Source organism: Anopheles funestus, unplaced genomic scaffold, assembly GCF_943734845.2.
Source record: "Anopheles funestus unplaced genomic scaffold, idAnoFuneDA-416_04 scaffold_19_ctg1, whole genome shotgun sequence".
NCBI classification, from domain to species: Eukaryota; Metazoa; Arthropoda; class Insecta; order Diptera; family Culicidae; genus Anopheles; species Anopheles funestus.
In genome coordinates, this window is record NW_026045356.1 from 185,442 (window position 1) to 257,530 (window position 72,089).

The 72,089-nt window shown below is 46.3% G+C and overlaps 1 long non-coding RNA gene across 1 annotated transcript; it reads right to left on the reverse strand.

Annotated features, from left to right (window-relative positions):
• Positions 1-6,754: 6,754 nt before the first annotated feature.
• Positions 6,755-42,359, reverse strand: LOC125774535 (uncharacterized). Its single transcript, XR_007421019.1, has 3 exons — positions 41,949-42,359; positions 21,635-21,718; positions 6,755-7,219 (listed from the first exon to the last, which is right to left on the reverse strand). It is a non-coding gene; the product is annotated as an uncharacterized LOC125774535 (long non-coding RNA).
• Positions 42,360-72,089: the final 29,730 nt, after the last annotated feature.

Here is a 72,089-nt window from a genome sequence, read left to right on the forward strand (position 1 = left end):
AGCCAAGACACCTTAGCCAAGACACCTTAGCCAAGACACCTTAGCCAAGACACCTTAGCCAAGACACATTAGCCAAGACACCTTAGCCAAGACACCTTAGCCAAGACACATTAGCCAAGACACCTTAGCCAAGGTATCTTAGCCAAGACACATAAGCCAAGACACCTTAGCCAAGACACATTAGCCAAGACACATTAGCCAAGACACATTAGCCAAGACACATTAGCCAAGACACCTTAGCCAAGACACATTAGCGAAGACACCTTAGCCAAGACACATTAGCCAAGACACCTTAGCCAAGACACATTAGCCAAGACACATTAGCCAAGACACCTTAGCCAAGACACATTAGCCAAGACACATTAGCCGAGACACATTAGCCAAGACACCTTAGCCAAGACACCTTAGCCAAGACACATTAGCCAAGACACCTTAGCCAAGACACATTAGCCAAGACACATTAGCCAGGACACATTAGCCAAGACACCTTAGCCAAGACACATTAGCCAAGACACCTTAGCCAAGACACATTAGCCAAGACACATTAGCCGAGACACCTTAGCCAAGACACCTTAGCCAAGACACATTAGCCAAGACACCTTAGCAAAGACACCTTAGCCAAGACACCTTAGCCAAGACACCTTAGCCAAGACACATTAGCCAAGACACCTTAGCCAAGACACCTTAGCCAAGACACCTTAGCCAAGACACCTTAGCCAAGACACCTTAGCCAAGACACCTTAGCCAAGACACTTTAGCCAAGACACATTAGCCAAGACACATTAGCCAAGACACCTTAGCCAAGACACCTTAGCCAAGACACCTTAGCCAAGACACATTAGCCAAGACACATTAGCCGAGACACATTAGCCAAGACACCTTACCCAAGACACCTTAGCCAAGACACCTTAGCCAAGACACCTTAGCCAAGACACCTTAGCCAAGACACATTATCCAAAACACGTTAGCCAAAACACCTTAGCCAAGACACATTAGCCAAGACACATTAGCCAAGACACCTTAGCCAAGACACATTAGCCAAGACACATTAGCCAAGACACCTTAGCCAAGACACATTAGCCAAGACACATTAGCCGAGACACATTAGCCAAGACACATTAGCCAAGACACCTTAGCCAAGACACATTAGCCAAGACACATTAGCCAAGACACCTTAGCCAAGACACATTAGCCAAGACACCTTAGCCAAGACACATTAGCCAAGACACATTAGCCGAGACACCTTAGCCAAGACACCTTAGCCAAGACACCTTAGCCAAGACACCTAAGCCAAGACACATTAGCCGAGACACATTAGCCAAGACACCTTAGCCAAGACACCTTAGCCAAGACACATTAGCCAAGACACCTTAGCCAAGACACATTAGCCAAGCAGATTAGCCAAGACACCTTAGCCAAGACACCTTAGCCAAGACACCTTAGCCAAGACACCTTAGCCAAGACACATTAGTCGAGACACATTAGCCAAGACACCTTAGCCAAGACACCTTAGCCAAGACACCTTAGCCAAGACACCTTAGCCAAGACACTTTAGCCAAGACACCTTAGCCAAGACACCTTAGCCAAGACACCTTAGCCAAGACACATTAGCCAAGACACCTTAGCCAAGACACATTAGCCAAGACACATTAGCCAAGACACATTAGCCAAGACACATTAGCCAAGACACCTTAGCCAAGACACCTTAGCCAAGACACCTTAGCCAAGACACCTTAGCCAAGACACATTAGCCAAGACACCTTAGCCAAGACACCTTAGCCAAGACACATTAGCCAAGACACCTTAGCCAAGATATCTTAGCCAAGACACATAAGCCGAGACACCTTAGCCAAGACACATTAGCCAAGACACATTAGCCAAGACACCTTAGCCAAGACACATTAGCCAAGACACATTAGCCAAGACACCTTAGCCAAGACACATTAGCCAAGACACATTAGCCAAGACACCTTAGCCAAGACACATTAGCCAAGACACATTAGCCGAGACACATTAGCCAAGACACCTTAGCCAAGACACATTAGCCAAGACACATTAGCCGAGACACCTTAGCCAAGACACCTTAGCCAAGACACCTTAGCCAAGACACATTAGCCAAGACACATTAGCCAAGACACATTAGCCATGACACCTTAGCCAAGACACCTTAGCCAACACACCTTAGCCAAGACACCTTAGCCAAGACACCTTAGCCAAGACACATTAGCCAAGACACATTAGCCAAGACACCTTAGCCAAGACACCTTAGCCAAGACACATTAGCCAAGACACCTTAGCCAAGACACCTTAGCCAAGACACCTTAGCCAAGACACCTTAGCCAAGACACATTAGCCAAGACACATTAGCCAAGACACCTTAGCCAAGACACATTAGCAAAGACACCTTAGCCAAGACACATTAGCCAAGACACATTAGCCAAGACACCTTAGCCAAGACACATTAGCCAAGACACCTTAGCCAAGACACATTAGCCAAGACACATAAGCCGAGACACATTAGCCAAGACACCTTAGCCAAGACACCTTAGCCAAGACACATTAGCCAAGACACATTAGCCAAGACACATTAGCCAAGACACATTAGCCAAGACACATTAGCCAAGACACATTAGCCAAGACACATTAGCCAAGACACCTTAGCCAAGACACCTTAGCCAAGACACATTAGCCAAGACACCTTAGCCAAGACACCTTAGCCAAGACACATTAGCCAAGACACCTTTGCCAAGACACATTAGCCAAGACACCTTAGCCGAGACACCTTAGCCAAGACACATTAGCGAAGACACATTAGCCAAGACACCTTAGCCAAGACACATTAGCCAAGACACCTTAGCCAAGACACCTTAGCCAAGACACATTAGCCAAGACACCTTAGCCAAGACACATTAGCCAAGACACCTTAGCCGAGACACCTTAGCCAAGACACATTAGCCAAGACACATTAGCCAAGACACCTTAGCCAAGACACATTAGCCAAGACACCTTAGCCAAGACACATAAGCCAAGACACCTTAGCCAAGACACATTAGAAAAGACACCTTAGCCAAGACACCTTAGCCAAGACACATTAGCCAAGACACATTAGCCGAGACACCTTAGCCAAGACACCTTAGCCAAGACACATTAGCCAAGACACCTTAGCCAAGACACCTTAGCCAAGACACCTTAGCCAAGACACATAAGCCAAGACACATTAGCCAAGACACCTTAGCCAAGACACATTAGCCAAGACACCTTAGCCAAGACACATTAGCCAAGACACCTTAGCCGAGACACCTTAGCCAAGACACATTAGCCAAGACACATTAGCCAAGACACATTAGTCAAGACACATTAGCCAAGACACATTAGCCAAGACACATTAGCCAAGACACCTTAGCCAAGACACCTTAGCCAAGACACCTTAGCCAAGACACCTTAGCCAATACACCTTAGCCAAGACACCTTAGCCAAGACACATTAGCCAAGACACCTTAGCCAAGACACATTAGCCAAGACACCTTAGCCAAGACACATTAGCCAAGACACCTTAGCCAAGACACCTTAGCCAAGACACATTAGCCAAGACACATTAGCCAAGACACCTTAGCCAAGACACATTAGCCAAGACACCTTAGCCAAGACACATTAGCCAAGACACCTTAGCCAAGACACCTTAGCCAAGACACATTAGCCAAGACACCTTAGCCAAGACACCTTAGCCAACACACCTTAGCCAAGACACCTTAGCCAAGACACCTTAGCCAAGACACATTAGCCAAGACACATTAGCCAAGACACCTTAGCCAAGACACCTTAGCCAAGACACATTAGCCAAGACACCTTAGCCAAGACACCTTAGCCAAGACACATTAGCCAAGACACCTTAGCCAAGACACCTTAGCCAAGACACCTTAGCCAAGACACATTAGCCAAGACACCTTAGCCAAGACACATTAGCCAAGACACATTAGCCAAGACACCTTAGCCAAGACACATTAGCCAAGACACATTAGCCAAGACACCTTAGCCAAGACACATTAGCCAAGACACATTAGCCGAGACACCTTAGCCAAGACACCTTAGCCAAGACACATTAGCCAAGACACCTTAGCCAAGACACCTTAGCCAAGACACCTTAGCCAAGACACCTTAGCCAAAACACATTAGCCAAGACACATTAGCCAAGACACCTTAGCCAAGACACCTTAGCCAAGACAAATTAGCCAAGACTCCTTAGCCAAGACACATTAGCCAAGACACCTTAGCCAAGACACCTTAGCCAAGACACCTTATCCAAGACACATTAGCCAAGACACCTTAGCCAAGACACATTAGCCAAGACACCTTAGCCAAGACACCTTAGCCAAGACACCTTAGCCAAGACACTTTAGCCAAGACACATTAGCCAAGACACATTAGCCAAGACACATTAGCCAAGACACATTAGCCAAGACACCTTAGCCAAGACACATTAGCCAAGACACATTAGCCGAGACACCTTAGCCAAGACACATTAGCCAAGACACCTTAGCCAAGACACCTTAGCCAAGACACCTTAGCCAAGACACCTCAGCCAAGACACTTTAGCCAAAACACATTAGCCAAGACACCTTAGCCAAGACACATTAGCCAAGACACATTAGCCAAGACACCTTAGCCAAGACACATTAGCCAAGACACATTAGCCAAGACACCTTAGCCAAGACACCTTAGCCAAGACACATTAGCCAAGACACCTTAGCCAAGACACATTAGCCAAGACACATTAGCCAAGACCCCTTAGCCGAGACACATTAGCCAAGACACCTTAGCCAAGACACCTTAGCCAAGACACATTAGCCAAGACACATTAGCCGAGACACCTTAGCCAAGACACCTTAGCCAAGACACCTTAGCCAAGACACCTTAGCCAAGACACATTAGCCAAGACACATTAGCCAAGACACCTTAACCAAGACACCTTAGCCAAGACACCTTAGCCGAGACACCTTAGCCAAGACACATTAGCCAAGACACCTTAGCCAAGACACCTTAGCCAAGACACATTAGCCAAGACACCTTAGCCAAGACACATTAGCCAAGACACCTTAGCCGAGACACCTTAGCCAAGACACATTAGCCAAGACACATTAGCCAAGACACCTTAGCCAAGACACATTAGCGAAGACACCTTAGCCAAGACACCTTAGCCAAGACACCTTAGCCAAGACACCTTAGCCAAGACACCTTAGCCAATACACCTTAGCCAATACACCTTATCCAAGACACATTAGCCAAGACACATTAGCCAAGACACCTTAGCCAAGACACCTTAGCCAAGACACCTTAGCCAAGACACCTGAGCCAAGACACCTTAGCCAAGACACCTTAGCCAAGACACCTTAGCCAATACACCTTATCCAAGACACCTTAGCCAAGACACCTTAGCCAAGACACCTTAGCCAAGACACCTTAGCCAAGACACCTTAGCCAAGACACATTAGCCAAGACACATTAGCCGAGACACCTTAGCCAAGACACCTTAGCCAAGACACATTAGCCAAGACACCTTAGCCAAGACACCTTAGCCAAGACACCTTAGCCAAGACACATTAGCCAAGACACCTTAGCCAAGACACCTTAGCCAAGACACCTTAGCCAAGACTCCTTAGCCAACACACCTTAGCCAAGACACCTTAGCCAAGACACCTTAGCCAAGACACCTTAGCCAAGACACATTAGCCAAGACACCTTAGCCAAGACACATTAGCCAAGACACCTTAGCCAAGACACCTTAGCCAAGACACCTTAGCCAAGACACTTTAGCCAAGACACATTAGCCAAGACACATTAGCCAAGACACATTAGCCAAGACACCTTAGCCAAGACACATTAGCCAAGACACATTAGCCGAGACACCTTAGCCAAGACACATTAGCCAAGACACCTTAGCCAAGACACCTTAGCCAAGACACCTTAGCCAAGACACCTTAGCCAAGACACCTTAGCCAAGACACCTCAGCCAAGACACTTTAGCCAAAACACATTAGCCAAGACACCTTAGCCAAGACACATTAGCCAAGACACATTAGCCAAGACACCTTAGCCAAGACACATTAGCCAAGACACATTAGCCAAGACACCTTAGCCAAGACACCTTAGCCAAGACACATTAGCCAAGACACCTTAGCCAAGACACATTAGCCAAGACACATTAGCCAAGACACCTTAGCCAAGACACATTAGCCAAGACACCTTAGCCAAGACACATTAGCCAAGACACATTAGCCGAGACACCTTAGCCAAGACACCTTAGCCAAGACACCTTAGCCAAGACACCTAAGCCAAGACACATTAGCCGAGACACATTAGCCAAGACACCTTAGCCAAGACACCTTAGCCAAGACACATTAGCCAAGACACCTTAGCCAAGACACATTAGCCAAGCAGATTAGCCAAGACACATTAGCCAAGACACCTTAGCCAAGACACCTTAGCCAAGACACCTTAGCCAAGACACATTAGCCAAGACACCTTAGCCAAGACACCTTAGCCAAGACACATTAGCCAAGACACCTTAGCCAAGACACATTAGCCAAGACACCTTAGCCGAGACACCTTAGCCAAGACACATTAGCCAAGACACATTAGCCAAGACACCTTAGCCAAGACACATTAGCCAAGACACCTTAGCCAAGACACCTTAGCCAAGACACCTTAGCCAAGACACCTTAGCCAATACACCTTAGCCAATACACCTTATCCAAGACACATTAGCCAAGACACCTTAGCCAAGACACATTAGCCAAGACACCTTAGCCAAGACACATTAGCGAAGACACCTTAGCCAAGACACCTTAGCCAAGACACATTAGCCAAGACACCTTAGCCAAGACACCTTAGCCAAGACACATTAGCCAAGACACATTAGCCAAGACACATTAGCCATGACACCTTAGCCAAGACACCTTAGCCAAGACACATTAGCCAAGACACATTAGCCAAGACACATTAGCCAAGACACCTGAGCCAAGACACATTAGCCAAGACACCTTAGCCAAGACACATTAGCCAAGACACATTAGCCAAGACACCTTAGCCAAGACACCTTAGCCAAGACACCTTAGCCAGGACACCTTAGCCAAGACACATTAGCCAAGACACATTAGCCAAGACACATTAGCCAAGACACCTTAGCCAAAACACATTAGCCAAGACACATTAGCCAAGACACCTTAGCCAAGACACATCAGCCAAGACACATTAGCCAAGACACATTAGCCAAGACACCTTAGCCAAGACACATTAGCCAAGACACATTAGCCAAGACACCTTAGCCAAGACACCTTAGCCAAGACACATTAGCCAAGACACATTAGCCAAGACACCTTAGCCAAGACACCTTAGCCAAGACACATTAGCCAAGACACATTAGCCAAGACACATTAGCCAAGACACCTTAGCCAAGACACCTTAGCCAAGACACATTAGCCAAGACACATTAGCCGAGACACATTAGCCAAGACACATTAGCCAAGACACATTAGCCAAGACACCTTAGCCAAGACACATTAGCCAAGACACATTAGCCAAGACACCTTAGCCAAGACACCTTAGCCAAGACACATTAGCCAAGACACCTTAGCCAAGACACCTTAGCCAAGACACATTAGCCAAGACACCTTAGCCAAGACACATTAGCCAAGACACCTTAGCCAAGACACATTAGCGAAGACACCTTAGCCAAGACACATTAGCCAAGACACATTAGCCAAGACACATTAGCCAAGACACCTTAGCCAAGACACCTTAGCCAAGACACCTTAGCCAAGACACATTAGCCAAGACACCTTAGCCAAGACACCTTAGCCAAGACACCTTAGCCAAGACACATTAGCCAAGACACATTAGCCAAGACACCTTAGCCAAGACACATTAGCCAAGACAAATTAGCCAAGACACATTAGCCAAGACACATTAGCCAAGACACATTAGCCAAGACACCTTAGCCAAGACACCTTAGCCAAGACACATTAGCCAAGACACCTTAGCCAAGACACCTTAGCCAAGACACCTTAGCCAAGACACCTTAGCCAAGATACGTTAGCCAAGACACTTTAGCCAAGACACCTTAGCCAAGACACATTAGCCAAGACACCTTAGCCAAGACACATTAGCCAAGACACATTAGCCAAGACACCTTAGCCAAGACACCTTAGCCAAGACACATTAGCCAAGACACCTTAGCCAAGACACCTTAGCCAAGACACATTAGCCAAGACACATTAGCCAAGACACCTTAGCCAAGACACATTAGCCAAGACAAATTAGCCAAGACACATTAGCCAAGACACATTAGCCGAGACACATTAGCCAAGACACATTAGCCAAGACACATTAGCCAAGACACCTTAGCCAAGACACATTAGCCAAGACACATTAGCCAAGACACCTTAGCCAAGACACCTTAGCCAAGACACATTAGCCAAGACACCTTAGCCAAGACACCTTAGCCAAGACACATTAGCCAAGACACCTTAGCCAAGACACATTAGCCAAGACACCTTAGCCAAGACACCTTAGCCAAGACACATTAGCCAAGACACCTTAGCCAAGACACATTAGCCAAGACACATTAGCCAAGACACCTTAGCCAAGACACATTAGCCAAGACAAATTAGCCAAGACACATTAGCCAAGACACCTTAGCCAAGACACATTAGCCAAGACACCTTAGCCAAGACACCTTAGCCAAGACACATTAGCCAAGACACCTTAGCCAAGACACATTAGCCAAGACAAATTAGCCAAGACACATTAGCCAAGACACCTTAGCCAAGACACATTAGCCAAGACACATTAGTCAAGACACATTAGCCAAGACACCTTAGCCAAGACACATTAGCCAAGACAAATTAGCAAAGACACATTAGCCAAGACACCTTAGCCAAGACACATTAGCCAAGACACCTTAGCCAAGACAAATTAGCCAAGACACATTAGCCAAGACACATTAGCCAAGACACCTTAGCCAAGACACCTTAGCCAAGACACCTTAGCCAAGACACATTAGCCAAGACACATTAGCCAAGACACCTTAGCCAAGACACATTAGCCAAGACACATTAGCCAAGACACCTTAGCCAAGACACCTTAGCCAAGACACATTAGCCAAGACACCTTAGCCAAGACACCTTAGCCAAGACACATTAGCCAAGACACCTTAGCCAAGACACATTAGCCAAGACACCTTAGCCAAGACACCTTAGCCAAGACACCTTAGCCAAGACACATTAACCAAGACACATTAGCCAAGACACCTTAGCCAAGACACATTAGCCAAGACACCTTAGCCAAGATACCTTAGCCAAGACACATTAGCCAAGACACATTAGCCAAGACACCTTAGCCAAGACACCTTAGCCAAGACACCTTAGCCAAGACACATTAGCCAAGACACCTTAGCCAAGACACCTTAGCCAAGACACATTAGCCAAGACACCTTAGCCAAGACACATTAGCCAAGACAAATTAGCCAAGACACATTAGCCAAGACACCTTAGCCAAGACACATTAGCCAAGACACATTAGCCAAGACACATTAGCCAAGACACATTAGCCAAGACACATTAGCCAAGACAAATTAGCAAAGACACATTAGCCAAGACACCTTAGCCAAGACACATTAGCCAAGACACCTTAGCCAAGACACCTTAGCCAAGACACATTAGCCAAGACACATTAGCCAAGACACCTTAGCCAAGACACCTTAGCCATGACACCTTAGCCAAGACACATTAGCCAAGACACATTAGCCAAGACACCTTAGCCAAGACACATTAGCCAAGACAAATTAGCCAAGACACATTAGCCAAGACACCTTAGCCAAGACACATTAGCCAAGACACCTTAGCCAAGACACCTTAGCCAAGACACATTAGCCAAGACACCTTAGCCAAGACACCTTAGCCAAGACACCTTAGCCAAGACACCTTAGCCAAGACACGTTAGCCAAGACACTTTAGCCAAGACACCTTAGCCAAGACACATTAGCCAAGACACCTTAGCCAAGTTACATTAGCCAAGACACATTAGCCAAGACACATTAGCCGAGACACATTAGCCAAGACACATTAGCCAAGACACATTAGCCAAGACACCTTAGCCAAGACACATTAGCCAAGACACATTAGCCAAGACACCTTAGCCAAGACACCTTAGCCAAGACACCTTAGCCAAGACACATTAGCCAAGACACATTAGCCAAGACACCTTAGCCAAGACACCTTAGCCAAGACACCTTAGCCAAGACACCTTAGCCAAGACACCTTAGCCAAGACACATTAGCCAAGACACCTTAGCCAAGACACATTAGCCAAGACACATTAGCCAAGACACCTTAGCCAAAACACATTAGCCAAGACAAATTAGCCAAGACACATTAGCCAAGACACCTTAGCCAAGACACATTAGCCAAGACACCTTAGCCAAGACACCTTAGCCAAGACACATTAGCCAAGACACCTTAGCCAAGACACATTAGCCAAGACACCTTAGCCAAGACACATTAGCCAAGACACATTAGCCAAGACACCTTAGCCAAGACACATTAGCCAAGACACATTAGCCAAGACACCTTAGCCAAGACACCTTAGCCAAGACACATTAGCCAAGACACATTAGCCAAGACACCTTAGCCAAGACACCTTAGCCAAGACACATTAGCCAAGACACCTTAGCCAAGACACATTAGCCAAGACACATTAGCCAAGACACCTTAGCCAAAACACATTAGCCAAGACAAATTAGCCAAGACACATTAGCCAAGACACCTTAGCCAAGACACATTAGCCAAGACACCTTAGCCAAGACACCTTAGCCAAGACACATTAGCCAAGACACCTTAGCCAAGACACATTAGCCAAGACACCTTAGCCAAGACACATTAGCCAAGACACATTAGCCAAGACACCTTAGCCAAGACACTTTAGCCAAGACACATTAGCCAAGACACCTTAGCCAAGACACATTAGCCAAGACACATTAGCCAAGACACCTTAGCCAAGTTACATTAGCCAAGACACATTAGCCAAGACACCTTAGCCAAGACACATTAGCCAAGACACATTAGCCAAGACACCTTAGCCAAGTTACATTAGCCAAGACACCTTAGCCAAGACACGTTAGCCAAGACACTTTAGCCAAGACACCTTAGCCAAGACACATTAGCCAAGACACCTTAGCCAAGTTACATTAGCCAAGACACATTAGCCGAGACACATTAGCCGAGACACATTAGCCAAGACACCTTAGCCAAGACACCTTAGCCAAGACACATTAGCCAAGACACCTTAGCCAAGACACATTAGCCAAGACACATTAGCCAAGACACCTTAGCCAAGACACCTTAGCCAAGACACATTAGCCAAGACACCTTAGCCAAGACACATTAGCCAAGACACCTTAGCCAAGACACATTAGCCAAGACACATTAGCCAAGACACCTTAGCCAAGTTACATTAGCCAAGACACATTAGCCAAGACACATTAGCCGAGACACATTAGCCAAGACACATTAGCCAAGACACATTAGCCAAGACACATTAGCCAAGACACATTAGCCGAGACACATTAGCCAAGACACATTAGCCAAGACACCTTAGCCAAGACACATTAGCCAAGACAAATTAGCCAAGACACATTAGCCAAGACACCTTAGCCAAGACACATTAGCCAAGACACCTTAGCCAAGACACCTTAGCCAAGACACATTAGCCAAGACACATTAGCCAAGACACCTTAGCCAAGACACCTTAGCCAAGACACCTTAGCCAAGACACATTAGCCAAGACACCTTAGCCAAGACACCTTAGCCAAGACACATTAGCCAAGACACCTTAGCCAAGACACATTAGCCAACACACCTTAGCCAAGACACCTTGGCCAAGACACATTAGCCAAGACACCTTAGCCAAGACACATTAGCCAAGACACATTAGCCAAGACACCTTAGCCAAGACACCTTAGCCAAGACACCTTAGCCAAGACACATTAGCCAAGACACCTTAGCCAAGACACATTAGCCAAGACACATTAGCCAAGACACCTTAGCCAAAACACATTAGCCAAGACAAATTAGCAAAGACACATAAGCCAAGACACCTTAGCCAAGACACATTAGCCAAGACACCTTAGCCAAGACACATTAGCCAAGCCACCTTAGCCAAGACACCTTAGCCAAGACACCTTAGCCAAGACACCTTAGCCAAGACACCTTAGCCAAGACACCTTAGCCAAGACACATTAGCCAAGACACCTTAGCCAAGACACATTAGCCAAGACACATTAGCCAAGACACCTTAGCCAAGACACATTAGCCAAGACAAATTAGCCAAGACACATTAGCCAAGACACCTTAGCCAAGACACATTAGCCAAGACACCTTAGCCAAGACACCTTAGCCAAGACACATTAGCCAAGACACATTAGCCAAGACACCTTAGCCAAGACACCTTAGCCAAGACACCTTAGCCAAGACACATTAGCCAAGACACCTTAGCCAAGACACCTTAGCCAAGACACATTAGCCAAGACACCTTAGCCAAGACACATTAGCCGAGACACATTAGCCAAGACACATTAGCCAAGACACCTTAGCCAAGACACCTTAGCCAAGACACATTAGCCAAGACACCTTAGCCAAGACACCTTAGCCAAGACACATTAGCCAAGACACCTTAGCCAAGACACATTAGCCAAGACAAATTAGCCAAGACACATTAGCCAAGACACCTTAGCCAAGACACATTAGCCAAGACACATTAGCCAAGACACATTAGCCAAGACACATTAGCCAAGACACATTAGCCAAGACAAATTAGCAAAGACACATTAGCCAAGACACCTTAGCCAAGACACATTAGCCAAGACACCTTAGCCAAGACACCTTAGCCAAGACACATTAGCCAAGACACATTAGCCAAGACACCTTAGCCAAGACACCTTAGCCATGACACCTTAGCCAAGACACATTAGCCAAGACACATTAGCCAAGACACCTTAGCCAAGACACATTAGCCAAGACAAATTAGCCAAGACACATTAGCCAAGACACCTTAGCCAAGACACATTAGCCAAGACACCTTAGCCAAGACACCTTAGCCAAGACACATTAGCCAAGACACCTTAGCCAAGACACCTTAGCCAAGACACCTTAGCCAAGACACCTTAGCCAAGACACGTTAGCCAAGACACTTTAGCCAAGACACCTTAGCCAAGACACATTAGCCAAGACACCTTAGCCAAGTTACATTAGCCAAGACACATTAGCCAAGACACATTAGCCGAGACACATTAGCCAAGACACATTAGCCAAGACACATTAGCCAAGACACCTTAGCCAAGACACATTAGCCAAGACACATTAGCCAAGACACCTTAGCCAAGACACCTTAGCCAAGACACCTTAGCCAAGACACATTAGCCAAGACACATTAGCCAAGACACCTTAGCCAAGACACCTTAGCCAAGACACCTTAGCCAAGACACCTTAGCCAAGACACCTTAGCCAAGACACATTAGCCAAGACACCTTAGCCAAGACACATTAGCCAAGACACATTAGCCAAGACACCTTAGCCAAAACACATTAGCCAAGACAAATTAGCCAAGACACATTAGCCAAGACACCTTAGCCAAGACACATTAGCCAAGACACCTTAGCCAAGACACCTTAGCCAAGACACATTAGCCAAGACACCTTAGCCAAGACACATTAGCCAAGACACCTTAGCCAAGACACATTAGCCAAGACACATTAGCCAAGACACCTTAGCCAAGACACATTAGCCAAGACACATTAGCCAAGACACCTTAGCCAAGACACCTTAGCCAAGACACATTAGCCAAGACACATTAGCCAAGACACCTTAGCCAAGACACCTTAGCCAAGACACATTAGCCAAGACACTTTAGCCAAGACACATTAGCCAAGACACCTTAGCCAAGACACATTAGCCAAGACACATTAGCCAAGACACCTTAGCCAAGTTACATTAGCCAAGACACATTAGCCAAGACACCTTAGCCAAGACACATTAGCCAAGACACATTAGCCAAGACACCTTAGCCAAGTTACATTAGCCAAGACACCTTAGCCAAGACACGTTAGCCAAGACACTTTAGCCAAGACACCTTAGCCAAGACACATTAGCCAAGACACCTTAGCCAAGTTACATTAGCCAAGACACATTAGCCGAGACACATTAGCCGAGACACATTAGCCAAGACACCTTAGCCAAGACACCTTAGCCAAGACACATTAGCCAAGACACCTTAGCCAAGACACATTAGCCAAGACACATTAGCCAAGACACCTTAGCCAAGACACCTTAGCCAAGACACATTAGCCAAGACACCTTAGCCAAGACACATTAGCCAAGACACCTTAGCCAAGACACATTAGCCAAGACACATTAGCCAAGACACCTTAGCCAAGTTACATTAGCCAAGACACATTAGCCAAGACACATTAGCCGAGACACATTAGCCAAGACACATTAGCCAAGACACATTAGCCAAGACACATTAGCCAAGACACATTAGCCGAGACACATTAGCCAAGACACATTAGCCAAGACACCTTAGCCAAGACACATTAGCCAAGACAAATTAGCCAAGACACATTAGCCAAGACACCTTAGCCAAGACACATTAGCCAAGACACCTTAGCCAAGACACCTTAGCCAAGACACATTAGCCAAGACACATTAGCCAAGACACCTTAGCCAAGACACCTTAGCCAAGACACCTTAGCCAAGACACATTAGCCAAGACACCTTAGCCAAGACACCTTAGCCAAGACACATTAGCCAAGACACCTTAGCCAAGACACATTAGCCAACACACCTTAGCCAAGACACCTTGGCCAAGACACATTAGCCAAGACACCTTAGCCAAGACACATTAGCCAAGACACATTAGCCAAGACACCTTAGCCAAGACACCTTAGCCAAGACACCTTAGCCAAGACACATTAGCCAAGACACCTTAGCCAAGACACATTAGCCAAGACACATTAGCCAAGACACCTTAGCCAAAACACATTAGCCAAGACAAATTAGCAAAGACACATAAGCCAAGACACCTTAGCCAAGACACATTAGCCAAGACACCTTAGCCAAGACACATTAGCCAAGCCACCTTAGCCAAGACACCTTAGCCAAGACACCTTAGCCAAGACACCTTAGCCAAGACACCTTAGCCAAGACACCTTAGCCAAGACACATTAGCCAAGACACCTTAGCCAAGACACATTAGCCAAGACACATTAGCCAAGACACCTTAGCCAAGACACATTAGCCAAGACAAATTAGCCAAGACACATTAGCCAAGACACCTTAGCCAAGACACATTAGCCAAGACACCTTAGCCAAGACACCTTAGCCAAGACACATTAGCCAAGACACATTAGCCAAGACACCTTAGCCAAGACACCTTAGCCAAGACACCTTAGCCAAGACACATTAGCCAAGACACCTTAGCCAAGACACCTTAGCCAAGACACATTAGCCAAGACACCTTAGCCAAGACACATTAGAAAACACACCTTAGCCAAGACACCTTGGCCAAGACACATTAGCCAAGACACCTTAGCCAAGACACATTAGCCAAGACACATTAGCCAAGACACCTTAGCCAAGACACATTAGCCAAGACAAATTAGCCAAGACACATTAGCCAAGACACCTTAGCCAAGACACATTAGCCAAGACACCTTAGCCAAGACACCTTAGCCAAGACACATTAGCCAAGACACATTAGCCAAGACACCTTAGCCAAGACACCTTAGCCAAGACACCTTAGCCAAGACACATTAGCCAAGACACATTAGCCAAGACACCTTAGCCAAGACACATTAGCCAAGACAAATTAGCCAAGACACATTAGCCAAGACACATTAGCCAAGACACATTAGCCAAGACACCTTAGCCAAGACACCTTAGCCAAGACACATTAGCCAAGACACCTTAGCCAAGACACCTTAGCCAAGACACCTTAGCCAAGACACCTTAGCCAAGACACGTTAGCCAAGACACTTTAGCCAAGACACCTTAGCCAAGACACATTAGCCAAGACACCTTAGCCAAGACACATTAGCCAAGACACATTAGCCAAGACACCTTAGCCAAGACACCTTAGCCAAGACACCTTAGCCAAGACACCTTAGCCAAGACACATTAGCCAAGACACCTTAGCCAAGACACCTTAGCCAAGACACATTAGCCAAGACACATTAGCCAAGACACATTAGCCAAGACACATTAGCCAAGACAAATTAGCCAAGACACATTAGCCAAGACACATTAGCCGAGACACATTAGCCAAGACACATTAGCCAAGACACATTAGCCAAGACACCTTAGCCAAGACACATTAGCCAAGACACATTAGCCAAGACACCTTAGCCAAGACACCTTAGCCAAGACACATTAGCCAAGACACCTTAGCCAAGACACCTTAGCCAAGACACATTAGCCAAGACACCTTAGCCAAGACACATTAGCCAAGACACCTTAGCCAAGACACCTTAGCCAAGACACATTAGCCAAGACACCTTAGCCAAGACACATTAGCCAAGACACATTAGCCAAGACACCTTAGCCAAGACACATTAGCCAAGACAAATTAGCCAAGACACATTAGCCAAGACACCTTAGCCAAGACACATTAGCCAAGACACCTTAGCCAAGACACCTTAGCCAAGACACATTAGCCAAGACACCTTAGCCAAGACACATTAGCCAAGACAAACTAGCCAAGACACATTAGCCAAGACACCTTAGCCAAGACACATTAGCCAAGACACATTAGCCAAGACACATTAGCCAAGACACCTTAGCCAAGACACATTAGCCAAGACAAATTAGCAAAGACACATTAGCCAAGACACCTTAGCCAAGACACATTAGCCAAGACACCTTAGCCAAGACACCTTAGCCAAGACACATTAGCCAAGACACATTAGCCAAGACACCTTAGCCAAGACACCTTAGCCAAGACACCTTAGCCAAGACACATTAGTCAAGACACATTAGCCAAGACACATTAGCCAAGACACATTAGCCAAGACAAATTAGCCAAGACACATTAGCCAAGACACCTTAGCCAAGACACATTAGCCAAGACACCTTAGCCAAGACACCTTAGCCAAGACACATTAGCCAAGACACCTTAGCCAAGACACCTTAGCCAAGACACCTTAGCCAAGACACCTTAGCCAAGACACGTTAGCCAAGACACTTTAGCCAAGACACCTTAGCCAAGACACATTAGCCAAGACACCTTAGCCAAGTTACATTAGCCAAGACACATTAGCCAAGACACCTTAGCCAAGTTACATTAGCCAAGACACATTAGCCAAGACACATTAGCCGAGACACATTAGCCAAGACACATTAGCCAAGACACATTAGCCAAGACACCTTAGCCAAGACACATTAGCCAAGACACATTAGCCAAGACACCTTAGCCAAGACACCTTAGCCAAGACACCTTAGCCAAGACACATTAGCCAAGACACATTAGCCAAGACACCTTAGCCAAGACACATTAGCCAAGACACCTTAGCCAAGACACCTTAGCCAAGACACCTTAGCCAAGACACATTAGCCAAGACACCTTAGCCAAGACACATTAGCCAAGACACATTAGCCAAGACACCTTAGCCAAAACACATTAGCCAAGACAAATTAGCCAAGACACATTAGCCAAGACACCTTAGCCAAGACACATTAGCCAAGACACCTTAGCCAAGACACCTTAGCCAAGACACATTAGCCAAGACACCTTAGCCAAGACACATTAGCCAAGACACCTTAGCCAAGACACATTAGCCAAGACACCTTAGCCAAGACACCTTAGCCAAGACACATTAGCCAAGACACCTTAGCCAAGACACCTTAGCCAAGACACATTAGCCAAGACACCTTAGCCAAGACACATTAGCCAAGACTCATTAGCCAAGACACCTTAGCCAAGACACATTAGCCAAGACAAATTAGCCAAGACACATTAGCCAAGACACCTTAGCCAAGACACATTAGCCAAGACACCTTAGCCAAGACACCTTAGCCAAGACACATTAGCCAAGACACATTAGCCAAGACACCTTAGCCAAGACACCTTAGCCAAGACACCTTAGCCAAGACACATTAGCCAAGACACATTAGCCAAGACACCTTAGCCAAGACACATTAGCCAAGACAAATTAGCCAAGACACATTAGCCAAGACACCTTAGCCAAGTCACATTAGCCAAGACACCTTAGCCAAGACACCTTAGCCAAGACACATTAGCCAAGACACCTTAGCCAAGACACCTTAGCCAAGACACATTAGCCAAGACACCTTAGCCAAGACACGTTAGCCAAGACACTTTAGCCAAGACACCTTAGCCAAGACACATTAGCCAAGACACCTTAGCCAAGTTACATCAGCCAAGACACATTAGCCAAGACACATTAGCCGAGACACATTAGCCAAGACACATTAGCCAAGACACATTAGCCAAGACACCTTAGCCAAGACACATTAGCCAAGACACCTTAGCCAAAACACATTAGCCAAGACAAATTAGCCAAGACACATTAGCCAAGACACCTTAGCCAAGACACATTAGCCAAGACACCTTAGCCAAGACACCTTAGCCAAGACACCTTAGCCAAGACACCTTAGCCAAGACACGTTAGCCAAGACACTTTAGCCAAGACACCTTAGCCAAGACACATTAGCCAAGACACCTTAGCCAAGACACATTAGCCAAGACACGTTAGCCAAGACACCTTAGCCAAGACACCTTAGCCAAGACACATTAGCCAAGACACATTAGCCAAGACACATTAGCCAAGACACATTAGCCAAGACAAATTAGCCAAGACACATTAGCCAAGACACATTAGCCGAGACACATTAGCCAAGACACATTAGCCAAGACACATTAGCCAAGACACCTTAGCCAAGACACATTAGCCAAGACACATTAGCCAAGACACCTTAGCCAAGACACCTTAGCCAAGACACCTTAGCCAAGACACCTTAGCCAAGACACCTTAGCCAAGACACATTAGCCAAGACACCTTAGCCAAGACACATTAGCCAAGACACCTTAGCCAAGACACCTTAGCCAAGACACATTAGCCAAGACACCTTAGCCAAGACACATTAGCCAAGACACATTAGCCAAGACACATTAGCCAAGACAAATTAGCCAAGACACATTAGCCAAGACACCTTAGCCAAGACACATTAGCCAAGACACCTTAGCCAAGACACCTTAGCCAAGACACATTAGCCAAGACACCTTAGCCAAGACACATTAGCCAAGACAAATTAGCCAAGACACATTAGCCAAGACACCTTAGCCAAGACACATTAGCCAAGACACATTAGCCAAGACACCTTAGCCAAGACACCTTAGCCAAGACACCTTAGCCAAGACACATTAGCCAAGACACATTAGCCAAGACACCTTAGCCAAGACACATTAGCCAAGACAAATTAGCCAAGACACATTAGCCAAGACACCTTAGCCAAGACACATTAGCCAAGACACCTTAGCCAAGACACCTTAGCCAAGACACATTAGCCAAGACACCTTAGCCAAGACACCTTAGCCAAGACACCTTAGCCAAGACACCTTAGCCAAGACACGTTAGCCAAGACACTTTAGCCAAGACACCTTAGCCAAGACACATAAGCCAAGACACCTTAGCCAAGTTACATTAGCCAAGACACATTAGCCAAGACACATTAGCCGAGACACATTAGCCAAGACACATTAGCCAAGACACATTAGCCAAGACACCTTAGCCAAGACACCTTAGCCAAGACACATTAGCCAAGACACCTTAGCCAAGACACCTTAGCCAAGACACCTTAGCCAAGACACATTAGCCAAGACACATTAGCCAAGACACCTTAGCCGAGACACCTTAGCCAAGACACCTTAGCCAAGACACCTTAGCCAAGACACATTAGCCAAGACACCTTAGCCAAGACACATTAGCCAAGACACATTAGCCAAGACACCTTAGCCAAAACACATTAGCCAAGACAAATTAGCCAAGACACATTAGCCAAGACACCTTAGCCAAGACACATTAGCCAAGACACCTTAGCCAAGACACCTTAGCCAAGACACATTAGCCAAGACACCTTAGCCAAGACACATTAGACACATTAGCCAAGACACCTTAGCCAAGACACATTAGTCAAGACACATTAGCCAAGACACCTTAGCCAAGACACCTTAGCCAAGACACATTAGCCAAGACACATTAGCCAAGACACCTTAGCCAAGACACCTTAGCCAAGACACATTAGCCAAGACACATTAGCCAAGACACATTAGCCAAGACACCTTAGCCAAGACACATTAGCCAAGACACATTAGCCAAGACACCTTAGCCAAGTTACATTAGCCAAGACACATTAGCCAAGACACATTAGCCGAGACACATTAGCCAAGACACATTAGCCAAGACACATTAGCCAAGACACATTAGCCAAGACACATTAGCCGAGACACATTAGCCAAGACACCTTAGCCAAGACACCTTAGCCAAGACACATTAGCCAAGACACCTTAGCCAAGACACCTTAGCCAAGACACATTAGCCAAGACACCTTAGCCAAGACACATTAGCCAAGACACCTTAGCCAAGACACCTTAGCCAAGACACATTAGCCAAGACACCTTAGCCAAGACACATTAGCCAAGACACATTAGCCAAGACACCTTAGCCAAGACACATTAGCCAAGACAAATTAGCCAAGACACATTAGCCAAGACACATTAGCCAAGACACATTAGCCAAGACACATTAGCCAAGACACCTTAGCCAAGACACATTAGCCAAGACAAATTAGCAAAGACACATTAGCCAAGACACCTTAGCCAAGACACATTAGCCAAGACACCTTAGCCAAGACACCTTAGCCAAGACACATTAGCCAAGACACATTAGCCAAGACACCTTAGCCAAGACACCTTAGCCAAGACACCTTAGCCAAGACACATTAGCCAAGACACATTAGCCAAGACACCTTAGCCAAGACACATTAGCCAAGACAAATTAGCCAAGACACATTAGCCAAGACACCTTAGCCAAGACACATTAGCCAAGACACCTTAGCCAAGACACCTTAGCCAAGACACATTAGCCAAGACACATTAGCCAAGACACCTTAGCCAAGACACCTTAGCCAAGACACCTTAGCCAAGACACGTTAGCCAAGACACTTTAGCCAAGACACCTTAGCCAAGACACATTAGCCAAGACACCTTAGCCAAGTTACATTAGCCAAGACACATTAGCCAAGACACATTAGCCGAGACACATTAGCCAAGACACATTAGCCAAGACACATTAGCCAAGACACCTTAGCCAAGACACATTAGCCAAGACACATTAGCCAAGACACATTAGCCAAGACACCTTAGCCAAGACACCTTAGCCAAGACACATTAGCCAAGACACATTAGCCAAGACACCTTAGCCAAGACACCTTAGCCAAGACACCTTAGCCAAGACACCTTAGCCAAGACACCTTAGCCAAGACACATTAGCCAAGACACCTTAGCCAAGACACATTAGCCAAGACACATTAGCCAAGACACCTTAGCCAAAACACATTAGCCAAGACACATTAGCCAAGACACATTAGCCAAGACACCTTAGCCAAGACACATTAGCCAAGACACCTTAGCCAAGACACATTAGCCAAGACACATTAGCCAAGACACCTTAGCCAAGACACATTAGCCAAGACACCTTAGCCAAGACACATTAGCCAAGACACATTAGCCAAGACACCTTAGCCAAGACACATTAGCCAAGACACATTAGCCAAGACACCTTAGCCAAGACACATTAGCCAAGACACATTAGCCAAGACACATTAGCCAAGACACCTTAGCCAAGACACCTTAGCCAAGACACATTAGCCAAGACACATTAGCCAAGACACCTTAGCCAAGACACCTTAGCCAAGACACATTAGCCAAGACACCTTAGCCAAGTTACATTAGCCAAGACACATTAGCCAAGACACCTTAGCCAAGACACATTAGCCAAGACACATTAGCCAAGACACCTTAGCCAAGTTACATTAGCCAAGACACCTTAGCCAAGACACGTTAGCCAAGACATTTTAGCCAAGACACCTTAGCTAAGACACATTAGCCAAGACACCTTAGCCAAGTTACATTAGCCAAGACACATTAGCCAAGACACATTAGCCGAGACACATTAGCCAAGACACCTTAGCCAAGACACCTTAGCCAAGACACATTAGCCAAGACACCTTAGCCAAGACACATTAGCCAAGACACATTAGCCAAGACACCTTAGCCAAGACACATTAGCCAAGACACATTAGCCAAGACACATTAGCCAAGACACCTTAGCCAAGACACATTAGCCAAGACACATTAGCCAAGACACCTTAGCCAAGTTACATTAGCCAAGACACATTAGCCAAGACACATTAGCCGAGACACATTAGCCAAGACACATTAGCCAAGACACATTAGCCAAGACACATTAGCCAAGACACATTAGCCGAGACACATTAGCCAAGACACATTAGCCAAGACACCTTAGCCAAGACACATTAGCCAAGACAAATTAGCCAAGACACATTAGCCAAGACACCTTAGCCAAGACACATTAGCCAAGACACCTTAGCCAAGACACCTTAGCCAAGACACATTAGCCAAGACACATTAGCCAAGACACCTTAGCCAAGACACCTTAGCCAAGACACCTTAGCCAAGACACATTAGCCAAGACACCTTAGCCAAGACACCTTAGCCAAGACACATTAGCCAAGACACCATAGCAGAGACACATTAGCCAACACACCTTAGCCAAGACACCTTGGCCAAGACACATTAGCCAAGACACCTTAGCCAAGACACATTAGCCAAGACACATTAGCCAAGACACCTTAGCCAAGACACCTTAGCCAAGACACCTTAGCCAAGACACATTAGCCAAGACACCTTACCCAAGACACATTAGCCAAGACACATTAGCCAAGACACCTTAGCCAAAACACATTAGCCAAGACAAATTAGCAAAGACACATTAGCCGAGACACCTTAGCCAAGACACATTAGCCAAGACACCTTAGCCAAGACACATTAGCCAAGACACCTTAGCCAAGACACCTTAGCCAAGACACCTTAGCCAAGACACCTTAGCCAAGACACATTAGCCAAGACACCTTAGCCAAGACACCTTAGCCAAGACACATTAGCCAAGACACCTTAGCCAAGACACATTAGCCAAGACACATTAGCCAAGACACCTTAGCCAAGACACATTAGCCAAGACAAATTAGCCAAGACACATTAGCCAAGACACATTAGCCAACACACCTTAGCCAAGACACCTTGGCCAAGACACATTAGCCAAGACACCTTAGCCAAGACACATTAGCCAAGACACATTAGCCAAGACACCTTAGCCAAGACACATTAGCCAAGACAAATTAGCCAAGACACATTAGCCAAGACACCTTAGCCAAGACACATTAGCCAAGACACCTTAGCCAAGACACCTTAGCCAAGACACATTAGCCAAGACACATTAGCCAAGACACCTTAGCCAAGACACATTAGCCAAGACACATTAGCCAAGACACCTTAGCCAAGACACCTTAGCCAAGACACCTTAGCCAAGACACATTAGCCAAGACAAATTAGCCAAGACACATTAGCCAAGACACCTTAGCCAAGACACATTAGCCAAGACACCTTAGCCAAGACACCTTAGCCAAGACACATTAGCCAAGACACATTAGCCAAGACACCTTAGCCAAGACACCTTAGCCAAGACACCTTAGCCAAGACACATTAGCCAAGACACCTTAGCCAAGACACCTTAGCCAAGACACATTAGCCAAGACACATTAGCCAAGACACATTAGCCAAGACACATTAGCCAAGACACATTAGCCAAGACACATTAGCCAAGACACCTTAGCCAAGACACATTAGCCAAGACAAATTAGCCAAGACACCTTAGCCAAGACACCTTAGCCAAGACACATTAGCCAAGACACATTAGCCAAGACACCTTAGCCAAGACACCTTAGCCAAGACACCTTAGCCAAGACACATTAGCCAAGACACCTTAGCCAAGACACCTTAGCCAAGACACATTAGCCAAGACACCTTAGCCAAGACACATTAGCCAACACACCTTAGCCAAGACACCTTGGCCAAGACACATTAGCCAAGACACCTTAGCCAAGACACATTAGCCAAGACACATTAGCCAAGACACCTTAGCCAAGACACATTAGCCAAGACAAATTAGCCAAGACACATTAGCCAAGACACCTTAGCCAAGACACATTAGCCAAGACACCTTAGCCAAGACACCTTAGCCAAGACACATTAGCCAAGACACATTAGCCAAGACACCTTAGCCAAGACACCTTAGCCAAGACACCTTAGCCAAGACACATTAGCCAAGACACATTAGCCAAGACACATTAGCCAAGACAAATTAGCCAAGACACATTAGCCAAGACACATTAGCCAAGACACATTAGCCAAGACACCTTAGCCAAGACACCTTAGCCAAGACACATTAGCCAAGACACCTTAGCCAAGACACCTTAGCCAAGACACCTTAGCCAAGACACCTTAGCCAAGACACGTTAGCCAAGACACTTTAGCCAAGACACCTTAGCCAAGACACATTAGCCAAGACACCTTAGCCAAGACACATTAGCCAAGACACATTAGCCAAGACACCTTAGCCAAGACACCTTAGCCAAGACACATTAGCCAAGACACCTTAGCCAAGACACATTAGCCAAGACACCTTAGCCAAGACACCTTAGCCAAGACACATTAGCCAAGACACATTAGCCAAGACACATTAGCCGAGACACATTAGCCAAGACACATTAGCCAAGACACATTAGCCAAGACACATTAGCCGAGACATATTAGCCAAGACACATTAGCCAAGACACATTAGCCAAGACACCTTAGCCAAGACACATTAGCCAAGACACATTAGCCAAGACACCTTAGCCAAGACACCTTAGCCAAGACACATTAGCCAAGACACCTTAGCCAAGACACCTTAGCCAAGACACCTTAGCCAAGACACATCAGCCAAGACACCTTAGCCAAGACACCTTAGCCAAGACACCTTAGCTAAGACACATTAGCCAAGACACCTTAGCCAAGACACATTAGCCAAGACACATTAGCCAAGACACCTTAGCCAAGACACATTAGCCAAGACACATTAGCCAAGACACCTTAGCCAAGACACATTAGCCAAGACACCTTAGCCAAGACACCTTAGCCAAGACACCTTAGCCAAGACACTTTAGCCAAGACACATTAGCCAAGACACATTAGCCAAGACACATTAGCCGAGACACCTTAGCCAAGACACCTTAGCCAAGACACCTTAGCCAAGACACATTAGCCAAGACACATTAGCCAAGACACATTAGCCATGACACCTTAGCCAAGACACCTTAGCCAAGACACATTAGCCAAGACACATTAGCCAAGACACCTTAGCCAAGACACCTGAGCAGAGACACATTAGCCAAGACACCTAAGCCAAGACACATTAGCCAAGACACATTAGCCAAGACACCTTAGCCAAGACACCTTAGCCAAGACACCTTAGCCAAGACACCTTAGCCAAGACACATTAGCCAAGACACATTAGCCAAGACATATAAGCCAAGACACCTTAGCCAAGACACATTAGCCAAGACACATAAGCGAAGACACCTTAGCCAAGACACATTAGCCAACACACATAAGCCAAGACACCTTAGCCAAGACACCTTAGCCAAGACACCTTAGCCAAGACACCTTAGCCAAGACACATTAGCCAAGACACATTAGCCAAGACACATTAGCCGAGACACCTTAGCCAAGACACATTAGCCAAGACACCTTAGCCAAGACACCTTAGCCAAGACACATTAGCCAAGACACATTAGCCAAGACACCTTAGCCAGGACACGTTAGCCAAGACACATTAGCCAAGACACCTTAGCCAAGACACCTTAGCCAAGACACCTTAGCCAAGACACATTAGCCAAGACACATTAGCCAAAACACATTAGCCAAGACACATTAGCCATGACACCTTAGCCAAGACACATTAGCCAAGACACATTAGCCAAGACACATTAGCCAAGACACCTTAGCCAAGACACCTTAGCCAAGACACCATAGCCAAGACACTTTAGCCAAGACACATTAGCCAAGACACATTAGCCAAGACACCTTAGCCAAGACACCTTAGCCAAGACACCTTAGCCAAGACACATTAGCCAAGACACCTTAGCCAAGACACCTTAGCCAAGACACATTAGCCAAGACACATTAGCCGAGACACATTAGCCAAGACACCTTAGCCAAGACACCTTAGCCAAGACACATTAGCCAAGACACATTAGCCAAGACACATTAGCCAAGACACCTTAGCCAAGACACCTTAGCCAAGACACCTTAGCCAAGACACATTAGCCAAGACACATTAGCCAAGACACCTTAGCCAAGACACGTTAGCCAAGACACCTTAGCCAAGACACATTAGCCAAGACACATTAGCCAAGACACATTAGCCGAGACACCTTAGCCAAGACACCTTAGCTAAGACACATTAGCCAAGACACCTTAGCCAAGACACATTAGCCAAGACACATTAGCCGAGACACCTTAGCCAAGACACCTTAGCTAAGACACATTAGCCAAGACACCTTAGCCAAGACACATTAGCCAAGACACCTTAGCCAAGACACCTTAGCTAAGACACATTAGCCAAGACACCTTAGCCAAGACACATTAGCCAAGACACATTAGCCAAGACACCTTAGCCAAGACACATTAGCCAAGACACATTAGCCAAGACACCTTAGCCAAGACACATTAGCCAAGACTCCTTAGCCAAGACACCTTAGCCAAGACACCTTAGCCAAGACACTTTAGCCAAGACACATTAGCCAAGACACATTAGCCAAGACACCTTAGCCAAGACACATTAGCCAAGACACATTAGCCGAGACACCTTAGCCAAGACACATTAGCCAAGACACCTTAGCCAAGACACATTAGCCAAGACACATTAGCCAACACACCTTAGCCAAGACACCTTAGCCTAGACACCTTAGCCAAGACACCTTAGCCAAGACACCTTAGCCAAGACACCTTAGCCAAGACACTTTAGCCAAGACACCTTAGCCAAGACACCTTAGCCAAGACACATTAGACAAGACACCTTAGCCAAGACACATTAGCCAAGACACATTAGCCAAGACACCTTAGCCAAGACACCTTAGCCAAGACACCTTAGCCAAGACACATTAGCCAACACACCTTAGCCAAGACACCTTAGCCTAGACACCTTAGCCAAGACACCTTAGCCAAGACACCTTAGCCAAGACACCTTAGCCAAGACACTTTAGCCAAGACACCTTAGCCAAGACACCTTAGCCAAGACACATTAGACAAGACACCTTAGCCAAGACACATTAGCCAAGACACATTAGCCAAGACACCTTAGCCAAGACACCTTAGCCAAGGCACCTTAGCCAAGACACATTAGCCAAGACACCTTAGCCAAGACACCTTAGCCTAGACACCTTAGCCAAGACACCTTAGCCAAGACACCTTAGCCAAGACACCTTAGCCAAGACACTTTAGCCAAGACACCTTAGCCAAGACACCTTAGCCAAGACACATTAGACAAGACACCTTAGCCAAGACACATTAGCCAAGACACATTAGCCAAGACACCTTAGCCAAGACACCTTAGCCAAGGCACCTTAGCCAAGACACATTAGCCAAGACACATTAGCCAAGACACATTAGCCAAGACACCTTAGCCGAGACACCTTAGCCAAGACACCTTAGCCAAGGCACCTTAGCCAAGACACATTAGCCAAGACACCTTAGCCAAGACACATTAGCCAAGACACATTAGCCAAGACACCTTAGCCAAGACACATTAGCCAAGACACCTTAGCCAAGACACCTTAGCCAAGACACTTTAGCCAAGACACATTAGCCAAGACACATTAGCCAAGACACCTTAGCCAAGACACATTAGCCAAGACACCTTAGCCAAGACACCTTAGCCAAGACACATTAGCCAAGACACCTTAGCCAAGACACATTAGCCAAGACACATTAGCCAAGACACATTAGCCAAGACACCTTAGCCAAGACACATTAGCCAAGACACCTTAGCCAAGACACATTAGCCAAGACACATTAGCCAAGACACATTAGCCGAGACACCTTAGCCAAGACACCTTAGCCAAGACACCTTAGCCAAGACACCTTAGCCAAGACACATTAGCCGAGACACATTAGCCAAGACACCTTAGCCAAGACACCTTAGCCAAGACACCTTAGCCAAGACACATTAGCCAAGACACATTAGCCAAGACACCTTAGCCAAGACACAGTAGCCAAGACACATTAGCCAAGACACCTTTGCCAAGACACAATAGCCAAGACACTTTAGCCAAGACACATTAGCCAAGACACATTTGCCAAGACACCTTAGCCAAGATACCTTAGCCAAGACACCTTAGCCAAGACACCTTAGCCAAGACACATTAGCCAAGACACCTTAGCCAAGACACCTTAGCCAAGACACATTAGCCAAGACACATTAGCCGAGACACCTTAGCCAAGACACCTTAGCCAAGACACCTTAGCCAAGACACATTAGCCAAGACACATTAGTCGAGACACATTAGCCAAGACACATTAGCCGAGACACCTTAGCCAAGACACATTAGCCAAGACACCTTAGCCAAGACACATTAGCCAAGACACATTAGCCAAGACACATTAGCCAACACACCTTAGCCAAGACACCTTAGCCTAGACACCTTAGCCAAGACACCTTAGCCAAGACACCTTAGCCAAGACACCTTAGCCAAGATACTTTAGCCAAGACACCTTAGCCAAGACACCTTAGCCAAGACACATTAGACAAGACACCTTAGCCAAGACACATTAGCCAAGACACATTAGCCAAGACACCTTAGCCAAGACACCTTAGCCAAGGCACCTTAGCCAAGACACATTAGCCAACACACCTTAGCCAAGACACCTTAGCCTAGACACCTTAGCCAAGACACCTTAGCCAAGACACCTTAGCCAAGACACCTTAGCCAAGACACTTTAGCCAAGACACCTTAGCCAAGACACCTTAGCCAAGACACATTAGACAAGACACCTTAGCCAAGACACATTAGCCAAGACACATTAGCCAAGACACCTTAGCCAAGACACCTTAGCCAAGGCACCTTAGCCAAGACACATTAGCCAACACACCTTAGCCAAGACACCTTAGCCTAGACACCTTAGCCAAGACACCTTAGCCAAGACACCTTAGCCAAGACACCTTAGCCAAGACACTTTAGCCAAGACACCTTAGCCAAGACACCTTAGCCAAGACACATTAGACAAGACACCTTAGCCAAGACACATTAGCCAAGACACATTAGCCAAGACACCTTAGCCAAGACACCTTAGCCAAGACACCTTAGCCAAGACACATTAGCCAAGACACATTAGCCAAGACACATTAGCCAAGACACCTTAGCCGAGACACCTTAGCCAAGACACCTTAGCCAAGGCACCTTAGCCAAGACACATTAGCCAAGACACCTTAGCCAAGACACATTAGCCAAGACACATTAGCCAAGACACCTTAGCCAAGACACATTAGCCAAGACACCTTAGCCAAGACACCTTAGCCAAGACACTTTAGCCAAGACACATTAGCCAAGACACATTAGCCAAGACACCTTAGCCAAGACACATTAGCCAAGACACATTAGCCAAGACACCTTAGCCAAGACACATTAGCCAAGACACCTTAGCCAAGACACATTAGCCAAGACACATTAGCCAAGACACATTAGCCAAGACACCTTAGCCAAGACACATTAGCCAAGACACCTTAGCCAAGACACATTAGCCAAGACACATTAGCCAAGACACATTAGCCGAGACACCTTAGCCAAGACACCTTAGCCAAGACACCTTAGCCAAGACACCTTAGCCAAGACACATTAGCCGAGACACATTAGCCAAGACACCTTAGCCAAGACACCTTAGCCAAGACACCTTAGCCAAGACACATTAGCCAAGACACATTAGCCAAGACACCTTAGCCAAGACACAGTAGCCAAGACACATTAGCCAAGACACCTTTGCCAAGACACAATAGCCAAGACACTTTAGCCAAGACACATTAGCCAAGACACATTTGCCAAGACACCTTAGCCAAGATACCTTAGCCAAGACACCTTAGCCAAGACACCTTAGCCAAGACACATTAGCCAAGACACCTTAGCCAAGACACCTTAGCCAAGACACATTAGCCAAGACACATTAGCCGAGACACCTTAGCCAAGACACCTTAGCCAAGACACCTTAGCCAAGACACATTAGCCAAGACACATTAGTCGAGACACATTAGCCAAGACACATTAGCCGAGACACCTTAGCCAAGACACATTAGCCAAGACACCTTAGCCAAGACACATTAGCCAAGACACATTAGCCAAGACACATTAGCCAACACACCTTAGCCAAGACACCTTAGCCTAGACACCTTAGCCAAGACACCTTAGCCAAGACACCTTAGCCAAGACACCTTAGCCAAGACACTTTAGCCAAGACACCTTAGCCAAGACACCTTAGCCAAGACACATTAGACAAGACACCTTAGCCAAGACACATTAGCCAAGACACATTAGCCAAGACACCTTAGCCAAGACACCTTAGCCAAGGCACCTTAGCCAAGACACATTAGCCAACACACCTTAGCCAAGACACCTTAGCCTAGACACCTTAGCCAAGACACCTTAGCCAAGACACCTTAGCCAAGACACCTTAGCCAAGACACTTTAGCCAAGACACCTTAGCCAAGACACCTTAGCCAAGACACATTAGACAAGACACCTTAGCCAAGACACATTAGCCAAGACACATTAGCCAAGACACCTTAGCCAAGACACCTTAGCCAAGGCACCTTAGCCAAGACACATTAGCCAACACACCTTAGCCAAGACACCTTAGCCTAGACACCTTAGCCAAGACACCTTAGCCAAGACACCTTAGCCAAGACACCTTAGCCAAGACACTTTAGCCAAGACACCTTAGCCAAGACACCTTAGCCAAGACACATTAGACAAGACACCTTAGCCAAGACACATTAGCCAAGACACATTAGCCAAGACACCTTAGCCAAGACACCTTAGCCAAGACACCTTAGCCAAGACACATTAGCCAAGACACATTAGCCAAGACACATTAGCCAAGACACCTTAGCCGAGACACCTTAGCCAAGACACCTTAGCCAAGGCACCTTAGCCAAGACACATTAGCCAAGACACCTTAGCCAAGACACATTAGCCAAGACACATTAGCCAAGACACCTTAGCCAAGACACATTAGCCAAGACACCTTAGCCAAGACACCTTAGCCAAGACACTTTAGCCAAGACACATTAGCCAAGACACATTAGCCAAGACACCTTAGCCAAGACACATTAGCCAAGACACATTAGCCAAGACACCTTAGCCAAGACACATTAGCCAAGACACCTTAGCCAAGACACATTAGCCAAGACACATTAGCCAAGACACATTAGCCAAGACACCTTAGCCAAGACACATTAGCCAAGACACCTTAGCCAAGACACATTAGCCAAGACACATTAGCCAAGACACATTAGCCGAGACACCTTAGCCAAGACACCTTAGCCAAGACACCTTAGCCAAGACACCTTAGCCAAGACACATTAGCCGAGACACATTAGCCAAGACACCTTAGCCAAGACACCTTAGCCAAGACACCTTAGCCAAGACACATTAGCCAAGACACATTAGCCAAGACACCTTAGCCAAGACACAGTAGCCAAGACACATTAGCCAAGACACCTTTGCCAAGACACAATAGCCAAGACACTTTAGCCAAGACACATTAGCCAAGACACATTTGCCAAGACACCTTAGCCAAGATACCTTAGCCAAGACACCTTAGCCAAGACACCTTAGCCAAGACACATTAGCCAAGACACATTAGCCGAGACACCTTAGCCAAGACACCTTAGCCAAGACACCTTAGCCAAGACACATTAGCCAAGACACATTAGTCGAGACACATTAGCCAAGACACCTTAGCCAAGACACCTTAGCCAAGACACATTAGCCAAGACACCTTAGCCAAGACACCTTAGCCAAGACACATTAGCCAAGACACATTAGCCAAGACACCTTAGCCAAGACACCTTAGCCAAGACACATTAGCCAAGACACATTAGCCGAGACACATTAGCCAAGACACCTTACCCAAGACACATTAGCCAAGACACCTTAGCCAAGACACCTTAGCCAAGACACCTTAGCCAAGACACATTAGCCAAGACACCTTAGCCAAGACACATTAGCCAAGACACATTAGCCAAGACACATTAGCCAAGACACCTTAGCCAAGACACCTTAGCCAAGACACCTTAGCCAAGACACCTTAGCCAAGTTACATTAGCCAAGACACATTAGCCAAGACACATTAGCCAAGACACCTTAGCCAAGACACCTTAGCCAAGACACCTTAGCCAAGACACATTAGCCAAGACACATTAGCCAAGACACCTTAGCCAAGACACAGTAGCCAAGACACATTAGCCAAGACACCTTTGCCAAGACACAATAGCCAAGACACTTTAGCCAAGACACATTAGCCAAGACACATTTGCCAAGACACCTTAGCCAAGATACCTTAGCCAAGACACCTTAGCCAAGACACCTTAGCCAAGACACATTAGCCAAGACACATTAGCCGAGACACCTTAGCCAAGACACCTTAGCCAAGACACCTTAGCCAAGACACATTAGCCAAGACACATTAGTCGAGACACATTAGCCAAGACACCTTAGCCAAGACACCTTAGCCAAGACACATTAGCCAAGACACCTTAGCCAAGACACCTTAGCCAAGACACATTAGCCAAGACACATTAGCCAAGACACCTTAGCCAAGACACCTTAGCCAAGACACATTAGCCAAGACACATTAGCCGAGACACATTAGCCAAGACACCTTACCCAAGACACATTAGCCAAGACACCTTAGCCAAGACACCTTAGCCAAGACACCTTAGCCAAGACACATTAGCCAAGACACCTTAGCCAAGACACATTAGCCAAGACACATTAGCCAAGACACATTAGCCAAGACACCTTAGCCAAGACACCTTAGCCAAGACACCTTAGCCAAGACACCTTAGCCAAGTTACATTAGCCAAGACACATTAGCCAAGACACATTAGCCGAGACACATTAGCCAAGACACCTTAGCCAAGACACCTTAGCCAAGACACCTTAGCCAAGACACATTAGCCAAGACACCTTGGCCAAGACACCTTAGCCAAGACACCTTAGCCAAGACACCTTAGCCAAGACACATTAGCCAAGACACCTTAGCGAAGACACCTTAGCCAAGACACCTTAGCCAAGACACATTAGCCAAGACACATTAGTTAAGACACCTTAGCCAAGACACATTAGCCAAGACACATTAGCCAAGACACATTAGCCAAGACACCTTAGCCAAGACACCTTAGCCAAGACACATTAGCCAAGACACCTTAGCCAAGACACATTAGCCAAGACACATTAGCCAAGACACATTAGCCAAGACACCTTAGCCAAGACACCTTAGCCAAGACACCTTAGCCAAGACACCTTAGCCAAGACACCTTAGCCAAGACACTTTAGCCAAGACACATTAGCCAAGACACCTTAGCCAAGACACATTAGCCAAGACACCTTAGCCAAGACACCTTAGCCAAGACACATTAGACAAGACACCTTAGCCAAGACACATTAGCCAAGACACATTAGCCAAGACACCTTAGCCAAGACACATTAGCCAAGGCACCTTAGCCAAGACACATTAGCCAAGACACATTAGCCAAGACACCTTAGCCGAGACACCTTAGCCAAGACACCTTAGCCAAGGCACCTTAGCCAAGACACATTAGCCAAGACACCTTAGCCAAGACACATTAGCCAAGACACATTAGCCAAGACACCTTAGCCAAGACACATTAGCCAAGACACCTTAGCCAAGACACCTTAGCCAAGACACTTTAGCCAAGACACATTAGCCAAGACACATTAGCCAAGACACATTAGCCAAGACACATTAGCCAAGACACCTTAGCCAAGACACATTAGCCAAGACACATTAGCCAAGACACCTTAGCCAAGACACCTTAGCCAAGGCACCTTAGCCAAGACACATTAGCCAAGACACATTAGCCAAGACACCTTAGCCGAGACACCTTAGCCAAGACACCTTAGCCAAGGCACCTTAGCCAAGACACATTAGCCAAGACACCTTAGCCAAGACACATTAGCCAAGACACCTTAGCCAAGACACCTTAGCCAAGACACATTAGCCAAGACACATTAGCCGAGACACCTTAGCCAAGACACCTTAGCCAAGACACCTTAGCCAAGACACATTAGCCAAGACACATTAGGCGAGACACATTAGCCAAGACACCTTAGCCAAGACACCTTAGCCAAGACACATTAGCCAAGACACCTTAGCCAAGACACCTTAGCCAAGACACATTAGCCAAGACACATTAGCCAAGACACCTTAGCCAAGACACCTTAGCCAAGACACATTAGCCAAGACACCTTAGCCAAGACACCTTAGCCAAGACACATTAGCCAAGACACCTTAGCCAAGACACATTAGCCAAGACACCTTAGCCAAGACACCTTAGCCAAGACACATTAGCCAAGACACCTTAGCCAAGACACATTAGCGAAGACACCTTAGCCAAGACACCTTAGCCAAGACACATTAGCCAAGACACCTTAGCCAAGACACATTAGCCAAGACACATTAGCCAAGACACCTTAGCCAAGACACATTAGCCAAGACACCTTAGCCAAGACACATTAGCCAAGACACCTTAGCCAAGACACATTAGCGAAGACACCTTAGCCAAGACACCTTAGCCAAGACACATTAGCCAAGACACCTTAGCCAAGACACCTTAGCCAAGACACATTAGCCAAGACACCTTAGCCAAGACACATTAGCCAAGACACATTAGCCAAGACACATTAGCCAAGACACCATAGACAAGACACCTTAGCCAAGACACATTAGCCAAGACACCTTAGCCAAGACACCTTAGCCAAGACACATTAGCCAAGACACATTAGCCGAGACACCTTAGCCAAGACACCTTAGCCAAGACACCTTAGCCAAGACACATTAGCCAAGACACATTAGGCGAGACACATTAGCCAAGACACCTTAGCCAAGACACCTTAGCCAAGACACATTAGCCAAGACACCTTAGCCAAGACACCTTAGCCAAGACACATTAGCCAAGACACATTAGCCAAGACACCTTAGCCAAGACACCTTAGCCAAGACACATTAGCCAAGACACATTAGCCGAGACACATTAGCCAAGACACCTTAGCCAAGACACCTTAGCCAAGACACCTTAGCCAAGACACATTAGCCAAGACACCTTAGCCAAGACACATTAGCCAAGACACATTAGCCAAGACACATTAGCCAAGACACCTTAGCCAAGACACCTTAGCCAAGACACATTAGCCAAGACACCTTAGCCAAGACACATTAGCCAAGACACATTAGCCAAGACGCATTGGCCGAGACACATTAGCCAAGACACATTAGCCAAGACACATTAGCCAAGACACCTTAGCCAAGACACATTAGCCAAGACACCTTAGCCAAGACACATTAGCGAAGACACCTTAGCCAAGACACCTTAGCCAAGACACATTAGCCAAGACACCTTAGCGAAGACACCTTAGCCAAGACACCTTAGCCAAGACACATTAGCCAAAACACATTAGCCAAGACACCTTAGCCAAGACACATTAGCCAAGACACCTTAGCCAAGACACATTAGCCAAGACACATTAGCCAAGACACATTAGCCAAGACACATTAGCCAAGACACATTAGCCGAGACACCTTAGCCAAGACACCTTAGCCAAGACACCTTAGCCAAGACACATTAGCCAAGACACATTAGCCAAGACACATTAGCCATGACACCTTAGCCAAGACACCTTAGCCAAGACACATTAGCCAAGATACATTAGCCAAGACACATTAGCCAAGACACATTAGCCAAGACACCTTAGCCAAGACACATTAGCCAAGACACCTTAGCCAAGACACATTAGCCAAGACACATTAGCCAAGACACCTTAGCCAAGACACATTAGCCAAGACACCTTAGCCAAGACACCTTAGCCAAGACACATTAGCCAAGACACATCAGCCAAGACACCTTAGTCAAGACACCTTAGCCAAGACACATTAGCCAAGACACCTTAGCCAAGACACATTAGCCAAGACACCTTAGCCAAGACACCTTAGCCAAGACACATTAGCCAAGACACATTAGGCGAGACACATTAGCCAAGACACCTTAGCCAAGACACATTAGCCAAGACACATTAGCCAAGACACATTAGCCAAGACACATTAGCCAAGACACCTTAGCCAAGACACCTTAGCCAAGACACATAAGCCAAGACACCTTAGCCAAGACACATTAGCCAAGACACATTAGCCAAGACACATTAGCCGAGACACATTAGCCAAGACACATTAGCCAAGACACATTAGCCAAGACACCTTAGCCAAGACACATTAGCCAAGACACCTTAGCCAAGACACATTAGCGAAGACACCTTAGCCAAGACACCTTAGCCAAGACACATTAGCCAAGACACCTTAGCCAAGACACCTTAGCCAAGACACATTAGCCAAGACACCTTAGCCAAGACACATTAGCCAAGACACATTAGCCAAGACACATTAGCCAAGACACCTTAGCCAAGACACCTTAGCCAAGACACATTAGCCAAGACACCTTAGCCAAGACACCTTAGCCAAGACACATTAGCCTAGACACATTAGCCGAGACACCTTAGCCAAGACACCTTAGCCAAGACACCTTAGCCAAGACACATTAGCCAAGACACATTAGGCGAGACACATTAGCCAAGACACCTTAGCCAAGACACCTTAGCCAAGACACATTAGCCAAGACACCTTAGCCAAGACACCTTAGCCAAGACACATTAGCCAAGACACATTAGCCAAGACACCTTAGCCAAGACACCTTAGCCAAGACACATTAGCCAAGACACATTAGCCGAGACACATTAGCCAAGACACCTTAGCCAAGACACATTAGCCAAGACACCTTAGCCAAGACACCTTAGCCAAGACACCTTAGCCAAGACACATTAGCCAAGACACCTTAGCCAAGACACATTAGCCAAGACACATTAGCCAAGACACATTAGCCAAGACACCTTAGCCAAGACACCTTAGCCAAGACACATTAGCCAAGACACCTTAGCCAAGACACATTAGCCAAGACACATTAGCCAAGACACATTAGCCGAGACACATTAGCCAAGACACATTAGCCAAGACACATTAGCCAAGACACCTTAGCCAAGACACATTAGCCAAGACACCTTAGCCAAGACACATTAGCGAAGACACCTTAGCCAAGACACCTTAGCCAAGACACATTAGCCAAGACACCTTAGCGAAGACACCTTAGCCAAGACACCTTAGCCAAGACACATTAGCCAAGACACATTAGCCAAGACACCTTAGCCAAGACACATTAGCCAAGACACCTTAGCCAAGACACATTAGCCAAGACACATTAGCCAAGACACATTAGCCAAGACACATTAGCCAAGACACATTAGCCGAGACACCTTAGCCAAGACACCTTAGCCAAGACACCTTAGCCAAGACACATTAGCCAAGACACATTAGCCAAGACACATTAGCCATGACACCTTAGCCAAGACACATTAGCCAAGACACATTAGCCAAGACACATTAGCCATGACACCTTAGCCAAGACACATTAGTCAAGACACATTAGCCAAGACACCTTAGCCAAGACACCTTAGCCAAGACACATTAGCCAAGACACCTTAGCCAAGACACATTAGCCAAGACACATTAGCCAAGACACATTAGCCAAGACACCTTAGCCAAGACACCTTAGCCAAGACACCTTAGCCAAGACACATTAGCCAAGACACCTTAGCCAAGACACCTTAGCCAAGACACCTTAGCCAAGACACCTTAGCCAAGACACATTAGCCAAGACACATTAGCCAAGACACCTTAGCCAAGACACATTAGCCATGACACCTTAGCCAAGACACATTAGCCAAGACACATTAGCCAAGACACATTAGCCAAGACACCTTAGCCAAGACACATTAGTCGAGACACATTAGCCAAGACACCTTAGCCAAGACACCTTAGCCAAGACACATTAGCCAAGACACCTTAGCCAAGACACATTAGCCAAGACACATTAGCCAAGACACATTAGCCAAGACACATTAGCCATGACACCTTAGCCAAGACACATTAGTCGAGACACATTAGCCAAGACACCTTAGCCAAGACACCTTAGCCAAGACACATTAGCCAAGACACCTTAGCCAAGGCACATTAGCCAAGACACATTAGCCAAGACACATTAGCCAAGACACCTTAGCCAAGACACCTTAGCCAAGACACCTTAGCCAAGACACATTAGCCAAGACACCTTAGCCAAGACACCTTAGCCAAGACACCTTAGCCAAGACACCTTAGCCAAGACACATTAGCCAAGACACATTAGCCAAGACACATTAGCCAAGACACATTAGCCATGACACCTTAGCCAAGACACATTAGCCAAGACACATTAGCCAAGACACATTAGCCATGACACCTTAGCCAAGACACATTAGTCGAGACACATTAGCCAAGACACCTTAGCCAAGACACCTTAGCCAAGACACATTAGCCAAGACACCTTAGCCAAGACACATTAGCCAAGACACATTAGCCAAGACACATTAGCCAAGACACATTAGCCAAGACACCTTAGCCAAGACACCTTAGCCAAGACACCTTAGCCAAGACACCTTAGCCAAGACACATTAGCCAAGATACATTAGCCAAGACACATTAGCCAAGACAAATTAGCCAAGACACCTTAGCCGAGACACATTAGCCAAGACACCTTAGCCAAGACACATTAGCCAAGACACATTAGAAAAGACACCTTAGCCAAGACACATTAGTCAAGACACCTTAGCCAAGACACCTTAGCCAAGACACATTAGCCAAGACACATCAGCCAAGACACCTTAGTCAAGACACCTTAGCCAAGACACATTAGCCAAGACACATTAGCCGAGACACCTTAGCCAAGACACATTAGCCAAGACACCTTAGCCAAGACACATTAGCCAAGACACCTTAGCGAAGACACCTTAGCCAAGACACCTTAGCCAAGACACATTAGCCAAGACACATTAGCCAAGACACATTAGCCAAGACACATTAGCCAAGACACCTTAGCCAAGACACCTTAGCCAAGACACATTAGCCAAGACACCTTAGCCAAGACACATTAGCCAAGACACATTAGCCAAGACACATTAGCCGAGACACATTAGCCAAGACACATTAGCCAAGACACATTAGCCAAGACACCTTAGCCAAGACACATTAGCCAAGACACCTTAGCCAAGACACATTAGCGAAGACACCTTAGCCAAGACACCTTAGCCAAGACACATTAGCCAAGACACCTTAGCCAAGACACCTTAGCCAAGACACATTAGCCAAGACACCTTAGCCAAGACACATTAGCCAAGACACCTTAGCCAAGACACATTAGCCAAGACACCTTAGCCAAGACACCTTAGCCAAGACACATTAGCCAAGACACCTTAGCCAAGACACCTTAGCCAAGACACATTAGCCAAGACACATTAGCCGAGACACCTTAGCCAAGACACCTTAGCCAAGACACCTTAGCCAAGACACATTAGCCAAGACACATTAGGCGAGACACATTAGCCAAGACACCTTAGCCAAGACACCTTAGCCAAGACACATTAGCCAAGACACCTTAGCCAAGACACCTTAGCCAAGACACATTAGCCAAGACACATTAGCCAAGACACCTTAGCCAAGACACCTTAGCCAAGACACATTAGCCAAGACACATTAGCCGAGACACATTAGCCAAGACACCTTAGCCAAGACACATTAGCCAAGACACCTTAGCCAAGACACCTTAGCCAAGACACCTTAGCCAAGACACATTAGCCAAGACACCTTAGCCAAGACACATTAGCCAAGACACATTAGCCAAGACACATTAGCCAAGACACCTTAGCCAAGACACCTTAGCCAAGACACATTAGCCAAGACACCTTAGCCAAGACACATTAGCCAAGACACATTAGCCAAGACACATTAGCCAGGACACATTAGCCAAGACACATTAGCCAAGACACATTAGCCAAGACACCTTAGCCAAGACACATTAGCCAAGACACCTTAGCCAAGACACATTAGCGAAGACACCTTAGCCAAGACACGTTAGCCAAGACACATTAGCCAAGACACCTTAGCGAAGACACCTTAGCCAAGACACCTTAGCCAAGACACATTAGCCAAGACACATTAGCCAAGACACCTTAGCCAAGACACATTAGCCAAGACACCTTAGCCAAGACACATTAGCCAAGACACATTAGCCAAGACACATTAGCCAAGACACATTAGCCAAGACACATTAGCCGAGACACCTTAGCCAAGACACCTTAGCCAAGACACCTTAGCCAAGACACATTAGCCAAGACACATTAGCCAAGACACATTAACCATGACACCTTAGCCAAGACACCTTAGCCAAGACACATTAGCCAAGATACATTAGCCAAGACACATTAGCCAAGACACATTAGCCAAGACACCTTAGCCAAGACACATTAGCCAAGACACCTTAGCCAAGACACATTAGCCAAGACACATTAGCCAAGACACCTTAGCCAAGACACATTAGCCAAGACACCTTAGCCAAGACACCTTAGCCAAGACACATTAGCCAAGACACATCAGCCAAGACACCTTAGTCAAGACACCTTAGCCAAGACACATTAGCCAAGACACATTAGCCAAGACACCTTAGCCAAGACACATTAGCCAAGACACATTAGCCAAGACACCTTAGCCAAGACACATTAGCCAAGACACATTAGCCAAGACACCTTAGCCAAGACACATTAGCCAAGACACATTTGCCGAGACACATTAGCCAAGACACCTTAGCCAAGACACCTTAGCCAAGACACATTAGCCAAGACACCTTAGCCAAGACACATTAGCCAAGACACATTAGCCAAGACACATTAGCCAAGACACATTAGCCAAGACACCTTAGGCAAGACACCTTAGCCAAGACACATTAGCCAAGACACATTAGCCGAGACACCTTAGCCAAGACACCTTAGCCAAGACACATTAGCCAAGACACCTTAGCCAAGACACCTTAGCCAAGACACCTTAGCCAAGACACATTAGCCAAGACACATTAGCCAAGACACCTTAGCCAAGACACATTAGCCAAGACACCTTAGCCAAGACACATTAGCCAAGACACCTTAGCCAAGACACATTAGCCAAGACACCTTAGCCAAGACACCATAGCCAAGACACTTTAGCTAAGACACATTAGCCAAGACACATTAGCCAAGACACATTAGCCAAGACACCTTAGCCAAGACACCTTAGCCAAGACACATTAGCCAAGACACCTTAGCCAAGACACCTTAGCCAAGACACCTTAGCCAAGACACATTAGCCAAGACACATTAGCCAAGACACATTAGCCAAGACACCTTAGCCAAGACACATTAGCCAAAACACATTAGCCGAGACACCTTAGCCAAGACACATTAGCCAAGACACCTTAGCTAAGACACATTAGCCAAGACACATTAGCCAAGACACATTAGCCAAGACACATTAGCCAAGACACATTAGCCAAGACACCTTAGCCAAGACACATTAGCCAAGACACTTTAGCCAAGACACCTTAGCCAAGACACCTTAGCCAAGACACCTTAGCCAAGACACCTTAGCCAAGACACATTAGCCAAGACACCTTAGCCAAGACACATTAGCCAAGACACATTAGCCGAGACACCTTAGCCAAGACACATTAGCCAAGACACCTTAGCCAAGACACATTAGCCAAGACACATTAGCCAAGACACATTAGCCAAGACCCCTTAGCCAAGACACCTTAGCCAAGACACATTAGCCAAGACACCTTAGCCAAGACACCTTAGCCAAGACACTTTAGCCAAGACACATTAGCCAAGACACCTTAGCCAAGACACATTAGCCATGACACCTTAGCCAAGACACCTTAGCCAAGACACCTTAGCCAAGACACCTTAGCCAAGACACCTTAGCCAAGACACCTTAGCCAAGACACCTTAGCCAAGACACCTTAGCCAAGACACATTAGCCAAGACACATTAGCCGAGACACCTTAGCCAAGACACCTTAGCCAAGACACCTTAGCCAAGACACATTAGCCAAGACACCTTAGCCAAGACACCTTAGCTAAGCCACATTAGCCAAGACACCTTAGCCAAGACACATTAGCCAAGACACATTAGCCAAGACACCTTAGCCAAGACACATTAGCCAAGACACATTAGCCAAGACACCTTAGCCAAGACACATTAGCCAAGACACCTTAGCCAAGACACCTTAGCCAAGACACCTTAGCCAAGACACTTTAGCCAAGACACATTAGCCAAGACACATTAGCCAAGACACATTAGCCAAGACACATTAGCCAAGACACCTTAGCCAAGACACATTAGCCAAGACACCTTAGCCAAGACACCTTAGCCAAGACACTTTAGCCAAGACACATTAGCCAAGACACCTTAGCCAAGACACATTAGCCATGACACCTTAGCCAAGACACCTTAGCCAAGACACCTTAGCCAAGACACCTTAGCCAAGACACCTTAGCCAAGACACATTAGCCAAGACACCTTAGCCAAGACACATTAGCCAAGACACATTAGCCAAGACACATTAGCCAAGACACATTAGCCAAGACACCTTAGCCAAGACACATTAGCCAAAACACATTAGCCGAGACACCTTAGCCAAGACACATTAGCCAAGACACCTTAGCTAAGACACATTAGCCAAGACACCTGAGCCAAGACACATTAGCCAAGACACATTAGCCAAGACACATTAGCCAAGACACATTAGCCAAGACACATTAGCCAAGACACTTTAGCCAAGACACCTTAGCCAAGACACCTTAGCCAAGACACCTTAGCCAAGACACCTTAGCCAAGACACCTTAGCCAAGACACATTAGCCAAGACACCTTAGCCAAGACACATTAGCCAAGACACATTAGCCGAGACACCTTAGCCAAGACACATTAGCCAAGACACCTTAGCCAAGACACATTAGCCAAGACACATTAGCCAAGACACATTAGCCAAGACCCCTTAGCCAAGACACCTTAGCCAAGACACATTAGCCAAGACACCTTAGCCAAGACACCTTAGCCAAGACACTTTAGCCAAGATACATTAGCCAAGACACCTTAGCCAAGACACATTAGCCATGACACCTTAGCCAAGACACCTTAGCCAAGACACCTTAGCCAAGACACCTTAGCCAAGACACCTTAGCCAAGACACATTAGCCAAGACACCTTAGCCAAGACACATTAGCCAAGACACCTTAGCCAAGACACATTAGCCAAGACACCTTAGCCAAGACACCTTAGCCAAGACACCTTAGCCAAGGCACCTTAGCCAAGACACATTAGCCAAGACACATTAGCCAAGACACCTTAGCCGAGACACATTAGCCAAGACACATTAGCCAAGACACCTTAGCCAAGACACATTAGCCAAGACACCTTAGCCAAGACACATTAGCCAAGACACATTAGCCAAGACACCTTAGCCAAGACACATAAGCCAAGACACTTTAGCCAAGACACCTTAGCCAAGACACATTAGCCAAGACACAATAGCCGAGACACCTTAGCCAAGACACCTTAGCCAAGACACCTTAGCCAAGACACATTAGCCAAGACACCTTAGCCAAGACACCTTAGCTAAGACACATTAGCTAAGACACCTTAGCCAAGACACATTAGCCAAGACACATTAGCCAAGACACCTTAGCCAAGACACATTAGCCAAGACACCTTAGCCAAGACACCTTAGCCAAGACACTTTAGCCAAGACACATTAGCCAAGACACCTTAGCCAAGACACCTTAGCCAAGACACATTAGCCAAGACACCTTAGCCAAGACACCTTAGCCAAGACACCTTAGACAAGACACCTTAGCCAAGACACATTAGCCAAGACACCTTAGCCAAGACACATTAGCCAAGACACATTAGCCAAGACACCTTAGCCAAGACACCTTAGCCAAGGCACCTTAGCCAAGACACATTAGCCAAGACAAATTAGCCAAGACACCTTAGCCGAGACACATTAGCCAAGACACCTTAGCCAAGACACCTTAGCCAAGACACATTAGCCAAGACACCTTAGCCAAGACACATTAGCCAAGACATATTAGCCAAGACACATTAGCCAAGACACCTTAGCCAAGACACCTTAGCCAAGACACCTTAGCCAAGACACATTAGCCAAGACACATTAGCCGAGACACCTTAGCCAAGACACCTTAGCCAAGACACCTTAGCCAAGACACATTAGCCAAGACACCTTAGCCAAGACACCTTAGCTAAGCCACATTAGCCAAGACACCTTAGCCAAGACACATTAGCCAAGACACATTAGCCAAGACACCTTAGCCAAGACACATTAGCCAAGACACATTAGCCAAGACACCTTAGCCAAGACACATTAGCCAAGACACCTTAGCCAAGACACCTTAGCCAAGACACCTTAGCCAAGACACTTTAGCCAAGACACATTAGCCAAGACACATTAGCCAAGACACATTAGCCAAGACACATTAGCCAAGACACCTTAGCCAAGACACATTAGCCAAGACACATTAGCCGAGACACTTTAGCCAAGACACATTAGTCAAGACACCTTAGCCAAGACACATTAGCCAAGACACATTAGCCAAGACACCTTAGCCAAGACACCTTAGCCAAGACACCTTAGCCAAGACACATTAGCCAAGACACCTTAGCCAAGACACCTTAGCCAAGACACCTTAGCCAAGACACATTAGCCAAGACACATTAGCCAAGACACATTAGCCAAGACACATTAGCCAAGACGCATTAGCCACGACACATTAGCCAAGAGACATTAGTCGAGACACATTAGCCAAGACGCATTAGCCACGACACATTAGCCAAGAGACATTAGTCGAGACACATTAGCCAAGACACCTTAGCCAAGACACATTAGCCAAGACACCTTAGCCACGACACATTAGCCACGACACATTAGCCAAGACACCTTAGCCAAGACACATTCGCCAAGACACATTAGCCGAGACACCTTAGCCAAGACACCTTAGCCAAGACACCTTAGCCAAGACACCTTAGCCAAGACACATTAGCGAAGACACCTTAGCCAAGACACCTTAGCCAAGACACCTTAGCCAAGACACCTTAGCCAAGACACCTTAGCCAAGACACCTTAGCCAAGACACCTTAGCCAAGACACCTTAACCAAGACACCTTAGCCAAGACACCTTAGCCAAGACACATTAGCCAAGACACATTAGCCGAGACACCTTAGCCAAGACACCTTAGCCAAGACACATTAGCGAAGACACCTTAGCCAAGACACATTAGCCAAGACACATAAGCCAAGACACATTAGCCAAGACACCTTAGCCAAGACACCTTAGCCAAGACACCTTAGCCAAGACACCTTAGCCAAGACACCTTAGCCAAGACACATTAGCCAAGACACCTTAGCCAAGACACATTAGCCAAGACACATTAGCCGAGACACCTTAGCCAAGACACCTTAGCCAAGACACATTAGCCAAGACACATTAGCCAAGACACATTAGCCAAGACACATTAGCCAAGACACATTAGCCAAGACACATTAGCCAAGACACATTAGCCAAGACACATTAGCCAAGACACATTAGCCAAGACACCTTAGCCAAGACACCTTAGCCAAGACACATTAGCCAAGACACATTAGCCGAGACACCTTAGCCAAGACACCTTAGCCAAGACACATTAGCCAAGACACCTTAGCCAAGACACCTTAGCCAAGACACCTTAGCCAAGACACATTAGCCAAGACACCTTAGCCAAGACACATTAGCCAAGACACCTTAGCCAAGACACATTAGCGAAGACACCTTAGCCAAGACACATTAGCCAAGACACATAAGCCAAGACACATTAGCCAAGACACCTTAGCCAAGACACCTTAGCCAAGACACATTAGCCAAGACACCTTAGCCAAGACACCTTAGCCAAGACACCTTAGCCAAGACACTTTAGCCAAGACACATTAGCCAAGACACCTTAGCCAAGACACATTAGCCAAGACACCTTAGCCAAGACACCTTAGCCAAGGCACCTTAGCCAAGACACATTAGCCAAGACACATTAGCCAAGACACCTTAGCCGAGACACATTAGCCAAGACACATTAGCCAAGACACCTTAGCCAAGACACATTAGCCAAGACACCTTAGCCAAGACACATTAGCCAAGACACATTAGCCAAGACACCTTAGCCAAGACACATAAGCCAAGACACTTTAGCCAAGACACCTTAGCCAAGACACATTAGCCAAGACACAATAGCCGAGACACCTTAGCCAAGACACATTAGCCAAGACACCTTAGCCAAGACACATTAGCCAAGACACATTAGCCAAGACACCTTAGCCAAGACACATTAGCCAAGACACCTTAGCCAAGACACCTTAGCCAAGACACTTTAGCCAAGACACATTAGCCAAGACACATTAGCCAAGACACCTTAGCCAAGACACATTAGCCAAGACACATTAGCCGAGACACCTTAGCCAAGACACATTAGCCAAGACACCTTAGCCAAGACACATTAGCCAAGACACATTAGCCAAGACACATTAGCCAAGACACATTAGCCAAGACACATTAGCCAAGACACCTTAGCCAAGACACATTGGCCAAGACACATTAGCCGAGACACCTTAGCCAAGACACATTAGCCAAGACACCTTAGCCAAGACACATTAGCCAAGACACATTAGCCAAGACACATTAGCCAAGACACCTTAGCCAAGACACCTTAGCCAAGACACCTTAGCCAAGACACCTTAGCCAAGACACCTTAGCCAAGACACTTTAGCCAAGACACATTAGCCAAGACACCTTAGCCAAGACACCTTAGCCAAGACACCTTAGCCAAGACACCTTAGCCAAGACACATTAGACAAGACACCTTAGCCAAGACACATTAGCCAAGACACATTAGCCAAGACACCTTAGCCAAGACACCTTAGAAAAGGCACCTTAGCCAAGACACATTAGCCAAGACACATTAGCCAAGACACCTTAGCCGAGACACCTTAGCCAAGACACCTTAGCCAAGGCACCTTAGCCAAGACACATTAGCCAAGACACCTTAGCCAAGACACATTAGCCAAGACACATTAGCCAAGACACCTTAGCCAAGACACATTAGCCAAGACACCTTAGCCAAGACACCTTAGCCAAGACACTTTAGCCAAGACACATTAGCCAAGACACATTAGCCAAGACACCTTAGCCAAGACACATTAGCCAAGACACCTTAGCCAAGACACATTAGCCAAGACACATTAGCCAAGACACCTTAGCCAAGACACATTAGCCAAGACACCTTAGCCAAGACACATTAGCCAAGACACATTAGCCAAGACACCTTAGCCGAGACACCTTAGCCAAGACACATTAGCCAAGACACCTTAGCCAAGACACATTAGCCGAGACACCTTGGCCAAGACACCTTAGCCAAGACACATTAGCCAAGACACCTTAGCCAAGACACCTTAGCCAAGACACCTTAGCCAAGACACATTAGCCAAGACACCTTGGCCAAGACACATTAGCCAAGACACCTTAGCCAAGACACATTAGCGAAGACACCTTAGCCAAGACACATTAGCCAAGACACATAAGCCAAGACACATTAGCCAAGACACCTTAGCCAAGACACCTTAGCCAAGACACCTTAGCCAAGGCACCTTAGCCAAGACACATTAGCCAAGACACATTAGCCACGACACCTTAGCCGAGACACATTAGCCAAGACACATTAGCCAAGACACCTTAGCCAAGACACATTAGCCAAGACACCTTAGCCAAGACACATTAGCCAAGACACATTAGCCAAGACACCTTAGCCAAGACACATAAGCCAAGACACTTTAGCCAAGACACCTTAGCCAAGACACATTAGCCAAGACACAATAGCCGAGACACCTTAGCCAAGACACATTAGCCAAGACACCTTAGCCAAGACACATTAGCCAAGACACATTAGCCAAGACACCTTAGCCAAGACACATTAGCCAAGACACCTTAGCCAAGACACCTTAGCCAAGACACCTTAGCCAAGACACATTAGCCAAGACACATTAGCCAAGACACATTAGCCAAGACACATTAGCCAAGACACATTAGCCAAGACACCTTAGCCAAGACACATTGGCCAAGACACATTAGCCGAGACACCTTAGCCAAGACACATTAGCCAAGACACCTTAGCCAAGACACATTAGCCAAGACACATTAGCCAAGACACATTAGCCAAGACACCTTAGCCAAGACACCTTAGCCAAGACACCTTAGCCAAGACACCTTAGCCAAGACACCTTAGCCAAGACACTTTAGCCAAGACACATTAGCCAAGACACCTTAGCCAAGACACATTAGCCAAGACACCTTAGCCAAGACACATTAGCCGAGACACCTTAGCCAAGACACCTTAGCCAAGACACATTAGCCAAGACACCTTAGCCAAGACACCTTAGCCAAGACACATTAGCCAAGACACCTTAGCCAAGACACATTAGCCAAGACACCTTAGCCAAGACACATTAGCGAAGACACATTAGCCGAGACACCTTAGCCAAGACACCTTAGCCAAGACACATTAGCCAAGACACCTTAGCCAAGACACCTTAGCCAAGACACCTTAGCCAAGACACATTAGCCAAGACACCTTAGCCAAGACACATTAGCCAAGACACCTTAGCCAAGACACATTAGCCGAGACACCTTAGCCAAGACACCTTAGCCAAGACACATTAGCCAAGACACCTTAGCCAAGACACCTTAGCCAAGACACTTTAGCCAAGACACATTAGCCAAGACACCTTAGCCAAGACACATTAGCCAAGACACCTTAGCCAAGACACATTAGCCGAGACACCTTAGCCAAGACACCTTAGCCAAGACACATTAGCCAAGACACCTTAGCCAAGACACCTTAGCCAAGACACCTTAGCCAAGACACATTAGCCGAGACACCTTAGCCAAGACACATTAGCCAAGACACCTTAGCCAAGACACATTAGCGAAGACACCTTAGCCAAGACACATTAGCCAAGACACATAAGCCAAGACACATTAGCCAAGACACCTTAGCCAAGACACCTTAGCCAAGACACCTTAGCCAAGGCACCTTAGCCAAGACACCTTAGCCAAGACACATTAGCCAAGACACATTAGCCAAGACACCTTAGCCAAGACACATTAGCCAAGACACCTTAGCCAAGACACCTTAGCCAAGACACCTTAGCCAAGACACTTTAGCCAAGACACATTAGCCAAGACACATTAGCCAAGACACCTTAGCCAAGACACATTAGCCAAGACACATTAGCCGAGACACCTTAGCCAAGACACATTAGCCAAGACACCTTAGCCAAGACACATTAGCCAAGACACATTAGCCAAGACACATTAGCCAAGACACATTAGCCAAGACACATTAGCCAAGACACCTTAGCCAAGACACATTAGCCAAGACACATTAGCCAAGACACATTAGCCAAGACACCTTAGCCAAGACACCTTAGCCAAGACACCTTAGCCAAGACACCTTAGCCAAGACACCTTAGCCAAGACACCTTAGCCAAGACACATTAGCCAAGACACCTTAGCCAAGACACATTAGCCAAGACACCTTAGCCAAGACACATTAGACAAGACACCTTAGCCAAGACACATTAGCCAAGACACATTAGCCAAGACACCTTAGCCAAGACACCTTAGCCAAGGCACCTTAGCCAAGACACATTAGCCAAGACACATTAGCCAAGACACCTTAGCCGAGACACCTTAGCCAAGACACCTTAGCCAAGGCACCTTAGCCAAGACACATTAGCCAAGACACCTTAGCCAAGACACATTAGCCAAGACACATTAGCCAAGACACCTTAGCCAAGACACATTAGCCAAGACACCTTAGCCAAGACACCTTAGCCAAGACACTTTAGCCAAGACACATTAGCCAAGACACATTAGCCAAGACACCTTAGCCAAGACACATTAGCCAAGACACCTTAGCCAAGACACATTAGCCAAGACACATTAGCCAAGACACCTTAGCCAAGACACATTAGCCAAGACACCTTAGCCAAGACACATTAGCCAAGACACATTAGCCAAGACACCTTAGCCGAGACACCTTAGCCAAGACACCTTAGCCAAGGCACCTTAGCCAAGACACATTAGCCAAGACACCTTAGCCAAGACACATTAGCCAAGACACCTTAGCCAAGACACCTTAGCCAAGACACATTAGCCAAGACACATTAGCCGAGACACCTTAGCCAAGACACCTTAGCCAAGACACATTAGCCAAGACACATTAGGCGAGACACATTAGCCAAGACACCTTAGCCAAGACACCTTAGCCAAGACACATTAGCCAAGACACCTTAGCCAAGACACCTTAACCAAGACACATTAGCCAAGACACATTAGCCAAGACACCTTAGCCAAGACACCTTAGCCAAGACACATTAGCCAAGACTCCTTAGCCAAGACACCTTAGCCAAGACACATTAGCCAAGACACCTTAGCCAAGACACATTAGCCAAGACACCTTAGCCAAGACACCTTAGCCAAGACACATTAGCCAAGACACATTAGCCGAGACACCTTAGCCAAGACACCTTAGCCAAGACACCTTAGCCAAGACACATTAGCCAAGACACATTAGGCGAGACACATTAGCCAAGACACCTTAGCCAAGACACCTTAGCCAAGACACATTAGCCAAGACACATTAGCCAAGACACCTTAGCCAAGACACATTAGCCAAGACACATTAGCCAAGACACCTTAGCCAAGACACCTTAGCCAAGACACATTAGCCAAGACACATTAGCCGAGACACATTAGCCAAGACACCTTAGCCAAGACACATTAGCCAAGACACCTTAGCCAAGACACCTTAGCCAAGACACCTTAGCCAAGACACATTAGCCAAGACACCTTAGCCAAGACACATTAGCCAAGACACATTAGCCAAGACACATTAGCCAAGACACCTTAGCCAAGACACCTTAGCCAAGACACATTAGCCAAGACACCTTAGCCAAGTTACATTAGCCAAGACACATTAGCCAAGACACATTAGCCGAGACACATTAGCCAAGACACATTAGCCAAGACACATTAGCCAAGACACCTTAGCCAAGACACATTAGCCAAGACACCTTGGCCAAGACACCTTAGCCAAGACACCTTAGCCAAGACACCTTAGCCAACAAACATTAGCCAAGACACCTTAGCGAAGACACCTTAGCCAAGACACCTTAGCCAAGACACATTAGCCAAGACACATTAGCCAAGACACCTTAGCCAAGACACATTAGCCAAGACACATTAGCCAAGACACATTAGCCAAGACACCTTAGCCAAGACACCTTAGCCAAGACACATTAGCCGAGACACCTTAGCCAAGACACATTAGCCAAGACACATTAGCCAAGACACATTAGCCGAGACACATTAGCCAAGACACATTAGCCGAGACACCTTAGCCAAGACACCTTAGCCAAGACACCTTAGCCAAGACACATTAGCCAAGACACATTAGCCAAGACACATTAGCCATGACACCTTAGCCAAGACACCTTAGCCAAGACACATTAGCCAAGATACATTAGCCAAGACACATTAGCCAAGACACATTAGCCAAGACACCTTAGCCAAGACACATTAGCCAAGACACCTTAGCCAAGACACATTAGCCAAGACACATTAGCCAAGACACCTTAGCCAAGACACATTAGCCAAGACACCTTAGCCAAGACACCTTAGCCAAGACACATTAGCCAAGACACATCAGCCAAGACACCTTAGTCGAGACACCTTAGCCAAGACACATTAGCCAAGACACATTAGCCAAGACACCTTAGCCAAGACACATTAGCCAAGACACATTAGCCAAGACACCTTAGCCAAGACACATTAGCCAAGACACATTAGCCAAGACACCTTAGCCAAGACACATTAGCCAAGACACATTTGCCGAGACACATTAGCCAAGACACCTTAGCCAAGACACCTTAGCCAAGACACATTAGCCAAGACACCTTAGCCAAGACACATTAGCCAAGACACATTAGCCAAGACACCTTAGGCAAGACACCTTAGCCAAGACACATTAGCCAAGACACATTAGCCGAGACACCTTAGCCAAGACACCTTAGCCGAGACACATTAGCCAAGACACCTTAGCCAAGACACCTTAGCCAAGACACCTTAGCCAAGACACATTAGCCAAGACACATTAGCCAAGACACCTTAGCCAAGACACATTAGCCAAGACACCTTAGCCAAGACACATTAGCCAAGACACCTTAGCCAAGACACATTAGCCAAGACACCTTAGCCAAGACACATTAGCCAAGACACCTTAGCCAAGACACCTTAGCCAAGACACATTAGCGAAGACACCTTAGCCAAGACACATTAGCCAAGACACATTAGCCAAGACACATCAGCCAAGACACATTAGCCGAGACACCTTAGCCAAGACACATTAGCCAAGACACCTTAGCCAAGACACATTAGCCAAGACACATTAGCCAAGACACTTTAGCCAAGACACCTTAGCCAAGACACCTTAGCCAAGACACCTTAGCCGAGACACATTAGCCAAGACACCTTAGCCAAGACACATTAGCCAAGACACATCAGCCAAGACACCTTAGTCAAGACACCTTAGCCAAGACACATTAGCCAAGACACATTAGCCAAGACACCTTAGCCAAGACACATTAGCCAAGACACATTAGCCAAGACACCTTAGCCAAGACACATTAGCCAAGACACCTTAGCCAAGACACATTAGCCAAGACACATTAGCCGAGACACCTTAGCCAAGACACCTTAGCCGAGACACATTAGCCAAGACACTTTAGCCAAGACACATTAGCCAAGACACATTAGCCAAGACACATTAGCCAAGACACCTTAGCCAAGACACCTTAGCCAAGACACATTAGCCAAGACACCTTAGCCAAGACACCTTAGCCAAGACACCTTAGCCAAGACACATTAGCCAAGACACATTAGCCAAGACACCTTAGCCAAGACACCTTAGCCAAGACACATTAGCCAAAACACATTAGCCGAGACACCTTAGCCAAGACACATTAGCCAAGACACCTTAGCTAAGACACATTAGCCAAGACACCTGAGCCAAGACACATTAGCCAAGACACATTAGCCAAGACACATTAGCCAAGACACCTTAGCCAAGACACATTAGCCAAGACACTTTAGCCAAGACACCTTAGCCAAGACACCTTAGCCAAGACACCTTAGCCAAGACACCTTAGCCAAGACACATTAGCCAAGACACCTTAGCCAAGACACATTAGCCAAGACACATTAGCCAAGACACATCAGCCAAGACACATTAGCCGAGACACCTTAGCCAAGACACATTAGCCAAGACACCTTAGCCAAGACACATTAGCCAAGACACATTAGCCAAGACACATTAGCCAAGACCCCTTAGCCAAGACACCTTAGCCAAGACACATTAGCCAAGACACCTTAGCCAAGACACCTTAGCCAAGACACTTTAGCCAAGACACATTAGCCAAGACACCTTAGCCAAGACACCTTAGCCAAGACACATTAGCCAAGACACCTTAGCCAAGACACCTTAGCCAAGACACATTAGCCAAGACACCTTAGCCAAGACACATTAGCCAAGACACCTTAGCCAAGACACATTAGCCAAGACACATTAGCCAAGACACATTAGCCAAGACACCTTAGCCAAGACACCTTAGCCAAGACACCTTAGCCAAGGCACCTTAGCCAAGACACATTAGCCAAGACACATTAGCCAAGACACCTTAGCCGAGACACATTAGCCAAGACACATTAGCCAAGACACCTTAGCCAAGACACATTAGCCAAGACACCTTAGCCAAGACACATTAGCCAAGACACATTAGCCAAGACACCTTAGCCAAGACACATAAGCCAAGACACTTTAGCCAAGACACCTTAGCCAAGACACATTAGCCAAGACACAATAGCCGAGACACCTTAGCCAAGACACCTTAGCCAAGACACCTTAGCCAAGACACCTTAGCCAAGACACCTTAGCCAAGACACCTTAGCTAAGACACATTAGCCAAGACACCTTAGCCAAGACACATTAGCCAAGACACATTAGCCAAGACACTTTAGCCAAGACACATTAGCCAAGACACCTTAGCCAAGACACCTTAGCCAAGACACTTTAGCCAAGACACATTAGCCAAGACACCTTAGCCAAGACACCTTAGCCAAGACACATTAGCCAAGACACCTTAGCCAAGACACCTTAGCCAAGACACCTTAGACAAGACACCTTAGCCAAGACACATTAGCCAAGACACCTTAGCCAAGACACATTAGCCAAGACACATTAGCCAAGACACCTTAGCCAAGACACCTTAGCCAAGGCACCTTAGCCAAGACACATTAGCCAAGACAAATTAGCCAAGACACCTTAGCCGAGACACATTAGCCAAGACACCTTAGCCAAGACACGTTAGCCAAGACACATTAGCCAAGACATATTAGCCAAGACACATTAGCCAAGACACCTTAGCCAAGACACCTTAGCCAAGACACCTTAGCCAAGACACATTAGCCAAGACACATTAGCCGAGACACCTTAGCCAAGACACATTAGCCAAGACACCTTAGCCAAGACACATTAGCCAAGACACCTTAGCCAAGACACCTTAGCTAAGCCACATTAGCCAAGACACCTTAGCCAAGACACATTAGCCAAGACACATTAGCCAAGACACCTTAGCCAAGACACATTAGCCAAGACACATTAGCCAAGACACCTTAGCCAAGACACATTAGCCAAGACACCTTAGCCAAGACACCTTAGCCAAGACACTTTAGCCAAGACACATTAGCCAAGACACCTTAGCCAAGACACCTTAGCCAAGACACATTAGCCAAGACACATTAGCCAAGACACCTTAGCCAAGACACATTAGCCAAGACACCTTAGCCGAGACACCTTAGCCAAGACACCTTAGCCAAGACACCTTAGCCAAGACACATTAGCCAAGACACCTTAGCCAAGACACATTAGCCAAGACACATTAGCCAAGACACATTAGCCAAGACACATTAGCCAAGACACATTAGCCAAGACACATTAGCCAAGACGCATTAGCCACGACACATTAGCCAAGACACATTAGTCGAGACACATTAGCCAAGACACATTAGCCAAGACACCTTAGCCACGACACATTAGCCAAGACACCTTAGCCAAGACACCTTAGCCAAGACACATTAGCCGAGACACCTTAGCCAAGACACATTAGCCAAGACACATTAGCCAAGACACATTAGCCAAGACACATTAGCCAAGACACATTAGCCAAGACACATTAGCCAAGACACATTAGCCAAGACACATTAGCCAAGACACATTAGCCAAGACACCTTAGCCAAGACACCTTAGCCAAGACACATTAGCCAAGACACATTAGCCAAGACACATTAGCCAAGACACATTAGCCAAGACACATTAGCCAAGACACATTAGCCAAGACACATTAGCCAAGACACCTTAGCCAAGACACCTTAGCCAAGACACATCAGCCAAGACACATTAGCCGAGACACCTTAGCCAAGACACCTTAGCCAAGACACATTAGCCAAGACACCTTAGCCAAGACACCTTAGCCAAGACACATTAGCCAAGATACCTTAGCCAAGACACCTTAGCCAAGACACCTTAGCCAAGACACCTTAGCCAAGACACATTAGCCAAGACACATTACCCAAGACACATAAGCCAAGACACCTTAGCCAAGACACATTAGCCAAGACACATTAGCCGAGACACCTTAGCCAAGACACATTAGCCAAGACACCTTAGCCAAGACACATTAGCCAAGACACATTAGCCAAGACACATTAGCCAAGACACCTTAGCCAAGACACCTTAGCCAAGACACCTTAGCCAAGACACCTTAGCCAAGACACATTAGCCAAGACTTCTTAGCCAAGACACCTTAGCTAAGACACATTAGCCAAGACACCTTAGCCAAGACACATTAGCCAAGACACATTAGCCAAGACACCTTAGCCAAGACACATTAGCCAAGATACATTAGCCAAGACACCTTAGCCAAGACACATTAGCCAAGACACCTTAGCCAAGACACCTTAGCCAAGACACCTTAGCCAAGACACTTTAGCCAAGACACATTAGTCAAGACACATTAGCCAAGACACCTTAGCCAAGACACATTAGCCAAGACACATTAGCCGAGACACCTTAGCCAAGACACATTAGCCAAGACACCTTAGCCAAGACACATTAGCCAAGACACATTAGCCAAGACACATTAGCCAAGACACCTTAGCCAAGACACCTTAGCCAAGACACCTTAGCCAAGACACTTTAGCCAAGACACATTAGCCAAGACACCTTAGCCAAGACACATTAGCCAAGACACATTAGCCAAGACACCTTAGCCGAGACACCTTAGCCAAGACACCTTAGCCAAGGCACCTTAGCCAAGACACATTAGCCAAGACACATTAGCCAAGACACATTAGCCAAGACACATTAGCCAAGACACCTTAGCCAAGACACATTAGCCAAGACACCTTAGCCAAGACACTTTAGCCAAGACACATTAGCCAAGACACATTAGCCAAGACACATTAGCCAAGACACATTAGCCAAGACACCTTAGCCAAGACACCTTAGCCAAGACACATTAGCCAAGACACATTAGCCAAGACACATTAGCCGCGACACCTTAGCCAAGACACCTTAGCCAAGACACCTTAGCCAAGACACATTAGCCAAGACACATTAGCCAAGACACCTTAGCCAAGACACATTAGCCAAGACACCTTAGCCAAGACACATTAGCCAAGACACATTAGCCAAGACACATTAGCCGAGACACCTTAGCCAAGACACCTTAGCCAAGACACCTTAGCCAAGACACCTTAGCCAAGACACATTAGCCGAGACACATTAGCCAAGACACCTTAGCCAAGACACCTTAGCCAAGACACCTTAGCCAAGACACATTAGCCAAGACACCTTAGCCAAGACACCTTAGCCAAGACACATTAGCCAAAACTCCTTAGCCAAGACATCTTAGCCAAGACACCTTAGCCAAGACACATTAGCCAAGACACATTAGAAAAGACGCATTAGCCAAGACACATTAGCCAAGACACATTAGTCGAGACACATTAGCCAAGACACCTTAGCCAAGACACCTTAGCCAAGACACATTAGCCGAGACACCTTAGCCAAGACACCTTAGCCAAGACACATTAGCCAAGACACATTAGCCGAGACACCTTAGCCAAGACACCTTAGCCAAGACACCTTAGCCAAGACACATTAGCCAAGACACATTAGTCGAGACACATTAGCCAAGACACCTTAGCCAAGACACCTTAGCCAAGACACATTAGCCAAGACACATTAGCCAAGACACCTTAGCCAAGACACCTTAGCCAAGACACCTTAGCCAAGACACATTAGCCAAGACACATTAGCCAAGACACATTAGCCAAGACACCTTAGCCAAGACACATTAGCCAAGACACATTAGCCGAGACACCTTAGCCAAGACACATTAGCCAAGACACCTTAGCCAAGACACATTAGCCAAGACACATTAGCCAATACACCTTAGCCAAGACACCTTAGCCAAGACACCTTAGCCAAGACACCTTAGCCAAGACACATTAGCCAAGACACCTTAGCCAAGACACCTTAGCTAAGACACATTAGCCAAGACACCTTAGCCAAGACACCTTAGCCAAGACACTTTAGCCAAGACACATTAGCCAAGACACCTTAGCCAAGACACATTAGCCAAGACACCTTAGCCAAGACACCTTAGCCAAGACACATTAGCCAAGACACCTTAGCCAAGACACATTAGCCAAGACACATTAGCCAAGACACCTTAGCCAAGACACATTAGCCAAGACACATTAGCCAAGACACATTAGCCAAGACACCTTAGCCAAAACACCTTAGCCAAGGCACCTTAGCCAAGACACATTAGCCAAGACACCTTAGCCAAGACACATTAGCCAAGACACATTAGCCAAGACACCTTAGCCAAGACACATTAGCCAAGACACCTTAGCCAAGACACTTTAGCCAAGACACATTAGCCAAGACACATTAGCCAAGACACATTAGCCAAGACACATTAGCTAAGACACCTTAGCCAAGACACATCAGCCAAGACACATTAGCCGCGACACCTTAGCCAAGACACCTTAGCCAAGACACCTTAGCCAAGACACATTAGCCAAGACACATTAGCCAAGACACATTAGCCAAGACACCTTAGCCAAGACACATTAGCCAAGACACCTTAGCCAAGACACATTAGCCAAGACACATTAGCCAAGACACATTAGCCAAGACACATTAGCCAAGACACATTAGCCAAGACACCTTAGCCAAGACACATTAGCCAAGACACCTTAGCCAAGACACTTTAGCCAAGACACATTAGCCAAGACACATTAGCCAAGACACATTAGCCAAGACACATTAGCCAAGACACTTTAGCCAAGACACATTAGCCAAGACACATTAGCCAAGACTCCTTAGCCAAGACATCTTAGCCAAGACACCTTAGCCAAGACACATTAGCCAAGACACATTAGCCAAGACGCATTAGCCAAGACACATTAGCCAAGACACATTAGTCGAGACACATTAGCCAAGACACCTTAGCCAAGACACCTTAGCCAAGACACCTTAGCCAAGACACCTTAGCCAAGACACATTAGCCAAGACACATTAGCCAAGACACATTAGCCAAGACACCTTAGCCAAGACACATTAGCCAAGACACATTAGCCGAGACACCTTAGCCAAGACACATTAGCCAAGACACCTTAGCCAAGACACATTAGCCAAGACACATTAGCCAAGACACATTAGCCAAGACACCTTAGCCAAGACACCTTAGCCAAGACACCTTAGCCAAGACACCTTAGCCAAGACACATTAGCCAAGACACCTTAGCCAAGACACCTTAGCTAAGACACATTAGCCAAGACACCTTAGCCAAGACACCTTAGCCAAGACACCTTAGCCAAGACACATTAGCCAAGACACCTTAGCCAAGACACATTAGCCAAGACACCTTAGCCAAGACACCTTAGCCAAGACACATTAGCCAAGACACCTTAGCCAAGACACATTAGCCAAGACACATTAGCCAAAACACCTTAGCCAAGACACATTAGCCAAGACACATTAGCCAAGACACCTTAGCCGAGACACCTTAGCCAAGACACCTTAGCCAAGGCACCTTAGCCAAGACACATTAGCCAAGACACCTTAGCCAAGACACATTAGCCAAGACACAATAGCCAAGACACCTTAGCCAAGACACATTAGCCAAGACACCTTAGCCAAGACACTTTAGCCAAGACACATTAGCCAAGACACATTAGCCAAGACACATTAGCCAAGACACATTAGCCAAGACACATTAGCTAAGACACCTTAGCCAAGACACATTAGCCAAGACACCTTAGCCAAGACACATTAGCCAAGACACCTTAGCTAAGACACATTAGCCAAGACACCTTAGCCAAGACACCTTAGCCAAGACACATTAGCCAAGACACCTTAGCCAAGACACCTTAGCCAAGACACATTAGCCAAGACACCTTAGCCAAGACACATTAGCCAAGACACCTTAGCTAAGACACATTAGCCAAGACACCTTAGCCAAGACACCTTAGCCAAGACACATTAGCCAAGACACCTTAGCCAAGACACCTTAGCCAAGACACATTAGCCAAGACACCTTAGCCAAGACACATTAGCCAAGACACATTAGCCAAGACACATTAGCCGAGACACCTTAGCCAAGACACCTTAGCCAAGACACCTTAGCCAAGACACCTTAGCCAAGACACATTAGCCGAGACACATTAGCCAAGACACCTTAGCCAAGACACCTTAGCCAAGACACCTTAGCCAAGACACATTAGCCAAGACACCTTAGCCAAGACACCTTAGCCAAGACACATTAGCCAAGACTCCTTAGCCAAGACATCTTAGCCAAGACACCTTAGCCAAGACACATTAGCCAAGACACATTAGCCAAGACGCATTAGCCATGACACATTACCCAACCGACAAAAAACGCTTAAAACGCTTAGCAACCGACGTCGAAACGACGTCGTTTCGACGTCGATGGGAAGTACTTTTTCGACGAATATTGTACGTTTATAGTGTCGAGTTCAAAACTTGACGAAATGAAAAAAAAAATAAACTCATCCCCACCCCACCCCCACCCCTTATTGCTCACGTTCCTCACTCTGCTTCCTCATTCTCCTTCACCTACGCCTGTTATGTTATTTTTAACTCTAACTAAATCTTTTTCTTTATATTCCTATCTTGTGTTTCATATTGGATTTGATCAAAGGCCCCACATGTTGGTTCTAATGCATTTATTGATTTGAATACGCTGCTTCATAGAGAGGGGTGATGAAAATGAGCGGTTTGTATTTTTCAAAGCAAGAGCACCGCACAACACAAGAAGAAGCACGCCTGCTGCAACATTATTTCAAAAGATGAATGAACGTTGAATTCAATGCAGGAATTTGAAACTAATTTCGGGTTCGATGAATATAACCGAACCTGAATCTCGAAATGGCAAACATTGTGTAACGATTGTGTTTTTAGTTGCCAACGTTAGACATGTATTAAATAATGAATAATTGTATACACTTTTGTTACACGGTAAACAATTTAAAAACATATTTATTTTTCTTTCCTTCTGTCTTTTCAATACAACCGTATCTCTTGAACCCATAGAAAAAAATAAATACTGTTTCGTGTCGTACTGACGTTGTAGTTTTTTTCTGTGAACGCACACACCACCGTTTCTGATACGCAAGCACTTTCTACCATCGTTAATGAATGTTATCCGTGATTTTTTTCGGGTTTGCGAATATATTTCGGGAAGGTATCCATTTTCGTCCACCACACTGGTCATTCCTGGATGAATTCGTTTTTGATCCTGAAGAATATTACATCTTTTGAATGCAGTGCAATTGCAGTGCGATGCCGACGCATCGGAATGATTTTTGCACACTTTTGACTATTTAGCACTTATTTTCTCCATTATCTGAATCGCTACTGTTTCAGAAATTGTTGATAAAACGCAACAACTACACAAATGGCTAGAAAAAAAACTAAATAAATGTAATAGTTTCTGTACCATTTCTGTGGGAACCGAACAACCAACGTATTCTACCATCAAAACAATAGTTGCGTTAGCGCACCAAACGGCCTACATAGATTAAACGCTTGAAATGTACATGTATGTGTGAGCCGTAGAACAAATGACATTTCAACTCGTCGTATATCGCTTGCTCTGTCGCTTGGGTAGCCAAGACACATTAGTCAAGACACCTTAGCCAAGACACCTTAGCCAAGACACCTTAGCCAAGACACATTAGCCGAGACACCTTAGCCAAGACACCTTAGCCAAGACACATTAGCCAAGACACATTAGCCGAGACACCTTAGCCAAGACACCTTAGCCAAGACACCTTAGCCAAGACACATTAGCCAAGACACATTAGCCAAGACGCATTAGCCAAGACACCTTAGCCAAGACACCTTAGCCAAGACACATTAGCCAAGACACCTTAGCCAAGACACATTAGCCAAGACACATTAGCCAAGACACATTAGCCAAGACACCTTAGCCAAGACACCTTAGCCAAGACACATTAGCCAAGACACCTTAGCCAAGACACCTTAGCCAAGACACCTTAGCCAAGACACATTAGCCAAGACACCTTAGCGAAGACACCTTAGCCAAGACACCTTAGCCAAGACACATTAGCCAAGACACAATAGCCAAGACACATTAGCCAAGACACCTTAGCCAAGACACCTTAGCCAAGACACATTAGCCAAGACACATTAGCCAAGACACCTTAGCCAAGACACATTAGCCAAGACACATTAGCCAAGACACCTTAGCCAAGACACCTTAGCCAAGACACCTTAGCCAAGACACCTTAGCCAAGACACCTTAGCCAAGACACCTTAGCCAAGACACATTAGCAAAGACACCTTAGCCAAGACACATTAGCGAAGACACCTTAGCCAAGACACATTAGCCAAGACACATTAGCCAAGACACCTTAGCCAAGACACCTTAGCCAAGACACCTTAGCCAAGACACCTTAGCCAAGACACATTAGCCAAGACACCTTAGCGAAGACACCTTAGCCAAGACACCTTAGCCAAGACACATTAGCCAAGACACAATAGCCAAGACACATTAGCCAAGACACCTTAGCCAAGACACCTTAGCCAAGACACATTAGCCAAGACACCTTAGCCAAGACACCTTAGCCAAGACACCTTAGCCAAGACACATTAGCCAAGACACATTAGCCGAGACACATTAGCCAAGACACCTTAGCCAAGACACCTTAGCCAAGACACATTAGCGAAGACACCTTAGCCAAGACACATTAGCCAAGACACATTAGCCAAGACACATTAGCCAAGACACCTTAGCCAAGACACCTTAGCCAAGACACATTAGCCAAGACACCTTAGCCAAGACACCTTAGCCAAGACGCATTAGCCAAGACACCTTAGCCAAGACACATTAGCCAAGACACATTAGCCGAGACACCTTAGCCAAGACACCTTAGCCAAGACACCTTAGCCAAGACACATTAGCCAAGACACCTTAGCCAAGACACATTAGCCAAGACACCTGAGCCAAGACACATTAGGCAAGACACATTAGCCAAGACACCTTAGCCAAGACACATTAGCCAAGACACATTAGCCAAGACACCTTAGCCAAGACACATTAGCCAAGACACATTAGCCAAGACACCTTAGCCAAGACACCTTAGCCAAGACACTTTAGCCAAGACACATTAGCCAAGACATATTAGCCAAGACACATTAGCCAAGACACATTAGCCAAGACACCTTAGCCAAGACACATTAGCCAAGACACATTAGCCGAGACACCTTAGCCAAGACACCTTAGCCAAGACACCTTAGCCAAGACACCTTAGCCAAGACACATTAGCCAAGACATATTAGCCAAGACACATTAGCCAAGACACCTTAGCCAAGACACCTTAGCCAAGACACCTTAGCCAAGACACCTTAGCCAAGACACTTTAGCCAAGACACATTAGCCAAGACACCTTAGCCAAGACACCTTAGCCAAGACACCTTAGCCAAGACACCTTAGCCAAGACACCTTAGCCAAGACACCTTAGCCAAGACACCTTAGCCAAGACACATTAGCCAAGACACCTTAGCCAAGACACATTAGCCAAGACACATTAGCCAAGACACATTAGCCAAGACACCTTAGCCAAGACACCTTAGCCAAGACGCATTAGCCAAGACACCTTAGCCAAGACACCTTAGCCAAGACACATTAGCCAAGACACCTTAGCCAAGACACATTAGCCAAGACACATTAGCCAAGACACCTTAGCCAAGACACATTAGCCAAGACACCTTAGCCAAGACACCTTAGCCAAGACACCTTAGCCAAGACACATTGGCCAAGACGCATTAGCCAAGACACATTAACCAAGACACCTTAGCTAAGACACATTAGCCAAGACACCTGAGCCAAGACACATTAGCCAAGACACATTAGCCAAGACACCTTAGCCAAGACACATTAGCCAAGACACATTAGCCAAGACACCTTAGTCAAGACACATTAGCCAAGACACCTTAGCCAAGACACATTAGCCGAGACACATTAGCCAAGACACCTTAGCCAAGACACCTTAGCCAAGACACATTAGCGAAGACACCTTAGCCAAGACACATTAGCCAAGACACATTAGCCAAGACACATTAGCGAAGACACCTTAGCCAAGACACATTAGCCAAGACACATTAGCCAAGACACATTAGCCAAGACACCTTAGCCAAGACACCTTAGCCAAGACACATTAGCCAAGACACCTTAGCCAAGACACCTTAGCCAAGACGCATTAGCCAAGACACCTTAGCCAAGACACATTAGCCAAGACACATTAGCCGAGACACATTAGCCAAGACACCTTAGCCAAGACACCTTAGCCAAGACACATTAGCCAAGACACCTTAGCCAAGACACATTAGCCAAGACACATTAGCCAAAACACATTAGCCAAGACACCTTAGCCAAGACACCTTAGCCAAGACACCTTAGCCAAGACACCTTAGCCAAGACACCTTAGCCAAGACACTTTAGCCAAGACACCTTAGCCAAGACACATTAGCCAAGACACCTTAGCCAATACACATTAGCCAAGACACCTTAGCCAAGACACATTAGCCAAGACACCTTAGCCAAGACACATTAGCCAAGACACATTAGCCAAGACACCTTAGCCAAGACACCTTAGCCAAGACACATTAGCCAAGACACCTTAGCCAAGACACCTTAGCCAAGACACTTTAGCCAAGACACATTAGCCAAGACACATTAGCCAAGACACCTTAGCCAAGACACCTTAGCCAAGACACCTTAGCCAAGACACCTTAGCCAAGACACATTAGCCAAGACACCTTAGCCAAGACACATTAGCCAAGACACATTAGCCAAGACACATTAGCCAAGACACCTTAGCCAAGACACCTTAGCCAAGACGCATTAGCCAAGACACCTTAGCCAAGACACCTTAGCCAAGACACATTAGCCAAGACACCTTAGCCAAGACACATTAGCCAAGACACATTAGCCAAGACACCTTAGCCAAGACACATTAGCCAAGACACCTTAGCCAAGACACCTTAGCCAAGACACCTTAGCCAAGACACATTGGCCAAGACGCATTAGCCAAGACACATTAGCCAAGACACCTTAGCTAAGACACATTAGCCAAGACACCTTAGCCAAGACACATTAGCCAAGACACATTAGCCAAGACACCTTAGCCAAGACACATTAGCCAAGACACATTAGCCAAGACACCTTAGTCAAGACACATTAGCCAAGACACCTTAGCCAAGACACCTTAGCCAAGACACCTTAGCCAAGACACTTTAGCCAAGACACATTAGCCAAGACACATTAGCCAAGACACATTAGCCAAGACACATTAGCCAAGACACCTTAGCCAAGACACATTAGCCAAGACACATTAGCCGAGACACCTTAGCCAAGACACCTTAGCCAAGACACCTTAGCCAAGACACATTAGCCAAGACACATTAGCCAAGACATATTAGCCAAGACACATTAGCCAAGACACCTTAGCCAAGACACCTTAGCCAAGACACCTTAGCCAAGACACCTTAGCCAAGACACTTTAGCCAAGACACATTAACCAAGACACCTTAGCCAAGACACCTTAGCCAAGACACATTAGCCAAGACAACTTAGCCAAGACACCTTAGCCAAGACACATTAGCCAAGACACCTTAGCCAAGACACATTAGCCAAGACACATTAGCCAAGACACATTAGCCAAGACACCTTAGCCAAGACACCTTAGCCAAGACACCTTAGCCAAGACACCTTAGCCAAGACACCTTAGCCAAGACACTTTAGCCAAGACACCTTAGCCAAGACACATTAGCCAAGACACCTTAGCCAATACACATTAGCCAAGACACCTTAGCCAAGACACATTAGCCAAGACACCTTAGCCAAGACACATTAGCCAAGACACATTAGCCAAGACACATTAGTCAAGACACATTAGCCAAGACACCTTAGCCAAGACACCTTAGCCAAGACACATTAGCCGAGACACCTTAGCCAAGACACCTTAGCCAAGACACATTAGCCAAGACACATTAGCCAAGACACCTTAGCCAAGACACATTAGCCAAGACACATTAGCCAAGACACATTAGCCAAGACACCTTAGCCAAGACACCTTAGCCAAGACACATTAGCCAAGACACCTTAGCCAAGACACCTTAGCCAAGACACATTAGCCAAGACACCTTAGCCAAGACACATTAGCGAAGACACCTTAGCCAAGACACATTAGCCAAGACACATTAGCCAAGACACCTTAGCCAAGACACCTTAGCCAAGACACCTTAGCCAAGACACCTTAGCCAAGACACATTAGCCAAGACACCTTAGCGAAGACACCTTAGCCAAGACACCTTAGCCAAGACACATTAGCCAAGACACAATAGCCAAGACACATTAGCCAAGACACCTTAGCCAAGACACCTTAGCCAAGACACATTAGCCAAGACACCTTAGCCAAGACACCTTAGCCAAGACACCTTAGCCAAGACACATTAGCCAAGACACATTAGCCGAGACACATTAGCCAAGACACCTTAGCCAAGACACCTTAGCCAAGACACATTAGCGAAGACACCTTAGCCAAGACACATTAGCCAAGACACATTAGCCAAGACACATTAGCCAAGACACCTTAGCCAAGACACCTTAGCCAAGACACATTAGCCAAGACACCTTAGCCGAGACACATTAGCCAAGACACATTAGCCAAGACACCTTAGCCAAGACACCTTAGCCAAGACACATTAGCCAAGACACAATAGCCGAGACACCTTAGCCAAGACACCTTAGCCAAGACACCTTAGCCAAGACACATTAGCCAAGACACATTAGCCAAGACACCTTAGCTAAGACACATTAGAAAAGACACCTTAGCCAAGACACATTAGCCAAGACACATTAGCCAAGACACATTAGCGAAGACACCTTAGCCAAGACACCTTAGCCAAGACACCTTAGCCAAGACACCTTAGCCAAGACACTTTAGCCAAGACACATTAGCCAAGACACATTAGCCAAGACACCTTAGCCAAGACACCTTAGCCAAGACACCTTAGCCAAGACACATTAGCCAAGACACCTTAGCCAAGACACCTTAGCCAAGACACATTAGCGAAGACACCTTAGCCAAGACACCTTAGCCAAGACACATTAGCCAAGACACAATAGCCGAGACACATTAGCCAAGACACCTTAGCCAAGACACATTAGCCAAGACACATTAGCCGAGACACATTAGCCAAGACACCTTAGCCAAGACACCTTAGCCAAGACACATTAGCCAAGACACCTTAGCCAAGACACATTAGCCAAGACACATTAGCCAAGACACATTAGCCAAGACACCTTAGCCAAGACACCTTAGCCAAGACACCTTAGCCAAGACACCTTAGCCAAGACACCTTAGCCAAGACACTTTAGCCAAGACACCTTAGCCAAGACACATTAGCCAAGACACCTTAGCCAATACACATTAGCCAAGACACCTTAGCCAAGACACATTAGCCAAGACACCTTAGCCAAGACACATTAGCCAAGACACATTAGCCAAGACACCTTAGCCAAGACACCTTAGCCAAGACACATTAGCCAAGACACCTTAGCCAAGACACCTTAGCCAAGACACTTTAGCCAAGACACATTAGCCAAGACACCTTAGCCAAGACACCTTAGCCAAGACACCTTAGCCAAGACACCTTAGCCAAGACACATTAGCCAAGACACCTTAGCCAAGACACATTAGCCAAGACACATTAGCCGAGACACATTAGCGAAGACACCTTAGCCAAGACACATTAGCCAAGACACATTAGCCAAGACACATTAGCCAAGACACCTTAGCCAAGACACCTTAGCCAAGACACATTAGCCAAGACACCTTAGCCAAGACACCTTAGCCAAGACACATTAGCGAAGACACCTTAGCCAAGACACCTTAGCCAAGACACATTAGCCAAGACACAATAGCCGAGACACCTTAGCCAAGACACCTTAGCCAAGACACCTTAGCCAAGACACATTAGCCAAGACACCTTAGCCAAGACACCTTAGCTAAGACACATTAGCGAAGACACCTTAGCCAAGACACATTAGCCAAGACACTTTAGCCAAGACACCTTAGCCAAGACACATTAGCCAAGACACCTTAGCCAAGACACCTTAGCCAAGACACTTTAGCCAAGACACATTAGCCAAGACACCTTAGCCAAAACACCTTAGCCAAGACACATTAGCCAAGACACATTAGCCAAGACACATTAACCAAGACACATTAGCCAAGACACCTTAGCCAAGACACATTAGCCAAGACACATTAGCCAAGACACATTAGCCAAGACACATTAGCCAAGACACATTAGCCGAGACACCTTAGCCAAGACACCTTAGCCAAGACACCTTAGCCAAGACACATTATCCAAGACACATTAGCCAAGACACATTAGCCGAGACACCTTAGCCATGACACCTTAGCCAAGACACCTTAGCCAAGACACATTAGCCAAGACACATTAGCCAAGACACATTAGCCGAGACACCTTAGCCAAGACACCTTAGCCAAGACACATTAGCCAAGACACCTTAGCCAAGACACATTAGCCAAGACACCTTAGCCAAGACACCTTAGCCAAGACACTTTAGCCAAGACACCTTAGCCAAGACAAATTAGCCAAGACACCTTAGCCAAGACACATTAGCCAAGACACATTAGCCAAGACACCTTAGCCAAGACACCTTAGCCAAGACACTTTAGCCAAGACACATTAGCCAAGACACCTTAGCCAAGACACATTAGCCAAGACACATTAGCCAAGACACCTTAGCCAAGACACATTAGCCGAGACACATTAGCCAAGACACCTTAGCCAAGACACATTAGCCAAGACACATTAGCCAAGACACATTAGCCAAGACACATTAGCCAAGACACATTAGCCGAGACACCTTAGCCAAGACACCTTAGCCAAGACACATTAGCCAAGACACCTTAGCCAAGACACATTAGCCAAGACACATTAGCCAAGACACATTAGCCAAGACACCTTAGCCAAGACACATTAGCCAAGACACCTTAGCCAAGACACATTAACCAAGACACATTAGCCAAGACACCTTAGCCAAGACACATTAGCCAAGACACATTAGCCAAGACACATTAGCCAAGACACATTAGCCAAGACACATTAGCCAAGACACCTTAGCCAAGACACATTAGCCAAGACACCTTAGCCAAGACACATTAACCAAGACACATTAGCCGAGACACCTTAGCCAAGACACCTTAGCCAAGACACATTAGCCAAGACACATTAGCCAAGACACATTAGCCAAGACACCTTAGCCAAGACACATTAGCGAAGACACCTTAGCCAAGACACATTAGCCAAGACACCTTAGCCAAGACACATTAGCGAAGACACCTTAGCCAAGACACATTAGCCAAGACAAATTAGCCAAGACACCTTAGCCAAGACACCTTAGCCAAGACACATTAGCCAAGACACATTAGCCAAGACACATTAGCCAAGACACCTTAGCCAAGACACATTAGCCAAGACACATTAGCCAAGACACCTTAGCCAAGACACATTAGCCAAGACACATTAGCCAAGACACCTTAGCCAAGACACCTTAGCCAAGACACATTAGCCAAGACACCTTAGCCAAGACACATTAGCCAAGACACCTTAGCCAAGACACATTAGCCAAGACACCTTAGCCAAGACACATTAGCCAAGACACATTAGCCAAGACGCATTAGCCAAGACACATTAGCCAAGACACATTAGTCGAGACACATTAGCCAAGACACCTAAGCCAAGACACCTTAGCCAAGACACCTTAGCCAAGACACATTAGCCAAGACACCTTAGCCAAGACACATTAGCCAAGACACATTAGCCAAGACACCTTAGCCAAGACACATTAGCCAAGACACATTAGCCAAGACACATTAGCGAAGACACCTTAGCCAAGACACATTAGCCAAGACACATTAGCCAAGACACCTTAGCCAAGACACATTAGCCAAGACACATTAGCCAAGACACATTAGCCAAGACACCTTAGCCAAGACACCTTAGCCAAGACGCATTAGCCAAGACACATTAGCCGAGACACATTAGCCAAGACACCTTAGTCAAGACACCTTAGCCAAGACACCTTAGCCAAGACACATTAGCCAAGACACATTAGCCGAGACACCTTAGCCAAGACACCTTAGCCAAGACACATTAGCCAAGACACCTTAGCCAAGACACCTTAGCCAAGACACCTTAGCCAAGACACATTAGCCAAGACACCTTAGCCAAGACACATTAGCCAAGACACCTTAGCCAAGACACATTAGCCAAGACACCTTAGCCAAGACACCTTAGCCAAGACACATTAGCTAAGACACATTAGCCAAGACACCTTAGCCAAGACACATTAGCCAAGACACCTTAGCCAAGACACCTTAGCTAAGACACATTAGCCAAGACACCTTAGCCAAGACACATTAGCCAAGACACATTAGCCAAGACACCTTAGCCAAGACACATTAGCCAAGACACCTTAGCCGAGACACATTAGCCAAGACACATTAGCCAAGACACCTTAGCCAAGACACATTAGCCAAGACACCTTAGCCAAGACACATTAGCCAAGAAACCTTAGCCAAGACACCTTAGCCAAGACACATAAGCCAAGACACTTTAGCCAAGACACCTTAGCCAAGACACATTAGCCAAGACACAATAGCCGAGACACCTTAGCCAAGACACCTTAGCCAAGACACCTTAGCCAAGACACATTAGCCAAGACACCTTAGCCAAGACACCTTAGCTAAGACACATTAGCCAAGACACCTTAGCCAAGACACATTAGCCAAGACACATTAGCCAAGACACCTTAGCCAAGACACATTAGCCAAGACACCTTAGCCAAGACACAATCACATTCCTAATAACTCGAATAACATCCTAGATCTAATATTCGTGTGTGATGAGATCCTGTGCTCTTGTGCCCCACCGGTGATATCACCCTTTCCCGTTGTTGCCGTTGATGTTCATCACCCACCTTTAGAACTGCATATTTCTGGAGCGGGAATAGGAGAGCGGTCTCGGTATTCTAATACAGCACCTTTTGTCTCCGGCACACTCAATTACAGTCGAACTAACTACGTGCTTCTGACTGACTTGTTGCAATCTACCGACTGGTCATTCCTTGAGGGCAATCCAGATATTGACACGGCACTGCAACTATTCAATAATACACTCCTGGGGCATTTATATACCAGTTGCCCTCTAACTAAACCACGTCGTAGTCCGCCTTGGTCTGATGCTCATTTACACCGCTTAAAACGAAACAAATCGTCATGCTACCGTTTCTATCGCAGACAAGGCACCCAACAATCAAGGCTGAGATTCATCGCTGCGCATAACGTCTACAGACGCTACAACAGGATGCTACATTCTCGTTTCCTTCATCGGGTTCAATCATCGCTCTCCAGAAACCCTAAACGATTCTGGAAATACGTTAAATCTAAACGTGGTAATAACTCACTTCCCGCTGTCCTCACCCACAATAATGTGTCTACAAGTAACAAGGAAGGCATGTGCAATCTATTTGCTGAACGTTTCAAGGATTGTTTTACCGTGGATCCTGGAAGCTTCTCACTAGACGCAGCTTTGAATATCGTACCTCGTGACGTCGTCGATATCCACTCACGGGACATTATTGTCTCTAAAGACACTGTACTACGTGCTCTGCAGCAAGTGAAAAT